This window comes from Lycium ferocissimum, unplaced genomic scaffold, assembly GCF_029784015.1.
Source record: "Lycium ferocissimum isolate CSIRO_LF1 unplaced genomic scaffold, AGI_CSIRO_Lferr_CH_V1 ctg653, whole genome shotgun sequence".
In the NCBI taxonomy this organism is placed as follows: Eukaryota; Viridiplantae; Streptophyta; class Magnoliopsida; order Solanales; family Solanaceae; genus Lycium; species Lycium ferocissimum.
The window spans coordinates 291,925-364,013 of NW_026726392.1; the positions used below are offsets into that span (position 1 = coordinate 291,925).

Here is a 72,089-nt window from a genome sequence, read left to right on the forward strand (position 1 = left end):
TTAATTTAGGAACTGACCAAGTCTAACTTCAGACTCAAAAGTATAAAGTTGAATTTTGAAATTTGAACTTCAATTCTTCGGCATGAAGCTTAAAATTTTCAATTCAAAATCTAAAGTTAGGAACTAGACAAACCGAGTTTAAGATTGTTTTTTAATTTCCTCTTCAAAATTCCTTTTTATAATGGAGTCTTAAATGAGTGATTCCTAAAAAGATCATCTAGCCAACATATTCTAACCCGCAACCCATAATACTAATAATATATCATGTGAGCATGAAAGAAAAAGTCAATTTTTTGCTTCGCCTTTGCTTTGATCAAGGAATTATTACCCATTAAGCAGGATCTTCGTTAAAAAGAAAATTTTCTTAATAAAACCTAGTTGAATTTGGTCAAATGGAATTTATAGCTTGTTAGGCCAAATTCATAGCTACGACGTCAAAAACATTCTTTTCCGAAAAAGTATTTTCTTTGAATATTTGACGTATGCGACCAAAAAAATGAAAAATATTTTTGTCAAAAGAGAAAATAATCTATTTACTGTTAAGGAGAAAGCTATAAATTTCTTATTCTTCGAAGAAGGAGAAGAAGAAAAATAAATTCTTAAAGACAAAAATATGCTGATAGAATTTTTTTAGTTTTATTGATTAAATTTTAATATATATTTATATTTTATGGTTTAAATTTTAACTAAATAAAATAAACACCTAATTACTTATAGTTACATCAATGATAACTTAAATGGAAATATAGAATTGGCTTCCCATTTTTTTAACTAGGGAAAAAAGTGCAATAAAGTAAACTGGGGCATTGGAATATAAAAAGGGGGAAAAAAACAAGAAAAAAAGAAAGCATGAAGTCTAATTCTTTTTTATGATATTACACTTGGTATATTTTCAATTATTGTCAAAAAAAATTCTCATAATTAAAATAATTGAGGGCTATTTTTGAAATTTTAAAAGTTAGTTAACGACCATCTCACTTGTAATTGAGGGTAAACGGTGACTTACAATTAACAGAGAGAAAAAGTTGATTTGCTTACTTTTTGTAGGCTAGCTTCGCTCAATAGGTGCGCTTAACTTTTTATTGGAGTGGCATTTATGATAACTTTACTATTCAAAGAGCGAGAAAAGCTACAAGGAATGGATTGAGTTTGAAAGCTTTCATGGATAGATGTCGAGATTAGATTCGAAAATAGATATAAGGATTTATGACATGATTTTAACGCGAAAAAGTAAAAAGCTCTTAATGTTATTTTTGAAAGTGAAAAAAACAAAAACACCAAAGAAAGAGTTGTTACAAAGGGTTAATAGAAATTTGGAGGGAGTAGGCAAACAAGGTGTTGTTCGTATTAGCAGACATGGAGGACCCATTTCTGCTGAACCAGCAGTCTTAATCATGAATGCTACTAATTGATTCCCCCCACTACCCCCAACTCAATTACCTGCCCGCCTAAAGTACTCAATTTTAAGAATTAAGTATGCCTACTTCATTAATGCTCTACTCCATTACTCCTAATTTATCAATATCAATTCTGCCTCCCTTCTTTTCTTATTGTATTTTTTTCCCCAACTCATGTATTTTTCCTATAATTGCATAATATATCAGATATTAAACGGTATGTAAATAATAGTGCATCCTCCAAGTGATGCCCCACTTCCCAAATCATACCATGCGTCATAATTGCTACTATTATTATTGTTGGTGGTGTGTTATTATTATTCTAGTTTACCCTTTTTATCTCACAGATACATAGTCTACTGGAGTAAAGGTGTTTTATTAGGGGTCTTTGGATGATTTTGTCTTATTATGGTTTTATTTTATTTTTCTGTAGACAACAACTTTGTGTATGTTGGAAGAGTGATTACCTTTTTTGAAAAAGCAAAAAAATTATTTTTTATAAAAAGTCAATAGCGAAAAAAAGAAGTAAAATGTCTGTTGCTTTGCTACAATTTACGGTCAAGAGAGTAATAGTATCAATATATTTCCTTGTGCATTGATTCATCAAATATTGGGGGACCCTCTCACTTTGCCAGTTCACTTTTGCCCTGGGAGGAGTGCAAATGCGTAATTAATTAGACATTACTACATGCGATGGGAGCATTTATTAATTTAATTGTAGCTCAAAATCCAACAACAATAATAGAGTATAGAAGTACCAGTGCAAGAGTAAGAAAATGGTCACTGAGATTGATGATATACTCTCTGAAGGCATGGCATTTAATGCATTTGGTTTACCCACTGAGTGACTTTCCCTATCCCCACTCCATCTTCTTCTCCGCTTTCTTTGTCAATCTCTGGGCCTTGCCAGCTCTCTATGATTTACTCTCCCTCAATACTTATATACATAGATAGATATTTTCCATTGTAGCAAAGCCAATTATATATTCATCCCCAATACAATTAAGCACTTGTGTGTCGGTGCTAGGTAGCTCTGATGCTGCGGCTGGAATTGGATGGCTCCTCTCCTTGTCCATCTTACCAGTTACGTATTTTTCACTCTCCATTCTTATTAGTAGCTTGTTAATCAACTTCATTTACACGACTCTGTTCATTCTTTAATCTTACAGTGGTGCTCAGCTGCCCTGGGATCATGTGCTCAATATGTCTCCCAGACCTTCCCACCATGTAAGTCGACCAGTTTCGTTTACTTCCCTTCCCACATGACTACTACAGATTTTGATTCCTATTGGAGATAGCTCTCCCTTAACTAGTTCAATTGATTTTATTTATTTATTTACCTAGCTGCTCTGCCTATATAAGCTGTAATGATCACAGAGGTGCTTCCTACAGGATATCCATGCGGAGAGAGCACCAGTTGATCACTCTCATACTTGCTCTCTTTCAAATCAAACTCCAAAATTCGAGGTACATTGCTGTGAGTGACATGTACTATCTTCTTCTCCCCTATAATATCTATGCTCCACTTTGTATGCAGCTATTGTAGTGCTGTTCTAAGAAAGAATCCAATCTCTAAATATTGCTTTCCTGGTGGCCGCATGTTTACTTTTTACACCGACACTCAAAACTAGGACCAACTATTTGATTGAATGTCCATTCATCTCAGTACAACGTGCAATTTACATATAGTACTCTATATATTTGCTCTGCTTTGGTATTAAACAATCAAATTCTTTTGGGAAATTAGATTCTATTGTTGACTCAGGAATCTCTACTCCTTCTTGATTGTATCTGATTAAACCTTAGGAGTTGAGATAGTATTTTAAATTTATACGGATGAGCACATGTTTGAACAAAGTTTATTTCCACCAATTAAAAACTATGGTCTGTTATTGTGTCCTTTCATTTCTTCCATGACCATTATATCCACACTCTATTCTCGTAGATGGAAAAGGATTTGACATAACTAAGGGAAGGCGATGCTATCTTCAGCTCCCAATACATCCAAAATGAATTCATTTTTTGCTGTATTCAACTCTTCTTCTGTAACTGCTGTATTACTTTGTTGTATGGTTGAAAGCTGGATTTCAGATTCTTAGATTCATGATAGACTAATTGCTTCAGGTGTCTGGTCAGAGTTCAGCAAACTTCAAGCTCAACCATGCTTTACGAAACTCTTTGGTAGTTCGAGTAAAGAGAGAATTTCTGAAGTATCATAATGTGTGGCAATGATATTTTCAGTATTCTGCTCCATGAATGAACTACCAGAAAATGCAAACATCTTAACTCTTAACCGCTTGCTCTGGACATTTTGTCTGATATTGGAACACTGGAGATGATATTAATGAGTCTATCATGCCTTCGTTGCTCATATTTGAACGTCCTGATTAACAGCATCACAGTTTCCTAGGTGCTTTTTTTCCAATATGCAATTCCTATTTCAGCGCACTGTCTTTCCTTGCAGTCTTCCATGGGATTGATGAAAGAAATTGCTATTCTCGAAATTGAAATAATGCGTTTGGAGCGATATCTACTCTCCCTTTACCGGACAGCTTTTCAGCAGAATCTCCCAGCTTTGTTGGAAAATCAGAAAAGCCATTTACAGGGCAAGATAAGCTCCCCTACCCAGTCTACAACTGACCAATCATATTCCAATGTAGAACTAGATATGTCAAAATGTGGTGCGAACCAATATGACCGAACCTCCACTACATATGTTTTTGCTGGTTCAAGTGATCAGATTCAGACTGCCAAGAAGTCATCATCCATAAGGGTAGATACATCCAACTCCTGAACATTTACATATCGTTAAATTTATATTACATTACATGTTGTGTCAGTTAGAATTTTCTCTTTTGTCTTTCCTCAAGGCATTAATTGAGTGACAAAGTGTCTATTATGAATAACTGCAGGAAAAGTTTGCTGATTCTGGCCACCGTAGCCTTGCGGATCATCTCACGGCCTCTCGCATGGATGACGTTCTTAGTTATCCTGATAGGCTGTCTGAAGAAATAGTGAGATGCATATCTTGTATATACTGCAAATTTGCCAACCCCGAAATTCTTGCTCAAAAGGGATTATCAGTTTCTTCTACTTCGTCGTTATCATCATCAAGCACATTTTCTCCGAGAAATCTTTCAGGCAGCTGGAGCTCACATCACAATGAGGAGAGCACTGAGCAATATGAATTTGACGTCTGTAAAGATGACAGCAGGCCATATTCTACAATGATAGAAATTTTGAAGATATGTCTAGATGACGATAGTTTCAATTATGCCACTGCAATGCTTCATAAGTTCAGGTTATTCACAACTGACACTAGTAGTTCAAATTGATATTTTTATGATATTTCTAGAGTTTAAGAGCACAGAATCTTTAATACCTGCTAGTGTGGACTTGATTAAAAAAAACATGTTAAGAACTGTTTGAGAAGCTTACCCTGTTTGAATTTGTCATCCTTTGCCGTTTACTAATTAGCTGTGAAAATGTGCCATCTGGAAGAATATTTAATTGTAAATTGTAAGTTCTACTGCATCTGAAATTATTGCCACAACTATTTGTTGCCTTTCTCCCTCACTTTCTCCACTAATCAAGGCTAAAGAGCAGATTCAACTTCCAAATGGGCAAATGACAAGAACAATCTGGATATACTCAATATGGTATAAGTTTATTCTTACTAATTTGATGCTCTGCAGGTCACTGGTTAAGAGCCTTGAAAAGGTTGACCCAAGAAACATGAAGCGTGAAGAAAAGCTAACATTTTGGATTAATATTCACAATGCCCTGGTGATGCATGTAAGATTTTCTCAAAGTTTCTTTTGAACAGTAGCTTAGTAACATTTTACCTTGAAACAGATTGATTTGTATTATCCCTTATGGAAAACTTACCGCTTAGGAGACTACAAAATCATCTAACGTGGAGCTATTGTTTTAGAATTTCAATCTTTTCATTTATTCTTCTCATACTCTTGTTGGGAGAATGACACTCTCAGTTATACTTCTCGTCGCCAGTACCGTACTAGGACTGCATATGCTGTTCAAATAATCAAATATGAAGTGCCATTCTGGAATGCATTATGCTTCATTTCAATTGGCTAAGTAGTACTTTAATTAATACTTGTGTCAACTATTCTTGCACTCATTGCTCAAGACTAGCTTTTGATTTGGCCTCCTAATCTGGGGATTGTACTGTTTCTCTTTCTTTTTAACCATTTTATCCATCCTATTGAGACCAGTTATGAGATACTATATGACTTCTTTTCAGGCTTATTTAGCCTATGGAACTCAAAATTCTGTCAGAAGTTCTTCAATCTTGAAGGTAAAAGGCATAGCCTTTATTTTTTTATTTATATGTTTACTTAGTATAGTATCAATAAATCTGAGTTTGTTATAAAAATATTGCAGGCAGCTTATAATGTGGGTGGCCACTGCGTAAATGCTTATGTCATACAGAGCTCCATATTAGGGATACGACCACACTATTCTGCACCGGTATGCTGAATGCTAAGTAACATCCTATTACTAAGATCGCCTTACCTTTACACAGAACATCCTATTACTAAATTGACATGCGTGTGTCATCCCATGACAGAACTATATTCTAGGTTTCTTAGCACTTCTTCCTATTTGACGGCTAGCCTGATTGTGGATTATCAGCATTACATTCTCTTAATTAGTGAATTGTTCTTCAATGCTATTTTAGTTAGAGAAATGCTTGTTTAATATTCTGACCTCTTCAGTTTGAGAATGGTGTGGACTGACAAGGAAAGATGCAAATAAAGTCGAAATGTTATCTGACATATGCTATCCGTCAGCAATTCTCCTACTATTTTGATGATAGAGCTAGTTTTACTACTGTTGTTCTCAGGACTTGAATTGGTATTCTAGATGAACATGCTGTCTTAAGTTTCATTAGCGCATTTGATCTGCTCAACAGCAGAGTGATGGTAAGCTAATCTTCATGAGAAGAAAAAAATGCTGACGAAAACAAACAAGTATAGCTTGTAAAAGCATAATTATGATTGGAAAGACAATGGTCTTATCCAACTTTTTTTCTTGGGTGTGTTCCCAGAAATTTTGCATCTCCATTTGGAACTTTTACATTCAGATCCTATTGATATGAGTTTGGCTCCCCCATATGAACTACGTAACATTTTACGTACGAAAGAGTGGAAAGGGAAAAATAACTGTCTAAAACGATGAGGGATGATCATTTGTAGCATGCAGGGAATGCTATCATTGTTTCAAGATTCTATTAATTACTACTATATGTTTTTTCGACTGGTTGCCTTCTCTAATACAACATGAATGCAGTGGCTACAGACGCTCTTTTCTCCAGGAAAAAAGCTTGCGACGGGAAATTCCAGACATGCGTATGCCATTGAGTACCCTGAGCCACTTGTTCACTTTGCACTGTGTTTGGGTGCATCTTCTGATCCTGTGGTAATGTTCCTATAAGCTAGTAAAAAAATTCATGGACTTTGCATTAGTAGTTTGCATATTTCAATGTCACTGCATTGTGGGAGCGAAATTCAATCTGACCGTGTAATATGCTGGGCATTTGCAGATCCAGGTTTACACGGCGAAGAATGTATTTCAGGATCTTAAAGCAGCGAAAGAGGAGTTTATAAGAGCTACAGTTTGCATTAACAAGGACAAAAAGATTTATCTTCCTAAAATCATATGCTATTTTGCAAAAGATATGTCCCTGAGCACGGATGGACTACTTGAAACTGTCATGGAATCTCTACCGGAAACTCAAATGAAACTAGTCAGATCCTGCATGAAGGACAGAGCCGATAAGTTGATTTATTGGTTACCACAAAGTTGGACATTTAGATATTTGATCCAGAAACAAGTAATCCAAGGAAGGTTATCCATTTAACTGTCAATATTAGCTTAGTACTCATTTCTCTCCTTTAATTGATAAGGCTTGTAAGCATTATTATTATTCTGTTGGGATGCTCAGTAAGTTATATGGAAGAGGTGGTTGTATCGTACTATATGACGAGTCGAAAATTGTAAGTAAATTAAAGTTTGTCTGCTTGCATTTTTTTGTTTTCACGGTGAAACACAACCTGCACCAATCTATGAAACTATTGTTTGGATGACGTCTGTGCATTCTAACATTTTGCTGCCCACGGTGACTCATTTCCTTCTGTACGTGGATCTGGGTGAACTCGCAAAGAGCAGGTTCCATTATATGGTGATAATTCTCTGCCTTAGGAATAGGATCATGATGCTTTTCCATATTTGCTGCTGATAGTGGTTTGGTACATGTTGCGTGGAATTCTAAGTTGTACGAGATAAACCATCGTCTCGTTGCTTTCTGCTTCATCTTGGGCTCCATATCAAATGGCATTTGAGCTGATACTGTTCAAATTCCGTTAGCTCTCTCTCAGGCATTGCTATGATAAAAAGTTGCAATTACAATAAGTCATCTTTTCGGTCGCATGGCCTCAAAGAACAAGAAAATTAGGATTGGTGGCGCCTTCAATAACAATTTTAAATTGAGAACCCACGGGACAAATATTGGAGAAATGACAAAAAATGGTTCCTATGTACGGGGATAAGTGTAAAATACTACGAGTTCCTATTTGTTCGGTTTTAGTATTGGATTAGATTTGAGGGGAATTGCGAAAAGAAAGAAAGAAGAGAATATTTAATATATGGACTTTTGGCTTATTTTTATTATTTTGGCTTAAAAATAGTGCTTAAAAACACTTTTTATTTTATTCTACTACTACAAAAGTGTTTAAAAGTTATTTTGGCTTAAACCACCTAAAATAAAGCCAATCCAAACAGGCTCTAGATCTCAGATAAAGTTTGTTAAATATTTGATTAAAGATTTAAAAAGATGCTCAGTTTTACATAAATTTAAAGGACCAAAAATGCTTGATACCGTAAAGCTATCCCAAATAATAATAAAGCGGAATAGTCTGAAAGGTCCCTATACTTGCCCATTTTTCTCATACCGGTGTTCGTACTTACCGGTTTGTCAACTAAACCCCTTAACTCAATCAAATTATGTATTTAAACCCCTCTGACCAATGGTGTTCACTCACACGTCAGATCCACCTAAATAAATTGATGCCACATCATCATTTATTTTTATATAAATTAGTTTTTATAAGAAATCAAATTTTATTCCCTTTTCTTTAAAAAAAAAAAAAAAAAAGAAATTCCTTTTCTTTTCTCTCTTAACCTTCCCATCTCTCCTTTCCTCCCACCACCACGGCACCACCATTCCTTCCTCCTTCATGTGAAAACACATGATCAACCTACTAAATTCTCCTTAAAATCTGAAGTTCCAAAAGATTGTAAAAAAATAAAATAAATTATGTTTACCCATTTTAGAGTTGCAAAATGCTTAAAATAAGGTCCTTAAATTTAATGGGAGAGAAAATTGGGGAGTTCTATCCTTCGGATATAATTTCCGTTCAAATTCTCTCAAAAGATTAATGAATATGTGCAGTTATATAATGCTCATAGAAAATTTTCCAACCCCAAAATTTCATGTTCCAATATAACAAAGGCAACTTGCAATCACCAGTGAGGTATTAATCTGCAGAATTCTGAACAAAAGAACTCCAATTTAGCATATGTAGCAAGGCAATAAATGAAAAAATCAAGTTAAGAAAACCCAAATATCGAAAGATCTTAAACCCATTTGAGAAAACCCAAATATTGAAAGATAGAAGAAAGATTATCCTAATTTAGAAGTGGCGGGGGGGTGAGGGATGGGGGGTGGTGATGATGAAGAAACAAAACATGGTGATGGTGGCTGCATAGAAAGAGGGGGTGGGGTTGGGGGTAGGGGTGGGGAGGGGTGATATGAAGAAGAAAGGGGGGTTCACGTGGTGCGGTTATATGTTTCAATTATTTTTCCTTTTGAATAGTGCTATTTAATTTTTTAATCAAAATCAGTGAAATCACTCGCTTGGTACGCATGTTTTTCACACACTTCGTCCAACTCAGCCAATTTATTGCCAGATAAGCTTGGTCAATGGTCAGAGCGGTTTAAAATGCTTATTTTAATTGAGTTGAGGGATTTAGCTGATAAACCCGTAAGTAGGAATACCGATATGATAAAAATGAATAAATATAGGGCCTCCCAGACTATTCCGCTGGAACTACTTTACTTGCGGTCGGACCATTGGGCAATTGAGTTTGAGAAACCGGGGGAGAAGAAAGAGCTGGATTTTTGCATGAGAGAATACTAGTAATCGGAAGCTGCAGAGCCGACGAAGCGCCCTCAAAATGGTTCTTCCTTTCAACCCTTTCTCTTTTATGTACTACTACTTCTCTCTGTCTTTTAATTATTAAGTTTTTTACTGTCAGAGTGAAGAAGACGATGCTATAAGACGGTTAGAAGTAGCAGTTGTGGACGATCCTTCGCTGCACTTTGATCTTGGGGTGTTGTTATGGGACAAGGAGGAGAAAGAGAGAGCCGCACAACATTTTCTCATAGCTGCCAAGCTCAACCCACAAAACGCTGCTGCTTTCACATATTTGGGACATTACTATGCTCGAGTTGCTCTCGACTCTCACAGGGCTATCAAATGTTATCAGAGAGCCCTCGCCCTTAATCCCCATGATTCCACTGCTGGGGAAGCAATTTGTGATTTACTGGACGCAACTGGAAAAGAGAGCTTGCAGATTGCTGTATGCCGTGAAGCTTCAGACAAGTCCCCCAGGGCATTCTGGGCTTTATGCAGATTGGGTTACCTTCTGGTTATTCCTCATCTTCTTCTACGAATCTTCTTCTACTACTTGGGTTACCATTGGCTGACTACTTGGTTGCAGGTCAACCAAAACAAGTGGTCCGAAGCAGTGCACAGTCTTCAGCAGGCCATCAGAGGCTATCCCACATCTCCTGATTTGTGGGAGGTTATTTTCCTCTCCTTTCTTCTTTTTCATTTCTCTCTCTTGTTTATTCCTGTGTCCTTTTCCATCTCCAGGCCCTGGGTCTTTCCTACCAGCAACTGGGCATGCTTACAGCCGCTGTTAAGGTAATTACCCATGTTCCACAAGTTAAACAACTTAAAGGGGGGAGATTAGGTAATCTATGGAAACATCCTGTTGAAATGTATGAAAGTAAAGCCAGCCACTTTTTTTCTTCCTGATAAGAATGGCCTATCTCATGCCTTAAAGGATAAGGGACATCTCTAATTTTGCTACTTTTACAACAACAACAACAACATACCCAGTGGAATCCCACAAAGTGGGGAATTTTGCTACTTTTACACTTCCTTTATAGTTTTACTGTTTTAAAGCTTTGGTTTTATAATGCATAGATGTATATGTATTAAAAATAGCTGAACAGATTAAGATGTTTGAATAGTTACGTGCATTGTGTTGCAATGATAGTACTTCTCTTTGATACCTGCTACACCTTGATAATGAGGGGGGTGCAATGGGTGTAAGAAATTTGAAATTACATAATAAAAGTCTACTTTTCATATGGCTTTGGAGATAACATGGGAGGAATGAAGTCTGGAAGGAGATGATAAAAGCTATCCATGGTAAAGAGGAAGCGTGGAGAAATATTGAAGGGGGAGTATGGAAGAGCATAAGTAAGCTTCCGGCAGAGTTAAGCCAGTTTACCAGATTAGAGGTGTGTAATGGAGCCAGAATTAGATTCCGGACTGATTTGTGGAATGGAGATGAGTGCTTGATGGCTAAATGTCCTAACTTGTTCAGTTGCTCAACAAACAAGAATGGTATTGTTGCTGATTTTCACGCAAATACTGGTTGGCAAATTGATTTCAAGAGAAAATTAAATGATTGGGAAATAGAGCGTTTATGTCAGTTACTTCTGCTGCTTGAATCAGTTTCTGTTGATCATAATAGAACGGACTCTCTGGTTTGGTTAGGAAGCAAAGATAGCAAATTTTCAGATTAAGAGTTGCTACAGGCTGATAAATCAGTCAGGACAATGGGAAGCTTCTTGGCCATGGAAAATGATATGGACGACAAAAGCTCCCGTTAAGGTAGCTTGCTTTGGGAGGATAGCTACTTTTTTTTTGGGCGCATGTTTAACTCAGAAGAAGGGTTTTCTCCATGCAACAGATGCTATCTATGTCAAGAAGATCAGGAGTCAGTTGAGCACCAATTTCTTCACTGCAGATTTGCCAGACAATGCTGGGATTTATTTCTATGAATTAGAGTTGTTACTTGGGTGATGCCTCATAGCGTAAAGGGGTTAATGGGAAGTTGGCAGCAGCAGGTGGTCCCTGAAGAGATAAAGCAGATATGGAGGACTGTTCCATTGTGCATCTTTTGGACAACTTGGCTGGAGAGGAACAAGGCTTCTTTTAAAGGGCAAAGAATTTCGATTTCTGGAACTAAAAATAGATGCTTACAAAATTTGTACTTCTGGTATAAAAGTAGCCTACTAGTGAGTCTGAATCAGTATATGGATTTCTTAGATCTGTTAGGAAAGAGAATGTAATCGTCTGTCTGTTCCATACTATGTATTTCTGCTCCTTTCTGTACCATCCTGGTACTCTCTAATAAAACTTTTACCTTATAAAAAGTGTCTGCTGCACGTTGCTCAATCTTTTCTTCTCATTATAATAGTCCTATGGAAGAGCTATTGAGTTGGAGGAATCAAGAGTTTTTGCACTGGTGGAAAGTGGAAATGTCTATTTGATGCTTGGTTCGTTTCGAAAGGTAAACTTTTCCTTGCTTTGCTTTGTGCAATTTTAACAAGCTTGATATGTTTAGTTTGAATTGTGGGTTTGTATTGGTACTCCTAGACATGGAGTGGTCCAGTAGACTCGTATCTGAACTCAAATTATCAGGTTGTGAGAATTGCATCTCTAGGTATTATTCTGCCAAAGAAAGTTATTTAAGGATAGACATAAAATTGTTTTGTTTATCAAAATATAGCTTCTCCCAATAGAAAACAAGAAAAGAACTTCTGTTAGAATAAGGCTATGATCTCATATGGGCGAAAACTTACATAAGCCTTATTTGTACTCAGCCTCATTTGCTAAGTAAATTACACTGAGTTGCATAAAATATCTCCTGATACTTCAGCACGATCATACCTATAAAAGATTTTCAGATTCCTTTAACATTTCTTTCTTTACTCTTCGATCCTGAATGAAGGGAATAGAGCAGTTCCGGCAAGCTTTAAAAATCTCACCTCTGAATTTGTCCGCACATCATGGGCTTGCCTCTGCACTCCTTAGTTTGGCAAAGGAATCTATTGATTCTGGTGCTGTTAAATGGGGAGCTTCACTCTTAGAGGTTAGCAATCCAGTAACTTTGAAGTTTCACTTGCTTCTGTAGCATTTTGGTGCAGGACATACTTATTCTATTCCTTCACCCCTTCTTCTTTCGGTTGAAATTTTTCTCAAGTGTTATGCTTAATTTCAGGAAGCCTCGAAAGTGGCTCTTGCAAGTACTTCCATTATTGGCAATATATCTTGTGCTTGGAAGCTGCTTGGAGATATTCAGGTGGCTGCATCTGTTGAATTATGTTTTTTTCTTTGCATTATGCCCGTTATTTTCGTGCAATTCTGTACTCTTCCATTCCCAACATCTCATGCCTTCCTATTGTTTCATATGGAGCATGTCAAGCCTTCCCCCATCGTATTACCTTAAGAATTGATGTTTTAGTGTGGACTGGTTGACAACGGAGCTGTTTCTTTCCTTGGTTAGCTCACATACGCAAAATGTTTTCCATGGATGGATGAAGGATTGGGCTCAGGAGCTGACGAAAATTCATTCAGTAGCTCGATCCTGTCATGGAAGAGAATCTGCTGTTTAGCAGTCAGATCTGCTTGTTGCTCCTACCAGCGGGCTTTGCATTTGTCCCCTTGGCAAGCTAATGCGTATACTGATGTTGCCATTGCATCTGAGCTTCTTTTCACGTTAAAGGAGAACTGTAAAGATGACATGAACTCGTGGTATATGTTTTATTTATTGCTTAATGTATTCTTGCATTTGTGCTAGCATAATCATACACTAGCTCATTCATCAGGTTTGTGTCTGAAAAGATGTGTCTTGGAGGCTTATTACTTGAAGGTTGCAATAGCGAGTTTTGGGTAGCCTTAGGGTGTTTATCTGATCATTCTGCATTGAAGCAACATGCTTTCATACGGGCACTGCAGTTGGATGTTTCTCTTGCGGTTGCATGGGCACATCTTGGAATGGTAACGTGCTGCATCAGTTTCCAAGATTATCTATTTTTATTTATTTCTTGAAACTGTCAGAAGTAGATAACTGAAGAAACAAAATCTTTTAGTAGAGCACTTTGTATCATTGATCACGTAATTACTGTTCCATTTATTGAATATCTATGCTAGAATCCATAAATTTTGGACAGCATTTCTTCCTCAGTTCCTGAAGAACAACTCGTTGAGTTTGTTGGCTTCATGTGGTTCAAGCCAAAATATATTTAAATTGGTTATGATAAGATATTAATCACAGGAGTTAAATACCTGGAAAAATCATTCTTTTTCTGCATACTGTTAGAAAATATATGTACAATTAAAGACATGGACTTTTGTTCATCCAGGATTGGATGATTTACTTCTGATGTCTTAAGTTGTGCTTTTATTGTTTACTATCAATGTATTATAAAGGTTCTTGATATTAGGCCTGATTGTCATAGTTAGGAAATTTAGCCAGCCTATCCAATTATAGGAACTATTAAAGTGATCGCAGTCTTGCTGCCTAAGCTTTCTCCAAAAGGCTAAGTATTACAGAAATTTCTAAGACTCTAAGTAGAGGAAGAGGAGTTTGGCTTAGACATGGGTGCAGCGAAATATGAGTATAGAGCCTTTTCCTCTATCTCAAATCTCCATAACCACTTTTCCGGTAGCGCCTTGTTGAAAACTTTTAGATCTTTAATCCCAAGTCCACCCTAACATTTTTGTGTCATGACAATCTCCCAATTTACCTGGTGAAACTTTTTCTCTTGTAGCATCCCATAGAAATCCCTCTGAAATTTTTCCAACTGCTTTGTAACACTAACTGGAGCATGCATCCGAGACAAAGTATGTAGGAATGCTCCAAAGTGTACTCTTAGTTAACACTTTCTTTCACCCTTTGGATATGTATTGTCAACCTGTAAGTCTCTTTACAACCTTCTCAATCACCGGGTTCCAAGGTGTTTGGTCCTTGTTAGACGCTCCTAGTGGTAGACCAAGATTAGTTGTAGGAAGTACCCCGCCCTACAGTTTAACACATCTTCTCAATGTTCTCCACCTCACCAATTGGGATGCTTTCACATTTTCTGAGATTGATCTTTAAGCCCGACATCACATGGAACCATGATAATACTGTCTCAAGTACTTCAACTGAGTCCAGTCAGCATCACAATATATTAAAGTGTCGTCAGCAAATAAAAGATGTGACCCCATCGCTGTACCTTGCCCCCGACCAATGCAGAAAACTGTCCTCAAATAATTTTCTGTCACAGCTCTATCCATCATCCTACTCAATACATCCACTAGTATGAACAACATAGGTGATAGTGGGTCTCCTTGTGTCACACTTCTCGAACTATCAAAGAAACCATACGGGTGGCTGTTCACAAGGATCGAGTACCTAACCGGTGAGATACACAACTAATCCACTTCCTTCATCTTGTACCAAAGCGCATCTTCAACATAGTGAAAATAAGAAACTCCTAATTGCTGTGATCATAGGCTTTCTCAAGATCCAATTTGCGCAAAATCCTCGGTTCCCCTTGTTTTCTTCTTGAATCAACCACTTCGTATGCCACCAAAGCTGCATCTAGAATTTGTCTGCCTTTCACAAATGCATCCTGTGAAGTAGATCTGTCTCATCTAAAATCTTCTTTAATCTATTGGAAACCACCTTAGCTATAATCTTATAAATGCTTGTCAAAGGCTCATTTGAAGCACACTTAACCCCTGAAGCTCAAAAAGCTCAAGGATGGTGATAAGCCTCGCTTGAGTTGCGCTGCAGTGTAGGCAAGGCAAGGCACCCAGGCATGCACCTTATTGCTCATGCGTTCTCTCTTGAAACGTGCGTTTTTTTAATACAGTCCGCACTTTTACTGTGCTTAAAGCACCAATAGACCTGGAGCACTTTTTAAAACTTTTCGCCTTTGACTACATTGCACGGACCGACACGCGTGACTGAAAAATTGGAGAGGCTTTAAAGGATCTTTTTGTGGGACACAGCAGATGGGATAAACAAGTGTCATTTCATGAACGAGAATGTGGCTACAAGCCCTATAAGGTATGAAGGGCTCGGAGTGCAAGATTTGAGGGTGTTCAAGAAAGCCGTATTTTGTGAAATGGCTCTGGAGGTTTTGCAAGTATTAAGAAAAATTGATCTTGGGCATGAGTCGACTCCAAAAGTCAGCATAAGTCTTAAAGAGATTACAACACTTACTCCCAACCAATTTAAGGTCTATAACACCTCTGAATTCCTAGGGCTGGATATTTGGAGTACGGATAATTATAAAATGAGTGAAAATGCCAAACAGATGCATGGATAATATAACATGGGATGTTGGGCTCGATGTTGGTAACCCAAAGAGAAATGAATTTTTGAGGAGTTTTGCTCAATTGAGGAGTAGCCTTCGTTCCATTATTTTCTTTTGGTGCACCCATGTAGTTCCTAGCTGTATAGAGGGTTGGGTATCTTTTGGAGAGAACCATATTTTGTAGGTTTCTCCTTTTTTGGGTATATATCTTGTATATGGCCATCTTGGCCTTGTTATTATTAATGAAATACTTTACTCGATTAAAAAAAAAAAAAAGAATGAATTTTCATGTTACCTTCTCAAAAAAAAAAAAGGAATGAATTTTTGATTTTATTTAATCATAGAATCTATCTGATGGGTTGAGGATTGCTCAAAAGTCAAAACCATAAAAAGAGACTGGAACTCATCCTCGCTATCAATGTAGAATTCTAACAATAACAAAAATATTCGAAGGACTTTGATAGCAGAAAAATATGGTACTCAAAACGGGTGTGGAGGACTGAAAATATCACAATACCTTATGGTTACAAATTATGGAGGAACATCAAGAAGGTATGTGGAGAGTTCAATCACAGTATCACCTTTAAAGCTGGTAATGCAAATAGGATCACATTTTGGAAACATAGGTGGTGCAGAGACGACATTTTTAAGTGTTACCTCTCAACAATCTACAACATATTGAGTTATAAAGAGACGACAAATTGTTATATTTAGAGAAAGCAAGATATTGTAGCTCCTTGAGATTTGAGATTCGGGAAAAATTTACAAGACTGGGAGGTTATCGAGTTTCAAAGAGTCACGGAGCTACTACTCAAATATAAAATCACATAAATGGAGCAGAACACCTGAAAATGTTGAGGTAGGGGAAGTGGGACATTCTCGTGGAAGTTCTTCTACCTAGATTACTAAAAAGAGAGAACTCGAACTTCCTGTATCTATTAGATGGGTTCACTAGAGCACAAGAAAGGTGCTTGTTCACCTGGATGACAATAAGTGGGGCGATCCTAATTGCTGACAATTTCCACAAAAAGGAAGGTAATGTATACTATTTGGTGCTTTATATGCAAAGGAGCGGGAGAAGAGGTAAACCGTTTACTAGTTCACTGCTAGATTGCAAGGCCATTGTAGTGGACAATATTAATCTGTTTGGAGTACAGTGATTAACTTCGGGTACAGTGAAAGATGTGTTGCACAGCTGTTTTTTGGAAGAAAAGGCGAAGGGGATGCAGAGCATGAGATGTTGGTTCATTTGCCCTCTTGTGGGGACTTTGGAGGGACAGCAAACAAGAGAGCATCTGAAGGAGTAGAAAATGAGTTAGTTGAGAGTACTTTTCAACCTTTTAAGCACCCACAAAGTTTCTATTTGTCTACTCTGTCATTTATAGAACCACCTCTGTCTTGTCACGTGCTTCCCTCTTTTTATTTTATTTTATATTTTTTTGGGGTCTTCCTTATCCATTGTGCTGAACTATTAAGCATAATTCATGATCATACTGTATGTCAAGGTCAGGTTTGTTATGTAAATTGATTGATGCATGTGAGACGATTAGAGCCATCTAAAAGTTGGGTTCATATAGCTTTATAGGCTGGAGGGGGAAAGTCAATTGGCTCAGCTAGCATTTGATCGTGCAAGAAGTATTGATCCTTCACTTTCATTGCCATGGGCAGGCATGTCGGCTGATGCTGCTACAAGGTAAATTCATTATGTTCTATAGAAAAAACACAACGAATGATGCATTTGCACTTTTTATGTGAAATATAAAGCTGAATACGCTTCTTAAATAGGAATTTGAAACCAGACGAGGCTTATGAGTGCTGTCTGCGGGCGGTTCAGATCTTTCCAGTAACTACATTTCTCTCTTTAAGTGTAGTTTTTTTAAAAAAGTGTTGTTTTCAGAAATATTTGAACTTTCATTTTGTCTTGGAGTTTGTCATGTTGCTTCCGTATCTAAAGTTTGTATAACGGGCCGCATCCTGATGCCAGTGAAAACAAACTTTAGAGTTCAGATACACACTTATATACATGCGATTTTCCCAACAAGTCAATACAATTGTTATTTTATCAGAAAATTGTACACGGTTTCTTTTCAGTTGTTTTGTCCTATTTGGAGGTTCTTACAGTGCCTGTCTATGAGTAGCTTGCAGAGTTCCAAACAGGTTTAGTTAAGCTTGCTCTGCAGTCTGGTTATCTGCGATCTCCAGAGGTACTTAGGCATTCAGTTACAATCCATTGTGTATGTAAATGTTGCGTGTCTATGTTTGAGACACTGACAAGGGAATACTTCAGATAGCATTGAGCGTAAGTTTTTATAATTGTTATACCAGGCATTTGGAGCCATCCAGCAGGCTTTGCTGCGTGCACCTCAGTATCCTGAATCTCACAATCTGAAAGGGCTAGTTTGTGAGGCACGGAATGATTATGAAAGTGCTGTTGCCTCATATAGGCTAGCACGCCTTGCTGCCAGAGTTTTTGCAGGAAGATTTTCTAAATCATATCTTGCAGATATATCTACCAATTTGACCAGGTCGCTTTTTATGGTAATACACTTTTTCCACATCTTCTCAGGTTCAAGTTCCTTTGCTTCAGATCCAATTTGCAATGCTACTCATTTTTGTTGCCATTGTCAATTGTATCCATACAGGCAGGAAATGCTGAGGATGCTATTGAAGAGTGTGAATATTTGGAAAGCAATGGTACGATTCTTGATCATAATCACATTTTTGTTGTTCCTAGTGAGAAACTACTGCTAAAGAAAAATATCATGGTGAAGAATTAGTGCCTGCTGCTTGTCTGTGAACAAAATAATGATTATGAATTGAGTACTGCTAAAAAAAGGAGATTATGAAGAGGGCAAAGAGGGCTTGTTTGACTCATGAAGTGTTGAAGAAAAAAGGAAACATCATAGTCTCCCGATGTTTTCTATGCAATGAAACTGATGAAACCAACAACCACCTCTTTCTTCACTGCAAATTCACAGCAGAACTATGGTCCCTATTTTTCAACCTGACAGAGACAACATGGACTATGCCAGAGCACACTGCAGATCTACTAAGTTGTTGGATGAGAAGAGGAGGCAGCAAGAGCCAAAAGAAGTGGTGGAGGATGATCCCACATTGTATCTGGTGGACCATCTGGAGAGAAAGGAATGGGAGGTGTTTTAAAGATAGATCCAATTCCATTCAGAAATTAAAATGGAATTGTATAGTATCTTTCTGCTTTTGGTGTAAAGAAATAGGATTAGAGGACATAGATCATTTTGTAGACTTTTTAAAATCCCTGTAAGTATCTATTTTCTATTTCTGTTCTTAGACTAACACTTTTGAAGGTCTCCAGCATATCCTTAATGCTGAGGAATACAAATTTACCAGTTTAAAAAAAAAGAAAAAAAAAAAAGGAGATTATGAATTGAGATTTTATACAAATGCTGAACTTCTAGTTGGGAAAAAGTGTTAGGCATTGGGTATGTCTTAGTGTTCGCTTTAGCTGGTGGCTAAAGCCATGGAGTAGCATCTTGTTTAAGAATTTATTTTGATTTTTTGTCCTACTTGCATGCTTTTGCTCTCATAATCTAGAATGTGCTATGTTGATGCTTGGTTATTTTTAATTCTGTAATTTCCATTTTCGCTAGGTCTTCTGGATGTAGAAGGTTTGCAGCTTTATGCTCTTTCTTATTGGAAACTTGGCAAATATGACCTTGCTCTTTCAATGGCAAAGAGACTGGCCTCATCTGCTTTACCACCAGAGCATCCATTGGCTGCTGCCTCCGTCACTTTCATCTGTAGATTAGTATATCATATTTCAGGGCAGGAATTAGCTATTACAAATGTTTTGCAACTGCCAAAAAGAGCCTTCCAGAGTTCAAAAGTTAGGCTTGTAGCATCTGCTATTCATGCATTAGATGAAAATCATCAGCTTGACTCAGTTGTTTCAAGTGTTCGTGAGTCTCTTTCATCTAGCAAAGAGATTGCTGCATTGGATTTCGTGGCCACACTGGGCTTACTAGTAAGTCTTCTATTTCAGTTGCCTCTTTTTACTTGATCTTGGGCCCCTAAGTGTAAATCCGGACTTCCTTATCGGGGATTTTAGGTCAAACATGGATCTAAAGACTGCCTAGAAGTTCAGAAGGGAGTCAATTATCTAAGAAGAGCTCTTCATATTTCTCCAAACAGTCATTTGATAAGGTACATTTTCATGTTGTCCACTTTGGCATGAACTAGTGAATCGCACTTGTTCGGAGCACTTCATATTAATGGTTTTATTCATTTTAATCATGGTTTGCTTGAGATCGGAACAACAACAACTAAGCCTCAGTTCCAATAAGTTGGGTCCGACTATATGAATCCTTACGGACCATGTTTTTCCATTTATTTGAATTATGATTTCCTTGACATGTTTCTCCTTTTCTGCTATACAAGGTACCCCTTGTATACGGCAAAGTTGGCCTTCTTGTTGAAATCTTTTACTTGATTAAAAAAAATGATTTGCTTGAGATTGAAGAGTGGCTAATTTGGATGCAATTTTGGTGGTTGTTCCAGATTGAAGTTGGAAAAAGACTTGAGATACTGTTTTTATTTCGGAAAGCATTTGTTTCCTGTTCTGTTTGAGAAATTTATGAATCTTATTGCCGTGGTTTGAGTTGGTCCAGAAAGAATTAGTCTGTGATGATCAAGTCCGTAATGAAGTTTGTGTTTGATGAAACTGGCAAGAGTTGAAGTGGTTTCTCCTGCCAATTTCAAGTAGCTCTGTAGTTTAGCAGAAGAGGATTGTTCTATTATGTCAAGAGTTACATGTATTTATACAGATGAAGGCTGTCTATCAAAGGAAAGAAAATATTCTACAGATCTCCTATGATTCCTACAGATCTCTTCTATGATTTAGCTAGCTATATAAGGTAATATAATATATTTACAATCATATCATATATTTAAAATCCTCCAACAATATTCTGTAACACTCCCCCTCAAGCTGGAGCATATATATTGATCATGCCCAGTTTGTTACACAGATAACTAACTCGAGCACCATTCAACGCCTTTGTGAACAAATCAGCTAGTTGCTCCCCCATCTTCACATAGCTTGTGGAAATCAAGTTTCCTTGAATCTTCTCACGGATAAAATGGCAGTCCACCTTGATGTGCTTAGTTCTTTCATTATACACAGGATTCGAGGCGATATGAAGGGCAGCTTGATTATCACACCAAAGTTTTGCTGGAGTAGGATACTTCAACCCAACTTCACTTAAAAGGTGATGTATCCACATAATCTCACATGTGGATTGTGCCATAGCTCTATACTCGGATTCTGCACTGGATCGAGATACAACATTCTGTTTCTTACTTCTCCATGATACCAAATTTCCACCCACAAAGACACAATAGCCAGTAGTAGACCTTCTATCAATCTTGGATCCAGCCCAATCAGCATCTGCAAAACACTCAATGCGAGTATGTCCATTGTTGCTATATACTATGCAAGTCCAGGGGCTCCTTTTAAGTAGCATAAAATTTGCTCCAAAGCTGCCTAATGTTTGACTGTTGGTGTAGACATAAACTGGCTAACAACACTTACTGCAAAAGCAATATCTGGACGAGTTACAGTGAGATAGTTTAATTTACCAACTAATCTCCTATATCTCTCTGGATCATCAAAGGGATCACCGTCATCTTTTGTTAGCTGCATATTAGGAACCATTGTAGTACTACAGGGCTTGGCTGCCGACTTTCCAGTTTCCTCAAGTAGGTCAAGGATGTACTTCCTTTGAGATAGAAATATTCCCTTCTTGCTCCTATTTACTTCTATTCCCAAGAAGTATTTCAGTTGCCCTAAGTCTTTCGTGTGAAACCTCGAATGCAAGAATGATTTGAGAGAAGTTATTCCTGCATAATCACTCCCAGTGATGACAATGTCATCAACATATACAACAAGAAGGATAATGCCAACTGCTGATTGTCTGTAGAAGACTGAATGATCACATTTGCTCTTTGTAAGCCCAAACTCTTGAACTATCTCACTAAATTTCCCAAACCAAGCACGAGGACTCTGTTTCAGACCATACAAGGATTTCTTCAAGTGACAGACTTTCCCATACTCCCCCTGAGCAACAAAACCGGGGGGTTGCTCCATATACACTTCTTCGCGGAGATCACCATGAAGAAATGCATTTTTGATATCCAATTGATTTAGCGGCCAATTCTCAGAAGCAGCTAGAGAAATAAACAAGCGAACAGAAGTGAGTTTGGCCATTGGAGAAAAAGTATCGGAATAATCCACCCCATAAGTCTGAGCGTATCCTTTAGCCACCAATCTGGCTTTAAGCCTGGCCACAGAACCATCAGGATTTACTTTGACTGCAAAAAAACCCATTTACATCCCTCTGCCTTCTTCCCTTTTGGTAAGTCCACCAAATCCCAAGTGTGATTTTCATCAAGCGCATGTATCTCCTCAAGCATTGCAGCATACCAGCCAGGATGACTCAAAGCTTCCCTAACTGTTTTGGGTGCAAAGATAGAATCTAGAGAAGCAATCATAGAGCAAGACGCAGGAGACAAGTGGTCATATGAGATAAAATTAGCAATGGACTATGATGATTGACATTGACGCTTACCTTTGCGAAGAGCAATGGGAATGTCAAGATTTTTAGCTGGAGAGGGAGTGACTGGAGGAGGATCTGATGACGAAAGAGTTGGTGCAGGACATGTATCATTGGTCGCTTGTCGCCTGGAATAAACTTGAACTATCGGCGGCTTTGTTGGAGCAGGAGGAACATCAGAAGACACATTTTCAATCATTTGCTTATCAGGAGAGGCACTGGAAGGAACCTCCTTATGGTGTTCTGAGCTCGATGGAGTGGTCTTATAGATGAGCCATTCTTCTTCCTCCCCCTGAGTGGGAGACGTGTCGGGAGAGGAAAAGAATGAGATGTTCTCCGAAAATACCACATCTATTGACACCATGTATTTGTTAAAGGTTGGAGAGTAGCATCGATAACCCTTCTGTAGGCGAGAATATCCCAAAAAGACACACTTCAAGGCCTTTGGATCTAGTTTAGTAACATGGGGTCGCACGTCACGAACATAACATGTACACCCAAATACCCTTGGCTCTAATGGAAATAATGGCTTATTAGGGAAGAGAACACCATAAGGAATATCACCATTAAGTACTGTGGATGGCATGCGGTTAATTAAAAAGCTAGTTGTGGACACCGCATCTGCCCAGAATTGCTTAGGTACTTTCATTTGGAACAACAAAGCACGAGCAGTCTCAAGCAAATGTCGATTTTTTCTCTCAGCCACTCCATTTTGAGAGGGTGTATCCACACATGAAGATTGATGAAGAATACCATATTGATTCATGTAGTTCTGAAATGAAGCTGACATGTATTCTTTAGCATTGTCACTCCTCAATATATGTATAGAAGCGTTAAACTGTGTCTTAATCTCAGCACAAAAATTAGAGAAATGAGAGAACACCTCAGAACGATTTTTCATAAAGTAAATCCATGTCATTCGGGAAAAATCATCCACAAAAGTAACAAAATATCTGAACCCAGCCTTAGACACAATAGGACATGGTCCCCAAATATCTGAATGAACTAATTCAAAGGCACAATCAGTTTGTTTATTATTTCTAGGACTTAACGAGCTTCTATGGTGTTTTGCAAAATGACAAGACTCACATTCTATTGAAGGTACATTATGAAACTGAGGACATAATTTCTTCAAAACTGGTAAAGAAGGATGTCCTAATCGACAATGTGCTTCAAACAACGAGACGACACTGAAGCAAGCAACTGATGGAGGTGACCAGGCATCAAGAATGTAGAGACCATCTGATACATGTCCTTTACCAATAATCTGCTTCGTCATAAGATCCTAGAAAAGAATGATCGGAAAATAATGAGACAAAGCAATTTAGGTCTTTGGTAAGTTTACTCACAGAAATTAGATTAAAGGCAAGGCTAGGTAAACCTAGCACTGAGGACAAGGTAATAGATGGAGTGAGTTTAACGGTTCCGGTTCCAGATCCCTCAATGGTATAACTAGACCCATCGGCTATGGTAACAGAGGATGGTGCTTTATGTGACTGGAATTTAGAGAAAATGTTGGGATTACCTGTCATGTGATCTGTGGCACCCGAGTCAACGATCCATTTATTTGAGGAGGAAATGAGACATTTGTTACTTGATTCAGCAAGGGCAGAGACTGAGGTGGATACATTCATTGATTCCTGATACTTTAAAAGTCTGGCGTACTCATCAGCTGAGATTGTAGCAGTTGAAGGTGAACTAGAAGCAGCAGCAACTTCAGCAGTCTGAAGTTGTTGGTTGCGAAGTTGTAATTTCTTACAGTTTCGCTTCATGTGCCCGGGTTCCTTACAGTAGCGACAAATATTGTCACTGTCTCCTCCTTTGTTCCTGTTCCATCTCCCGGCATTATTGTTGTTGTTATTGTTCCACCTCCTTCCATCATTGTTATTGTTCCATTTCCCTGCATCATTGTTATTGTTCCATCTCCCTGCATCATTTTTATAGTCCCATCTCCCTGTATTATTGTTATTTCTTCCTCCTTCTTTTGCAACGAGCACACTGGTCTGCTAATTGGATGAAGTACTGTCCGTGCGCAACACTCGACTGAAAACATCTTTAAGAGAAGTCCAGCTAAAAAGCTCATTATTGCCATTTGCTCTTTCTGAGCTTGCTGCACTTTGACATCAGTACTGAATGGTAGAAGTCCATTCAGTTCCTCATAGGTTTTCTTGAATTCCATGAAGTATGTAGTGAGCGACTTAGCTTCCTTCTCAGAACGATAGAAAGCCTTACAAACTTCATAAATCCGAGATAAGTTACCTTTACCATAATATAGATACTCCAAATAATCCATTAACTCTTTGACAAACTCACAGTGATTAACCAAACCAACTACTTCATTATCAATAGAGTTTATGATTTGCAAGAGTAGTCTAGCATCATCTCTTAGCCAAGCCTTTTTGGTATCATTAGTTGGAGGATCTTGGGTAAGATGGTCATCCTTTTCAACACTACGCAAGTAGACCCTGATTTTCCTACTCCAATCTAAATAATTAGACCCATTTAGTTTATAATCTGTAATTTTGGATAATGCTGGAACAATTTCAGTCGTGACAGATTTATCCTCAGACATTTTAACTAATGTTTAGCCAAGAAACTGATTAACAAGAGCAAAGTATCAACAATCTGACACCAAACTGGTCGACAAGTGCAGTAAAGGAACACCCAAACAGAACCAACCAGCCGCAGAAGCACAAAACAAATTTCCAGATTTCGCAAATGCAAATGCACAAAAAAAAAAAAAAAAAAAGCGAACCTGGAGAAAAATAATAATTCAAACAGTGATTTAACACGAAAAAACAACCTGGTACTGATGTGGTTATGCCGGGACAGCAAGCACAGACGTATTCTGCTGGACCCAAGTAGCCGAAACCTTTTCCCAAGATGCCAGGAAAAGTTTCGAATTTTCTAAACCAAGACCTTAAGCCCTAATGGCTCTGATACCATGTAGTTTAGCAGAGGAGGATTGTTCTATTATGTCAAGAGTTACATGTATTTATACAGATGAAGACGGTCTATCAAAGGAAAGAAAATATTCTACAAATCTCCTATGATTCCTACAGATCTCTTCTATGATTTAGCTAGCTATATAAGGTAATATAATATATTTACAATCATATCATATATTTAAAATCCTCCAACAATATTCTATAACAAGCTCAATTAAACTCCTCGCTGAGACATGGATGCAAAATGACTTTTCCTACATGCACGATTCAAGTCACATGAGACCTCATCATAGCAGTGTTCGTGTCAACAAGTTTTCGGCAGTACAACTATTTTACTAATAGAGGGTTCAAATGAACTTGGAAAGAGAATGCAACAATATTTGTTGAAGTTAAGAGGTTAAGAAAATCCCATGACTAAGTATAGCATAACTTACACAAAAATATGGTTTAAAGACCCAATCGTCTAAGCAATTAGGGATCTCGTGGGTGCACACGAAACTAATAAAAAATAAAAGAGCTGTCCTAATATGTGCAAGATCATATTCCAACACTTAGAATGCTCTTTTGTTTGTTTTCCTCCAAATTATCGTATAAGTGATAGCTGGTTGACATTCCACGCTTTACATTGTCTTCTGCTTCTTCTTCATGTGATACAAAACTTTGCAACCCCCCTCCACTGTCTCAAGCATTGCTCATTATGAGATAAGAATGGAAGAGAATTTGGGGATAGATTGCTTCATTATTCCCTAAGCAATTGGGGTTTAAATAACCTTTAGAAGCATTACACATAAGGAAAGAAAATAAAAGACAAGAAATACATTCCTGCAAAATCTCCTAATTACCGTATTTGGGAATTATTCTATATTTAAATAATATATACTTTTTACCATATTTTCTTATTTATCTGTGGTAGCTATTGCTCCTTCTTTTAGACTCCTTTATCATGGCTTATTCGCTTTCGTAATTTTCATTTTCATACTGCTTTGAATTACATTTCCTTATCTAACCTTTTATGTCATGCTTTCCCTTGAGCCGAGGGTCTTTCAATAACAACCTGTCTGCCTCCCAAGGTAGGGGTAAGGTTTGCGTACGCTTTGCCCTCCCTAGACCTCACATTGTGGGATTTCACTGGGTATGTTGTTGTTGTTGTTATATTTTTACCATATTTAAGACTCCTCAAGATAGAGTGCACAAATTGTGTGGTCCTACTTGCTACGAATATAGTCAATTCTGGATTGTCGGAGCGAACAGCTGGTCTTTGAGTTGACAAAACTCTTAACAATACATCTGGATTCAATCTTCTATCGAATGAAGTGACAATCTACTTCAATATGTTTGGTTCTTTCATAAAATAAATTTCGTAGGTTCAACTCCTGCAATCTTTAACTCTTGAAGAAGTGATGTTAGCCATATAAACTCCCAATTAGCTAATACCACATCCCAATATCCCGTCTTTGCGCTTGGCCTAGACACCACGTCTTGCTTTTTTACTTTTCCAGGATATTAGATTGCCGCCAAGTAAAATACAATAACCTGAAGTGGATTGTCTATCAGAGGGAAATCTTGGCCAATCTGCATCAATACCCAATAATGTGCATATCCCTTGTCTTCATGCAATGAACATTGTCCTAGAAAGCCTTTCACATATCTTAGAATGTGAATTACCGCATTCCAATGCTTAAGATCTTTTAAGTACCAAAGAAAATACAAAAATGTTTATACAACTTCTGGACAATTTCTTTCTCTGGGTTTAAGTGCACGGAAAGCCGAAGTTAGGTTCCCTATATAAGTCATAGCCATAATGTATAAAATTTTACAAGTTTAGCCACTTCGGAATCAACTTCAGCCATTTGCGACCGAAGTTGCAAAAATACGTGTCTGAAGTTTGGCAGCAAACTTCTGACATTTTGCCTGAATTGGCCTTTTCGCATTTTTGCCGGAAATTGTAGGATTATTGACAAGGAAAAATTGGATGCATGAACTTAAGCCATTTATGATTGAACTTCCACCATTTTTGCATGAAGTTCAGCCATATGTGATTGAAGCAACGATATTTTCATGAAGTTCAGCCAAAGTTTAGGTTATTCTTTGTTTCGTCAAAACTAGAGCAAATCATTGCATCATTAAGCTATACATATATTTAACAAGCACATGGTATTGCTACTACTTTAAAGCAAAATACAATTTTGCAAATATGAGTATGGAGTTATATCATTAGGACGAAACCAAAGAGAAGAATATGAATCGGAAGAGAAAAATGAGAGGAAGTCAGCTTGATTATTCCCTCAAGCTATAGGGGTTTAAATAGCTATGTTTTTTTTAAAACTGGTAATTGTATCTGTATTCCATAATGAGCAAAACTGTAGATAAGTTGGACTGAAGACATATTTACAAGAGTACTCCAAAGTCTACTGTTCTGTTCTATATTGAATCTAAAACATCAATGATAGAGACAGTGTCATTTGAGTATATTTGATTACACCAAAAAAAAGGATCAAAATACAATTCAATTTGACCTTCTGCATATTATTCTCTACATTTTCAAAACATCTAGACTTCCTTTCTTGCCAAATTGTCCACCAGATGCAAGCAGGGACAATTCTCCATCTACCTCTGTTCTTAGCCTGCAACCCTGCTTCCTCCTAACTCTGAAGGGCGTTTGTAATCTTTCCAGGCGTAGTCCCTGATATGCCTTTAAGATTTAAGAATGATCTCCAAAGTTGTCCTGTAACCTTGCAACCAGGCAGCGTAGGAATAGATGGTTAACTGTCTGCTTTTTCACCAAAAAATAAACAGCTGGAACATTGAGGTATCCCTCTCCTCATCAAATTGTCTTGTGTCAGGACTGCTTCCTTAGCCAAAAGCCACACAAAGCATGCAACTTTGTGTTTGATTTTGGTTTTCCGAGGCCGGTTAGCTGTTGATTGGGTGGTTCATCCTGCTGTAAGCTAAATTCACCTCGAAAGAACCCTTATTATTATCCTGCCACCATAAAATATCTTTCCCTGTCTCTAGTCCACTGAACTGCTCAATTGTGCTGAAAAAATCGCCACTCTTTGGATTTCCCAATCATTAAGCTGCCTTCTGAAAGTAAAGCTCCATCCTTGAGGTGTCCACAATTCTGCTATAGTCCTTTGTTGATGAAAGACTAGACTGTGTATGTCTGGAAAAAGCAATTCCAGATTGCCTGCCTCATGCCAATCATCCTTCCAAAAGACAGTCTTTTCCCATTCACCACTTTGATCTTGGTGTGTTGCTTGAATTCATTCCACAAGACTCTGATGGATCTCCATAGGCTAACTCCATAAGGTGTAGTAACGTCCTTGGTCATCTAATTATCTTACTCCTCGTATTTAGCTCTTATGACCTTACCCCACAAAAGTTGATTTTCATTAGTATACTTTCCATAACAATTTCATTATGAGTGGCTTGCTCTGTATATTCAGATTCTTAATACCCAAACCCCTTATCTCTTTCCTGCCGGTAGAGATTTCCACTTGACCAAGTGGTATCCTTTCCTTTATTTGTTCCCTTGCCACAAAAAATTCCTCCTGATGCTATCCAACCTCTTGATAATCCTTATTGGTATAGGAAACAAGGACATCATATGTGCTGGAAGAGCATCAAGAACTGAGTTAATGAGAGTCAATCTACCACCCAGAGACAGATACTGAGTCTTCCATCTTGCCAATTTCTTTTCACACTTCTCAATCACATTATTTCAGCTTCCTGTGGATTTAGATTTAGCTCGCAGAGGCATTCCAAGGTATATGGTTGGTGAGGTACCAACTTCACCACCTAAGACTGCATTTAGAAGCTCCAGATTTGGTACATCATTGATGGGATGCAGAAAACTTTTCCTCCAATTGATGTGTAAGTCGGATATCCCTTCAAAAAGGACCAAGATCAGCCTTAAGATATTTCAGTTGCTCTTCCTCATCATCACAAAAAATGAGAGTATCATCTGCATACTGAAGATGAGTTACTTCCAAATTTTCTGTGCCAGCTCTAGCAACATCAAACCCATTTAGCCAACCATTCACATTTGTTGTTTTTACCATGTTGTTTAGGCCCTCCATTTCTAATAAAAATAGAAAAAGTGACAAAGGGTCTCATTGTCTAAGGCCCTTTTGTGTTCTGAAAAATCCTGCTGGAGAACCATGTATTAGAACTGAGAAACTCACCGTTGAAATGTGGTATTTGATCCAATGGCCCCATTTCTGTCCAAAACCCATCCTCTCTAGTAAATTCAGGAGATATCCCCAGTTAACATGGTCTTATGCTCTTTCAATGTCAAACTTGCACAAAAATTGTGGTGTATTCTGTTTCAATCAAGAATCTACTACTTCATTGGCTACTAAGACAACATCCATAGTTTGCCTTCCTTTAATGAATGCCATTTGTTGAGAGTCTACAAGGTTAGCCATCACACCTTTTAACCTTTCTATTAGCACTTTTGAAAATATCTTGTAAATATTGCCTATCAAACTAATAGACCCGAAGTCCCTCAGCTCTTTAGCACCTTTTTTCTTAGGTATAAGAGCTATGAATGTGGCATTGAAGCTTTTTTCAAATATTTCTTGATCATAGAAGGTTTAAATAGCTAAGTTTACATGTCCTAAAAAGGAAAGGAAATCAATACAAATCAATTCCCAATTACTCCCTCCATCCTAATTTGAGTGTCTTAGTTTGACTTGGCACGACAACAACAACTACAACAACATGCCCAATATAATCCCACCAGGTGGGGTCTGGGGAGGGTCTGGGGAGGGTAGAGTGTACGCAGACCTTACCCTACCTTGGGAGGTAGGGATGCTGTTTCCGATAGACCCTCGGCTTAAGAGAAGGTGCCAAGACAACAATAATAATAGGCAGTAATAGCAACACGTAATAAGATAAATGAAGTGAAAGAAAGCATGAAAAGCATGTAACAATCAAGTTAAATTAGAGGTTTCTAAGCAAGAAAAGAAATCCTCGCGGCCACCTACTAGCCCTCTACTGATACTCGACCTCCACACCCTGATACTTGGCACGGAGTTTAAGAAATAAAGGAAGACTTTTGAATCTTGTAGTTTTAAATTAAAGATGTGTGTAGTCCTTTAAATCTTGTAGTCCTAAACTTGTCAAAACTTACTAAATATAGAAAGAGACTCTCTTTCGGACATAGTAAATAGGAAAGTAAGACACTTAAATTAGGACGGAGGGAGTACATAATATTTTACCTACTATATTTACATATGTGCTAGAATCCTCACAGATTCTGACACTCCCCCTCAAGCTGGCGCATACAAATTAATGTACCCAGTTTGCTACATAAGTAACTCGTTTTGGGACCGGCTAGGGACTTGGTGAATATGTCCGTAAGCTGATCATTTGACCGCATGAACCTCGTGACGATATCTCCTAAGAGTATCTTCTCTCTGACAAAATGACAATCAATCTCTATGTGTTTGGTCCGCTCGTGAAACACTGGATTTGATGCAATGTGAAGTGCAACTTCATTATCGCACACAAGTTCCATTTTTCTAATCTCTCCAAATTTCAACCTCTTCAGTAGTTTGCCATAGCCCGATATTCTACTTCTATATTAGACCTAGCAACCACATGTTCCTTACTTTTCCAAGACACCAAATTTCCCCCGATTAAAGCACTATCCAGAGGGTGACCTTGCGTAGTCTGCATCTGAATAGCCAACAATTTCTCATGTCCTCGATCTTCATAGAGTAGTCCTTTCCCGGGAGCATATTTTATGTATTTTTGACTTGTTTTAGACCACAAGATTCTAAAGTCTTTTTTTATTTCTTAAACTCCATGCCCAGTCCATCACATAAATTGGGACGGAGGGAGTAATATTCTATCTACTACATTACATACATGCTAGAATCTTCACTGATTCTAACAAAGAATATAATTTCTCAATGTCGTGAAACTGGTACAGTAATACACATTAATTTGGGGGGTGGGGGGTGGTGAAGAAATAAGAAGAAGATGAAGAAGCAGAGGAGCAACAATTTTGTCTAAAGTCTCTTACACTGGCTTCCAGTTAAATTCTTTAGAAAAACTAGATATAGGTCAAATGAGCATATCCAAATAGGCTACTGGTGGCAATTGCTACCTTTCATTGTCGTCCTTCTGCCCTGTGTGTGTCCCTTTCCTATCATCTTTATATCTGTGTACTTCATTTCCTTTGTTGTTTTTTCATGAGGAGACCTATCTTGGCTTCGTGTGAGGAGGAGTCATTATTCCATTCTTTGTTCATTTGCCGTAAAAGCAAAAGTTTTAGACATTTAAGTTGCAAAATGGGACGAGTCAGAACCCGACATTCTTGTACTCCCTCTGATTTCTCTGTTGCTGGCTGATCTAGAACAAAGATTATTTTAGAATTTGGACAGTACTTTCATAGATAATATTTTCACCTGGTAAATTTTAAAAATACTTTTTAAATTTCCTTATCAAAAAACAAATGAATATCTCGTGGTCTGTTTGGCTAGCAAGAAATAGCTGAATTTTTTAAGGCAAAAGAAGAAACATGCAGAGCCTTAAACTTAGTTACTTTTTGTTGATTGCTTTTTGGTGCAAACTAGATTTTGATCAGATATAGATGTTTTTTTTAGACACAATAGCTGATTTGCACAACTTGTAATTACGCCCGTCGCACTGGCTTAGTGCAATATTTTATACAAAATATTTTATCCAAACCATTTATGTTTTCTTGATCAAAAAATATTTTATATGATATATTATTTACCCAAAAAAAAAAAAAAAAAAAAATAGTTTTCTGAATAAGTTTCCACTTGATGTCACCCATTATTGTGTCTAAAACTTGAGAATTGCCTAGGGGAAAATATGTGGTATAGGAATAGTCCAAAGACTACTTTGCTGTATGCATACACGTTACGGTGCTCTGCAAGAGGAGCAAGATTTCCACATCATAAGTGTAAGTTATTGGCACTATCTTTTTAGTGTAAGATGTTCCTATATTTGGCAAGTAACAGAGTATTTTCAATGTCCATGTTTTCTTTTAAATGGTGGGGTGGGGGGTTGGGGGGGAGGATTGTAGTTTTGCTAAGTTTCCTCGCCCTTTAAAAATCTTTGCATGGATGTCCTGTTGTTCATGCTCAGGAACTCCTTGCTTAATATCATTGGTCAGTGTCTTCTCTCATTTTGCACAATTGGTTTGTTCCATCTTGATTTTCATTCTTGTGTTTCAATAAGTGTACATATCAATTTTGGGCTAGTTCCTTTGAATTACTTGCTGTGTTTGATCTTGATACTTGCTATTCCCTATATGAAACTTATTTCCATTTGTATAGTTGTAAATTTGTGTCTTAGTCTGGTGATCAAAGTTGAGTGATCTGCTGTAATATTCTGGTGAATAGGACCCTTCTTGGCTATCTATTAGTATCCAGCAAAGAATGGAAAGATGTACACATTTCAGCTCGATGCTTCATAGTGGATCCTTCTGAACATCAGGAAAAGGAAGGTGTTAAATCCAGTGTTGAGATTTTTGGTGCTGGAGCAGTTGCTTGCTGTACTGTGGGGAGCGGCAAGAAGACATTACCCATGTCCATCTGTAGAGAAAATTCAACATTCGGGTGCAAAACAATCAAGCTGCTGCAGAAGTACTGTTCTTTATCGACGTGCTGTTGGACTTTATTTATGAAATTTTATTTCTATTATACACTTTTTGCAGCTCACTTTGTTGATAAATGAATCCGATACTCCTGACGCGATGGGAGGACGACATATGGATTTTTGTCCATGAAATATATGCCCAAGCTTTTCCGTGCATCTAACTTAAATGTTTATATTTATAGGTGTGTCCATCAGGAGCCTTGGGACCATCATTCCTATTACCTGCTTGTACTAAACTATTTTCAGAAGGCGCGGCAGGAGAAATTTCCGCGTAACCTGTGTGTTGTTCTTGAGAGGTTAATAAGTGTGGCTCTTCGAAGTGAGCTTTATGCAAAGGAAGACGTATCTTCCCAATACCAAAAGTTCCAGCTTCTGCTTTGTGCTGCGGAGGTTAGTTTGCAATGTGGGAATAATTTCAAGTGCATTATGCATGCAAAAAACGCTCTAGAGATGCAGCTTTCAGATAACTGCCTCTTCTTTGCACACTTGCTACTGTGTCGTGCCTATGCTGTGGAAGATAATTATGTTGGGCTTCACGAAGAGTACGTAAAGTGCTTGCAGCTCAAAACTGATTATCATATTGGTTGGATTTGTCTCAAGTTTCTTGAAAGGCGATACAAACTGCAGTCAGATTCCAGTTCACTAGCCTTGGCCTTTCAAGAGTGTGGCAAAGAAATAAAAACTTCGTGGAACATGTGGATTGCTATATATAATTTGGTTCAAGGTCTAACTGCAGCTTGGAATGGGGAGTTTATTGGCGCACAAGAGTCCCTTGTGCAAGCTTGCTCGTTAGCAGGTGGCGAGAGTTGCCTTTTTCTTAGCCATGGTAACATTTGCTGAACAATTCTGAAATTGACTTTAATACCCTTAAACTATTTTCTATTAACTCACTTTTTGGGCAAAAGTGTATTTTCCCATTCAAAATCTCTTCTAGTTCTCTCTGCAGAATCCACATAAGTGCCTAGAGGGCTGCATTCCATCGTCTGCGTTTTCTTTCCTTCTCTCTGGCTTTCTATCTTTCCATCTTTCTATCTAAGGCTGATGGTCTTGTTGGTTCAATTGGTAACGGGAATTTGATTATTCAGGTGCTATTTGCATGGAGATTGCCAGGCAACAGTCCGATTCAGAATTTTTATCACTTGCTATTAGAAGTCTGAAGAAAGCAAAAGACAGTGCTTCGATGCCGCTACCCTTTGTCTCACTACTACTGGCACAAGCAGAAGCTAGCCTCGGCTCTGAATCAAAGTGGGAAAAGAACCTCATTGAGGAATGGTCATCTTGGCTACCAGGTTTGATTTGTCCTTTGGTAATTCATTTATGTTTTACTTAGAGCAGTTAAGTTTGGACTGTGGTTGACAACTTTGCTTGAGTCAATACTGAATGCAATATCGACTAATGGGTCTTTCACAATCAGACTAGCTATATACTATGGCATTTTGATTATGAAAGTTTGCTGTGTAGCTGACCCTCTTACCCATTGTTGCCAGAGTGCGAGCCTACTTATCTTTGATGTTTTATGTTTTTTAAATAAGATTTGGACATATACTTTTGGGGTTGAAAATTGATCTGAAATGTCCACTTTCTTGCATAGTGGTCAGCCAAGGTTTTCCAATATATGCATCTCCATTCCAGTTCCATGTGTTTCTAGACATAGCTAATTGCCAAATGTGATACGCAAAGGGGGAAAAGAGAGATATTTATACATAGAATATTTGGGAGAGTTGAGCAACCCTTCTGTCCCACACAAAGAAACTGAAGGAAAAGAACAGAAAAAGAAAAGAGAAACCTATCCTCATAATACCCAAATATTGGGTACTTCATTGTCCACAATTTATGGCAAAATGATCAGTGTTGTCAACGGTGCACCTAAGCTCCGAAGCGAGTCGCAAAGCAAGTTGGGCACTTTGCATCACTTAGGCAGCAGTTTAGTGAAAGCACTATGGCATGTTCTTTTGGCAATCCTACCACCAACTGCCCTTTCAAAAGGACAAGGTTAAAGTGAGGTCTCTGGGTTCTGTTTTAAAGAAGAGACTACTACATAATAAATATTACTTACTACTTCAGGCTCTTCCTCGGGCCTCTGTTTTAGGTGAGGTTCTATACTTTGATGGTTACTTATGTTTTCATCTCTCCTATCCCAGTAGCTACGAAAAATTTCTAAATATATTCCCTTCCGTCCGTTCAGGGATATTAATAGTTAGCAAGGTGAATATGCTAGTATAAGAAAAATGAATCATGGCATTTTGAATTTAAAAATCTATAACAGCATATTGCATTTGAGTAGTAGATTTAAATTTAAGATGGTCTTTTAACTTGATTGTCAGTTTTCTTTTCAGTTATTTCACGTATTTGCAGTTTTCCCGATTGTTCCATCCATATAATTGCACATTTTAATATCTTGAGCTCCCAGTAGATCTTGGTGCTCTTCGTCTTTGACAAGGCAGACTGACAGGGATTGCCTATTTGTACCGTTGCTCTTACTAGGAAAAAGATAGAAAGCTGTTATTGTGTTGTTACTCTTGCTGGTTTATGTCCCCTCCTGCTCGGAGACAACAAATACCATCCAAAATTTGGTGGATCAGTGTTGGAATGGCAGTTTAGAGAATCCAATCTGCTGCATTATTTTTATACAGCTCATGCTTTGGCTTCATCATGTTTCTTGCAGAGACTAGGCCTGCTGAACTATTTTTCCAGATGCATTTGCTTGCTAGACGCCTGACAGAAGGTTCTGCAGCTATATCCAGTCTGGAGCCTTCTACAAGTCCTCTAAGATGGATACTACAAGCAATCCATATGAATCCGTCTTGTTTGAGATATTGGAGAGCTTTGCTGAAATTTATGGAGTAACTTGCAAGCTTTGTGAACTCGTACAACTACTCAAATTCTGTCCTTGCTGCTACCAGCTAGGCATTTCATTTTTCTGCTTCCCAGAACAGGGCAACTATTATGGTCATGTCTGCCTCTTGCATAGTTTAATTTAGAATTCGGTCTTCTTTATTTGGTCATTTTAATTCTCCTTTCTTCTTTCCAGCTGTCCACTCTTTTCACCTAACATGTGTAGTCATATGCGTAGTTTGGCCATAGGTGTCTCACAAGGCAGACTGGCAGCCGTCTTTTTACGACTGTATCAGACAAGCGTTACTTTAATTCTCATAATTATGAGCAGCTGTTGACAATTTTCGGGGGAGTTTTGAGCAATCTCAAAACTTGCCAGTGCAGAGGTTCAGCAAGTGTTATCGGCTTCTGGGAAGACTCGTTAAAAGAATCTCAAAATTTGGAACTTTTGCAGTCTCCAGGCGTCTGAAATTAATAGGCACACAATTTCATCGTCTTGATAAAACGTTATTATTTAATGAGTGTTGGATCAAAATCCCCCTATACCATCATGTTTTCATTAGTTTTATACTTGAACATACCTAGTTTGCATTTACCCCATGACCTATAACTTTCAAGTGCTAAAACTCTCCTGTCTTGACAGATGGCAATATGTGTGCAACTCCATAAAAAAAATCCATCTACATAGCTTTTACAACAACTAATTGAGCCGTGGACTAAGCAGAATAGAGGAAGGATACATAAAAAGATCTTGTGAATATGATCTTCCTCTCAAAGTTTAGGACTTTTTTATTTATGATGCTCTCGATTCACACAGTTCAACTTGAAGACACGATAAAATTAAAGATTATACAATGAAATTATTGTGCAATCAAACCAAATGAGAATTAGTCTACTTCAATTTCTCTACAGCCAAAAAGCTCTCAGCAAAATTGGACAAAAGTGGTGTCTCTTTATGTTTTTCTCTTTACCATTATTTGTCTGCCTTTCAACTTTATTTTTCTTTAGTTTTACTTATTTAGTTGGAATTTATGTTATAATTAAAATCATTAATAATCTAAATGAAATCTGAACAAATAATAAATAAATAAATAACACGTATAGTGCCAAAGGCTTTTGGGAGTGTGAACACATTTACGTAACATATAATGGGTGGGGTCTTATACAGTTTAGGGGGTGATATTAATGGGGCAATTGGCGCGAATGCCCCTCTTTTGGGCTGGTCTTTAGATTTTGCCCCTCAAAATGGTGCCAGTTTTTAATTTATGTTCTTCCGAGCAATAAAACTAACATAGTAAAAAGACATTACTACCCCCAATTACATATAAAACACAACAAAAATCGTTATTCTCAAATCCTTCTATCGTTAACCCGACCCAACTTCGTTCCCAAATCGATTTCTCAATTATTCAAATCGTTGTTTCAAGCCGTATTTCTCCATTGATTTTTGTCACTACAACATCGGTAAAAGGTACAAATCTTAATTCAACTCAATTTAACGATTTTATGGAGTTTAGATTGTTAATATTTGAAAAAGATCATCTTCTATGACACTCGATTATTAAGAAACGAGATGACATACGGCTCGCATTGAACATTACGCACTATAAAATTATTCGGAAAATAGAATCGATTGGATTTAATGCTTTGCTCCGATTTTAATTACTTTATACCTTAATTAAATTAGTATACAATGCTTATTTACTTGAAATTGTAATTATAGTAAATTCAATTTAAATCGAGCAATGCTTATCGATTTAAACTTGAATTAAGGTAAAGCGTGTGCAAATTTAGAACAAGTATGCCGGAGGAGGCAAAAAGTTCAATTTGCAAAAGAGTAAGTATCAGAGCTAACGCAATGTTTTGAACCAATTTCATAACAAGTATGCGGAGAAGGCAAAAGTTACGGTTTATGTAGAAGTATAAATTAGTCCGATTCGCATTATCATCAAGAAAACAAAAATTCATTATGCGGAGGAGGCAAAAAGTTCAATTTACAAAAGAGTAGAGTATGCCGTTAACGGCAATGTTTTGAACCAATTTCATAACAAGTATGCGGAGAAGGCAAAAGTTAAGTTTATGTAGAAGTATAAATTAGTCCGGTTGAGTCAATCCTCTAATTGGAATAACTTGCTGAGGCATTTGATTTTATTTGGATGAAGGTAGGAGGTTTTCATTTTTTTAAATTTTTTTTAACCAAAAACAATTCTTTGCATTATCATCGACAAAACAAAAAGTGCTTATGTCGGAGGAGGCAAAAGTTCAATTTACGGGGTAGAGTATGCCGTTAACGGCATTGTTCTGAACCACCTTAATAACAAGTATACGGAGGCAGCAAAAGTACAATTTACAAAGTAGTAGAGCATGCCATCGGCAAAGTTCCGAACAAACTTCGAACAAGTATGTATATATATATATATATATATATATATATATATATATATATCCACAAAACATAAAATCCTAACTTCATAAGTACCAAACTACCATCATCAGTTCTAATTTCACGTGTACCCATTCCAAATTGCCCCATCGTCAACTTGGCCGGTGTCTTTGGAATAACCTCCGCCTTACAAATCGTAATTCTCTTCGTAGATCATCATTTTCTCTACTTAGAGCACCGTAAAGAGCCCTCGGAAAATCTATATCTCTTTTGATATCGGCAATTTCATGAGTAATTTGCAAATTTGCAATATTAGGATGGATTTGGTTATGAGGATGGGCATGTTCATGTGCTTGCCGTGGCACTCATTAACATGTACAATATGTTGATTTTGGTTCATTTTGTATGTGATTATATCTGGTTTTCGAAGTAAAGTGTTTTTTTTTCCTCTTCAAAGTTGTGTTGGTTTATATAAGTATAAATTAGTCCATTTTAAATTGGAATAAGCTGTTGCATGGATTTGATTTAAATTGGATAAAGACGAGAGGAGGTTTTCGGTTTCATGAAAATAAACTGTTGCAATTTCATTGGAATAAGCATTGCGAAACGATTACTCCGTTTTGAAGAATCTTTGGTAGCGGAGAACTTCGTTTACAAAATGGTAGAGTATGCCGTTTCGGGCATACTTCATGACATTACATACAAAGCAGTTCTGGCTGGGGAAGGCGAGAACTTAAATTTTCAAAACTAACAACTTAAATACATTTCATTTTGGTTTTTTTCTCAAGTGAATCTCTCTTCAAAGGGGAAGTTTAACAAAAAAAAATGACACCCAAGATGCATACGTAGCCTTGACGGCAAATGGGCGCGCCTACAATTATGTTAATCATGAAACCAAGCTAATACTTGTCAATGATGGTGTAAATTTTCAACAATTCACTCAACGGATATTTGCGGGGCATACACAACATACTCGGCAAAAAAAAAAAGAGGCCAACATATGGTTTGACACCGGTGAGAAAACATCAAGGGATGCGTGTAAAAACGACATTGATCTTCACACTTGCTTGTACCGCTCAACAACAATGACAACTTCGGGAATTCCCGTTTCATATTAGAGTTCGATTCAGGTGATGCGAAGAGACAACCCATTACAAGAACATCATAATGAATCTATCTAACAACGAAGGACAAACCATAGAGAAATTGACGGACAACTCATTGCTTATGGAAGACATGTCGAAGTTGGATTGGATGACGAACAACACGGCTACTTATTGGACATAACCTTGGGATTACAACGAGCGAGCGAGATAGTAACTCCTAACCGGACACCTCGGCGGCTACGATGGCAACCGCCAAACATTGAGCAAGTTGTAAACAATGACCTTTCTCAGCATCCAACTTCAATGAATGTTGTATCACTTACTCCGAGCATGACAGTTGAAGAGACACAAACACAGCCATGCAACAAAACAAAGACACTAAAAAGGAAGAGGATACAAAATGATACACAAATTTTGACACGTAGTACATCGATTGATCAAATAGAAGTTGGCATTTTATTCAAAGACAAAGATACAGTGAAAAAGTGCATGAATAACATTGCAATTACTCGTCATCAACAGTACAAGGTAGAAAAGTCATGCACGCAACGGTATTACATCAGATGTGTTGATCCAACCTGCATTTGGCGTTTCCACAGTTCAAGGTTCAGAGGATCAGAACTTTTCAAAGTAGTTAACTTTGAAAAGAGACATAGTTGTTCAATAAATTTCATCACCCTCGACATGAGGAATGCAACTTCAAAAGTCATAGCGGAATACATTACGGACCAGTACGCCATACGCTACAAGAGATAACACCCAATTTGTCATTGAAGAAATGAGAAGCGAGATATGGCTTGCACCTTCGGTTACCACAAAGCATGGCGTTCCCTCCAACACGCTTATAATGTCATAAGAGGAAGCCCGGAAAATAACTACACACTTCTCACGCAATATCTTCACATGATGAAATTAAGAAATCCTGGAACGATTGCTAACATCAAATGGACTGACAATAAGTTTAAATATGCTTTTCGCGTATGGAGCATCGATTGAGGGTTGGAAAACCGTGACCGATGATGGTGGATGCAACCTTCTTGAAATCAAAATACCGCGGTATGCTCATGATCGCCAGTAGCAAAAGATGGAAACAACAGCATATTTCTCTCGCATTTGGTATTGCGACTCGAGAATAATGAATCCTACGGTGGTTCTTCGGACACGTGAAAAAGGTGTTTGGCACGCGCAAAGACCTATCAATTCTTTCCGATCGCCACTCGTCAATTAACCGCAATCAAAGAACTGTATCCGGATACCCGGCATGGAATATGCATCTACCACGTGGAGAAGAACTTTAAAATATTTCCCGTCCGAGCGATCCTATCCTTTGTTCTACAATGCGGCAACTACTAAACGGGCGAGAGAGTTTCGTACCTATATGTCACGAGATACAACAAATCGACCCAAAGGCTACGAATACATAGAAGAAGAACCACGGAAAGATGGGCACGTTCATTCCACACCAACGGGCGTTACAACATGCTCACAACAAACAATGTCGAGACAATGAATTACGTATTGAGAAGCAAGGGAGTTGCCAATAATGGCATGTATTGATTACATCCCGAACAAGCTCAAAAATTGGTTTTACCGGAGAGAAAATTGGACGCAGGGACCGTCCCATGACTCGACGTGTTGAGGGTGAAAAGATTACGCGAAAAGATAAGTAGAGGCTTCACAATGAAAGTAAGTACATTTTACCAACACATGACTTCAATATTAGATTGGTGAGCAATGAATAGTTTAATTTTAACCAAACACAAAAGTTATCTTTGGATAAAGGAAAAACTATCACCCTATTTTTATACTTAGTTATTAGGAAGGAAGCGAAACTTATATTAACTAGCATGGAATTATCTTGGGTGAGGCATAACTATTACCTTTTTTTTATGCTCACAATGAAAGTAAGTAGATTTTACCAACACACACTTCAATCTTAGTTTTATGAGCAATGGATAGTTTAAAATTAACCAAACACAAAAGTTATCTTGGACAAAGGAACAACTATGACCTATTTTATACTTAGTTCTGTAGGAAGAGCGGAGAATATTATTTTCAATGTACGGGAAGTATGCGGAAAAGGGCATAACTCTCGTATAATCTGAAAATTGCCACAAAAAATATCACTCATTTATATTGTCAATTTCACGGGTAGAAAACATAACTCCCGTCAAATTTGTTGTGAAAGATGAAGGATATCAATACAATGTAGAACTGAAGAATATGACTTGTGAGTGCTTGGAGTTCCAAAGCCCCGACGAGTTACCGTGCACACGTACCATGATTATAGACAAAAGAAGTTTGCCAAAATCTACATGTAACAATGTGACCGGTTCAAGAAACAAGCCAAGAGACATACGAAAAGGTGAAATACTATCGGTTGGAAATCAAGACTCATGGATTATTCCACAAAACATTATGGATATTAAAATAATGCCTTTGATGTTAAAATAAGACACGGAAGAAAACAAACAAAAAGATATCGCCCAAGAAGAGAATCGACAAAGTACACGTACGGATGTGGTAGATGCAAGTTCTTTGGACACACTAGAACAACTTTGTAACCACGATCCGGTCATCCTCTCGATCCATATTAAGACGATACGGGAAGACGAAATTGTCATCCTAACATCACACCTCTTATACATGGTTTATATGAATTGATCTTATGATTCTTGACGCATAATGCGCACTACTTGCACGAAAGAAATGGCAAAACTTTGGTAGTACTAAGACCGAGACTTAAGCTTTTTATCAATCACACATTTATTCTTAATTTCCGTCCATTCTTTCTTTTATTATTTTCTTTTACTAAGTTGTTATCTTCTTGTTGTTGATAATAAAAAACTATATAAGAAAGAGATAAATGTCCACTACATGAAATCTACAATTCTCTACCATAAAACATTGAGGAAAAAGAAAAAAAAATCATCAAATTTAATTATCCGATTTTATAATTTATGCCTCTGTGGCGGGTATAACGATTTTGCTGGGGAAACAAAATTGGTATCTCAAATACTACATCTGGTAAGTTTAATAGATGTATGCCTTGGGACATAACAATATTATTCTCTCTGTTGTTTTCATGTTTCACATTTATGCGGACCGCGGGTCTTTGCTTACAAAATAAATAAGTATGCCGTTAGCGGCATACTTATGGGCTTTGTTGCTTATATAACATTTTTAAAATCTTTGGAAAATTGGATAAAACATTGACACAATACAATTAACACTAAGTAAAATATTTCATTCATTCATAGCAAAAATTCATTCATACTAAAACAACCATTATGGCGTCTCGACTAATCCCGATAAAATGCGTTAAATTTGTTCGAGAAAAGTTAAAAACGTTTTATCTTTGTTTTGATTTTTAGGTATGGGTGGAACTTGTTCATAAAATGAGGAACTATGCCGACCCGGCAAACTCCTAATAAATAACCACCATAAATTTGGTTTTCAACAAAATAACAGCTTTCCGTCACAAATAATCCCCAATAAATGCATTTTAATTTGGTCAAATAACTTCAAATGGTTTGTCTTTGTTGTTGGTTATGGCAAGTTTTCTTAACTTAAATTCGCCGGGAATGGGCGGAACTTCTATTTACATAATGAGAAACTATGCCGACCCCGGCAAACTTCTATTATATAACAACCATGAAGTTGTGATGGAAACGGTATAACTTGGATTTTCAACAAAATAGCGAACTTTTATGAACGAGAGAAGTTGAGATTAAAAATGAACACCATCAAATTACAAAGGTGGTTAAAGTTGAAATTTATAACACAAAACAAAGCTTGTACAATCTTATAACATTTACAAAAAACACAAGGCGCAAAAAAAAAAAAACAAAATTACATAGTGCAAAAATAACTAAGACAAACTATTTTTTCCTTTCTTCACGGATCTTGCTCAACTAAAACAATCTATTTTTTTGCTTTCTTCACGGATCTTGCTCTCTTTTCATGTCATACTCACAAATACCTGCATAATAGAAGAAAGAACCAAAACACGTAAGATTGCATAAAAACAAAAATTATTAACAAGAAAACACCAAAAAACAAAGACACACATAAATTAACTTAATTCATGAAGTTATAAGACGAGCATAACTTTATCTTAAAACATAACCGACATAGTTTCAAAAACCAATAACTCTGGGACCGGCATATGTTGCCTCAGACAAACACAGTCTTCATGAAAACACAGGTTACTAAACAAAAAAAACACCAAAAATCTTAAACTAAAGCTTATAATCAGGAAAACATATAAACTATCATAAAAACCAAAAAATCATAACACATACAAAGTAACTTAAATCACGAAATTATGCCGGAATAGGCATAAATGTAGTTTCAAAAAACAAAAATTCGTAGAACAGGCATATGCCGCCTCGCACAAACACATTCTTCACAAAAACGATTATTAAACAAAAACAACGACAACAACATAAAATAGGCATTCACGTACAAAACTTCAAAGATTCAACGAAGAGAAAACCAAAACGCATATCAAAATCAACTAAAACATATTACGACATTCATAATACGACATTCAAAAAACCAAAATATATATACATGGGCAACGAAAACTAAAGTTCAAAAAATCATACGGACAACACTTTAACAAAACACTATAATTTTAAATCAAAAAGGATCACTTAAATATAAAAAACGACGAAGACAAAGATATCAATTCAACAAACAACAATTTAACATAAAAACAAATATTGAAACGAGCAAAAGATCCAAATTCGTACCTAAATTTTGGAACAGATAAGACAGACACAAAACAAAGGAGGAACGAAGAAGCAAAAAAAGAAAAGAAAAGGGCAAATGACGAAATAGAAAGGGTTTTAATGGGGTAAGGGTAATTTCGTCAAAAAACTTTCATTAAACAGGCGGCAGGGGCAAAAATTAAAGAAGGCATAAATGAGGGGCAAAATATAAAGACCAGCCCAAAAGAAGGGCACTCCGCGCAAAAAAATGATATTAATGAGGTATAGTTTAAGTATGAAACTAAAAAAAACGTGATAGTTTAGGTGAGTTTAGCACCTTAAAGTTAGTGTTCAAGTGGGATAACGTAAAGTCAGAATAGCGAAACTAATAAAAACGCAATTATTTAGTGAGATTCTGATTCATTATCTCAAATTTTATTGTAGTTAATTTAATTTACGAACCATACTCAGCAGTTCTTATTGAGTTCCTCATCGTAAGCACTTCCATACTCCGCACGCTATCCAAGTCACTGGTTTGAATCGAGTTAAGTGATCTCAATTGCTCTCCCAATGTTTTTACTGGAGTTAATCGGGTAGTCAATTTGTATATTTAATGGCTTGTCAAATTATAAAAATAGTAGCTAGTGCTAAATGCCATGCAATAGTGTGATTAGCTGGATGAAATGGAAGACTAGGGAAATTGAAAATAACATTACTGAAGTCATCTCAAAAGATATACTCCAATGTTCTGATATTCAGGTAAAGTAAAAGATGAAAAACAATGGTAATTGAAGTACAAGTGATACCAAGGACTAGTGCTTAGTGTAAGACTCGGATATATAACCACTGGGGTATACTAGAGAAGCCCAAGTGTTAAACATAATTCTTCAGAACCGAGTATTGGAATATTATGGATCTAGATAGAATATTTATGATATTGAAGATTCATACAACTGACCACAACTACCTTGGAATTAAGGCATAATCATATTTTCATCTAGTTGACTTGCCCTCCAGATTCACCTGTGACACAGCAATCAGTTAAGAGGGGTCCCACAAACTACAACCCATTAAAATATCAGAATACAAAGTTTTAACATATAAACTCACATACAGGTACAGGAGCTGCTATAATCTCACGTCTTTTTGACACTAAGACCCAGTTTTGAGTTATGTGGATGTACTATGAAATTGATGTTTTACTGTTTTTAATTAAACTAGTTTCTAGACGTGTGTTGCACGTATATCTCTTGTTAGAGTACAAAGCTCTAAAATAAAATGTTGATATATAAAACATCAAAAGAAGAACCTGTGATTTTTCCGGACCACTAATAACTATAGAAGAAGGAAGACGAGGCAATTTGAATCCCTGCTTATTTAATGTCTGGACGTGCAATAAACATGAATTTGACACTCCTCACAGTGAAAGTGCTCTTGTTGTTGAGCATCCATACAGGCTTGTCGGGGAGATCTGAGGCAGCATTGTGAGGTTCCAAAGTCTTTAAAAGAGTGGCTAACCTATCAATTTCCCCGTCATTAAGAGCTCTTCTGAATAGCAATTTCCAGCCTTGATGACTCCAAACCTGACTCACGTGCAAGTGAGGAGGGCATCAAGAACTGTATTTATTAGAGTTAGTCTGTCTCCCAACGATAGATATTGACATTTCCATCTTGCTAACTTTTTAGCACAACTCTCCACCACTTCATTCCAGATTTCCTTGGATTTGCTCTTCGCACCAAGAGGCATTGCAAGGTATTTGGATGGTAATGAACCCAACTGACAACCAAGGTTCTCAGGAAAAAAAAGGAAGATCAGGGGGCCTGATTAACTGGATACAGAATGAACTTGTACCAGTTCACATGGAAGCCAGAGATACCTTCAAAAATGGTGAGAATTGCCCTCAGATGTGTCTAATTTGCCAAACTTTAGCATCACAAAAAACTAGGAAGTTATCACCACATAGGAGGTGAGTAACCTCCGTAGTTCCACCCGTGGTGTCTCTGGTACAAGATCATCTGATCAAGTTATTGGAGTTGGCTATTCTAAGCATATGGTTAAGGCCTTCCATAGCCAGTATAAAAAGAAAAGGGAACAAGGGATTCCTCTGCATTAGGTCCCTCCTGGATTGGAAAAATCCCTCAGGATTTCCATTTACCAAGACAAAGAATTTGGCAGTTGAGATACAAAAACGGATCAATTAACATAATCAGAAGTCTTTTCAATGTCAAGTTTGCATAGTAGTTCAGGCGTTTTTTGTTGAAGCCTGGAATCCACCAATTCATTAGCAAGTACAATTGCACCCATGATATGTCTGCCTTTAATATAAGTCATTTGATGTTCATCTACAAGCTCTGCTATTACAGATTTCAACCTCGCAGTGATGAGCTCAGAGATAATCTTGTAGATTCCTCCCCCCCCCCTCTAAGACAAACCCCTGAGCTCTTCTACTCTATTCTTTTCGGGAATCAATGCAATGAAGGTGGCATTGAAAGACCTCTCAATGCATTCATTCTGGTGAAAGTTATGAATGGTTTGCATGATATCATCTCTGAGATACACTCCAAGTTTTGAAAAAACCCCAATAACCCATAGTGAAGCCATCAGGACCTGGGGGTTTGACCAAAGCACTTTTGTTAATAATCTGGAGGACTTCTGCCTCACTAAAAGGTCTTTGTAGCCACACTTGTTCATCCTGAGTGATTTTGGCAGAGCTTGAGAATTCAAAAGTTGGCCTCCATGGTTCTGTTTCTTAGTAAATATTCTTGTAAAAGTCTACTATCGCCATTTGAATGTCTTCAGGATGTGGCACCTCTCCTCCATTGACAACTAATTTGTCAATTGTGTTGTATCTCCTGCGGATTCTCTGAGAAAATGTAGTATTTTTGTCTCCCAATTGTGACCACAAGACACCTCTTCCTTTTTAGCATGTTTTCTAATTCAACAAGCACGGTGGCTCTGATCATCATCTCATCTTCATTAAGGTCCCGAGCATCTTGAGCCTGATCCACATCAGCCAACTCATTCAAGAGGTTGTTTTTTTGTTCATCATTTCACCAGAATTTGTCTTACTCCATTCCTTTAGTTTTCCTTCAAGCAATTTCAATTTGGTGCTAAGCTTGTGATCAGGGCAGTTATGGACCACAAATCTTGACCACCAATGTTGTATCAAATTAGTAAAACGTTCTACTTCAAGTCACCAGTTCTCAAATTTGAAGTAGTTCTTCTTCTGTCCCCAATTGCCACATTCAAGAAGAGTAGGAGTGTGATCAAATAGTTCTATAGGGAGAATTCTTTGTCTGAAAGCTTCCTCCCAGCCCACTGAAAAGAGGACTCTATCAAGCTTTGCTGCACTTTTGTGGTTTATCCCTCTGAACCATGTGAAACAACCACCATTAAGAGGACGGTCAACCTGTTCCAAATCTTCCATCTATTCAGAAAAGTCAGTCATGGAGTTGGTAATTACTGTCCTATTTCCTCTTTCATGCATAAATCTGTTGGGGTTGAAATCACCACAGACTACACATGGTCCCTCCCATAGACCTCTTGAAGTTGCAATTTCCTCCCAACAAAGTTGCTTATCAATTCCGGAATGTGGAGCATAAACTCATGTGAGACCCCAACTGAAGAGTGGCTACTGGTTCCACATCATGAATTTGCATGATTTGCAAATTTTGGTCTTTAGAGTGAGTCTGCATGTCTGGTGTTGTTTCAGTGATCGGCAAAATCTCAATATCTTTGTCCTTGGTTGTTTCTTTATTTTGTGAGATGGTGGGGGACTGTGGGGGTGATAACAGTGGAGGAGTGATAGAAGTTTTGAGGCTAGCCGCTTCTCACTGGGCAAAAGAATGGAGAAATGTGGCGGCAATTTCTTTCGGGACTGTTAAGAGAGGATTTAGATTGAAATGAGCAGAAGAGGGCAGATTTCGCATGGTTCTAATTTGATCCTCATGTGCTAGAGCATGTGCTTCATTAAAACAAGGGTCATGAGCATTTTTGCCCCTATTTGTACTTTGCCTTTAATTTTTGCCCCTCAAATGAAATTTATGCCTCCTGAGACATAAGTTATTAAGGATCCCGCACAAGTTGTACCGGATTCCTTAAATAACTTATGCCCTGGAAGGCATAAGTTCTATTTGACAGGAAAAAATTAAAGACCAGCCCATTTGAAGGGAAAATCGTGCAATTTTTTGTTAAAACAAAGATCCTGAGATGTGGACTCTCTAAGTCGGCCCAAAACCTCAGACTGATTTGGGCCCAAAAAATTAGGACCCATGAGTTGTGTGGCTGTTTCGTGGGATTGATAAGGTTTCTCATGTGACGTGTGCTCAAGTGCGCTGTTTTAAAAATAGAGGTTTGACCTACAGGTGTATTTGCTGACAACTCTCTTGAAATCTGCTGGAAAAAATTTATTGCTCTCCTTTCTTCTCCCAAGGACGCTTAACTTCGGAGTTCTGATGAGATCCGACACGTTAGTGCTGGTATGATCTCAGTTTGGGTGAAATTTGTTGGTCTACCGCTACACCTCTGGTCGCAAAAGACCTTCAAAACATTGGGTGATTACTGTGGAAGTTGGCTCGAGATGGAAGAGGAGAAACACAAATTCAGAATCATCTCAAATGGGCTAGAGTCAGAATTAAAGTCGATGGACGCAATATTCCGAAGGAAGTAACATTAAAAATGGAGGGTTTACTTTCACGATTCAAGCTTAGGCTGAAATTACGGCGACTTTCTGTGTTGGAGAAGAAATTGGCGAGAGTAGTAGTAGGATGGGTGACCCCCTGGAAAGTCGTGTTGCATCCCTCCTTTCTACCTCCACGAGGTAGGGGTAAGGTTTGTGTACACTCTACCTAGCCAGACCCTACCTGTGGGATTACACTGGGCATGTTATTGTTGTTGTTGAGTTTGCTTTTTGGGACTGTTATGTTGCCCCTGAAGTCAGTGTCCACCAACTCTGGAAGCTGGGAACTTTTTCCATCTCCAGATGCCGTTCATGACCAGTTCAGCAGTGGCTTTGGCTGCAAACTCGAGGAGGAAAGAGTGGTTCCCCATTTTGTAAATATTCAGTCTGTTGGCAAGGTTCCATAAAGACTGAGACCAGCTTCTAATATCAGAGAGAGTGGGGAATTCCGAGTTGTTTGCATTAAATTTGCATACCAAACATCTGTTCAAAACTTAGTTTTGTGACTGATTAAAAGCCTCATCAACCCGCAAGGGTGGTTGAGTTGGTTGAGCATGGGGCTTCCATAGTGGAGGTCTCAGGTTCGAAACCGCTGCCTACAACAGCAGTGGATTTGCCTTGTGAGTCGAGCTTGTCGCACGGGGTATCTCTTCTGTGTGGTTTGCGGGCTATTGCACAAGAACGGGATTTACCCTGTGCGCACCCGATGCTGTGGGTTCCCTTGTCATTAAAAAAAAAAAAAAAAAAGCCTCATCAATGCAAATGATTTTGCCTTTTTCCAGTCCCAAACCAACCTGAATCTGAGTTTGATTTAACTCCCTACCAACCATTTACTGCCTCTGACCGCATCAGCAAAAGGGATGCTGTACTCTATTAATCAGGACTCGAATGAGAAAGGTTGAGAAGGGTGAGCATAATGAACCTGGACACCTTGTTTACAATATCATTCCAGCCCGTATTAAAAGCTAACTCAGGGATGATTAGGACCGATCTTCTTCCTCGTAGGCTGACAATGCTAATGTATCTCCCAACCTTTTTTTTTTTTTTTTTTTTTTTTTGAGAATAGTAACATTAATGTATCTCCCAAACCTGTTGTAAGAAAAATTTTGTCTTTTCTCTTCCATCTCCTGACCATGTTGCCCTGAAATTTCGAGGCTTCCATCATGACTCGGGCTAGCCATTAATTGGTAGCTATGTTGAAGGTTGTTCTCCTAATGAAAGCTCTGCTTCTTTCAGTCCAGTCGAACAAAAGATCAGCTGATTCTAATAATCTCGTGATATAATATGATTTAAAGCCCACCGCGAAGAAGATGGTGTTATCCATCTTGAAAGGAAGAGGAAGGAGAGGGTAGTCGTTTTTTTTTTATTGAAGGGTGGCCGTATTACTATAATGAACAGCACAAAGGAGCTCAATACTGACAATAAAAAATCCTCCAAATACACAATTACGTATTTTCATATTCAATTTGTTTCAATCTTCTCCCCACCCCAACTCCCTCCTAATTAGTGCCTATTTCTTAAGGTTCTTCATTCATACCAGAACGACAATGGAGTTTAAAGAAGAGCAGAGATGTATAAAGTCCATTGTGGCAAAGTTGAAAACCTTTAGCAGGGTTTTCAAAAATGCTCCCACGTCCCCCGAGAGTCTCTCTTGCCTACTTCCTAGTATTGTAGATTCACCTCTTTCCAGTACCTAAAATACATGTAGACTCACCTAGCCGGAAAAATGTAGACTTTAAAATACATTTTTTATTTCTAATTAATCAAATGTAATATACCTGGTTTTTCTTCTCTTTCCACCTTTTAGCCTTGTGTACGTATAATCTTCACTTTACGAGCAATCACATGAGAATCCAAAGTGCTTCTAACTTTTCACCCTTGCAACATAACCGATTTATTTCACCTTTTGTCGATAAAAACAGATGCTCTTGCTGCAAGATATATAGTGGTTTGGGGAAAAAAGAAACGGTAAGATATAAACCTGAATGAACAACACGTTACAATTCAGAGTTGGTAGCTGATTTGGTCATGTATTAAATTAGTCAAATGTACTGATATCCATTTTTTATAGCCATGAAGGGTCATGTTGGTTAACAGACTACGAAGGTATCTGACATCCGAGGCAATAGAACAGTCCCAAAAAGCAAACTCAACAACAACAATAACATACCCAGTGTAAGCCCACATGTGGGTCTGGGTAGGTAGAGTGTACGCAAACCTTACCCCTACCTCGTGGAGGTAGAAAAGAGGGATGCAACATGAGGACTTCCCAAGGGGTTACCCACCTAGTACTACTCTCTCCCAACCACGCTTAAAGCCGGAAAATGTATTTTAAAGTCCACATTTTTCCTCATTAAGCTACTTAACTAAAGGACCAAGAAGAAAAAAATTGTGGTAACAAAATGTATGAGCTACTGAAAAAGTTCTTGTCTATAACTTTTCACTCATTTTCTTTCATTGAAGATCATCCAAGTCTTTAGGCTTCAATGACATAAACATTTCTTCTGATTCCAGAACTACTAAGACATGGTCCTTTTCATTTTGGTTTTGGTATACCTGCTGCTAAACTTAGCTTAAGTGAAACATAGACCAAGTACTTTTCTGTGATAGTCGATTCATGTTTCATGATAACAATGTTCAGTCAGTTGAACTTTCTACTCTTGGTTGCTTTCCATTGTCCAAAAGTTTCTCTATGGTGTGTATATATCTGCTAGTTGCTTTATAGTCAGACATTATACAATCACCTTATGTCATACATATTCTCGTGGACTAAAGGTAGGATTATAGATATCATTCATTCACTAGTTTGTGTCATTTTGATTGTAAAATCTGCAAATCATTATATCTCAGTGGCTGAAAATTTGAAGTTATAGGACTCCGTAAATTGCTCGGTATTCTCTCCCTGATTTCTCCACTCATATACTTCTACAATAAGGGATTTATCGGACTCCATCCTTAACTTGCCCAAGCTGATAGCGATGAGTTTTAATTGTTCAAGTCTTGAAACTTTGATTTGCTGAATTCTGACACCTTGCTTCTTACAGGACAGAATTACGACTAAAACTTAATGCCAAACTATGTAGTTAATAAAAATAATGAAAGAAAATATGAAATTACCTTTTCGGTTTTAATGAGAGACTCTCGTATAAGTTATGATGGTTATGTGATGCATAAAATAAAATTTCCTATTAGCTATCTAATAGATCAGCAGTAAATGTTTTTTGATATTCAAGCAGACATAACAAGCCTTAACAAGCCTTCTGGCGTAGTATCATTGTTAATTGGCTAATGATATCATGGTTTTCATAGAAGTGTGACTACAATTGTGAAAATAGGTTTTAGCCACAAGGCATGCTTTGATGGAAAGAAGTTACAGATTTCTAGAGTACAAAACAAATGCATTAAAAATCTGTACTTTTGGTGTAATAGCAGTACTATAGATAGGATGGAGAAGTAATTGGACTTTTTACACTTGCTAGGAGATAATATGTAATATGGATTAAAGAGTTTGCTGCTAGGTCCTGTACTTTTTTCTGTACCAACTTGGTACTTTCTTAATAAAATCTTTACTTATTAAAAAAAAAGGTTTTAACCACAAAAAAGGAGGTTGTCGATAGTACCTGATCATGTATCACTCAATAGCCAGCATTTAATCTCAAGGCTACAAAGTACTCAAAATCTTCAATCGTGCTTGCATTTGCAATGGCATCTCTTGCAACATGACCTGACCGCACAGAGGAGTCCTATGGTTGCAAGAAGCAACACTGCAAAAATTGGAACCACCACAATCAGAACATGGAAATTCAACATGAAAAGGTATATCAATATTAGCAAAGGCCTCACAAGTTGCACCGATGCCTTTAACAAGCCTAGTACGGCCTAAAATGTAAACAAAGCCTTTAGCAGGAAAAAGTGCCTGGATATATAGGTATTTATAAGTCAAAAGTTACCTCATTCTTGAGTATAATTTGTTAATGTACTTTGGCCATTCGTACGTCACACTCTATTTGCTGGAAACATGATGCTTATTTCAATACCTAAGTTACCTTATTTTATCACTTTCTCCTTGCAGTCCTCTTAAAGAATGAGAACAGGGTAAGTTCTACATTAGGAGTCTTTTTATACTGATTTAGACCCTATTTGTCGGTAGGTTGACAGATTCAAAATCACATTAGTAGCATAAACAAGTATCAGGACAGATTTTGGTCAAAACTCTTATCCACTCCTGAATTAATCTTTGATCTTTCTTAAGCCATATAACTCATAATCACAACACCTTGGTTACCACACACATGGAAAGTATAATGGTATATCGTTTATCACTTTAATTTTGATATTCTTTCTTCTTGTAAATTAATGACTACAGATTTTGGAAATAAAGAGCTTATAGAAAAGTCAGATAAGGAACACTTTATGGCTCACTCCTGAATAAAAACGGTAAAAGATGTGAAGTCTGTGATATGACTGTCCAGCAGCCGCCATGTGCCTTTTTTAAAGAACTTAAATGGCAGCAATGTCATACTTGGTCCAACTCCAATCTCAGGGGAGTAGAACTCCTTTTAGGAAAAAAGGAATGATGTTGCGGCTATACATTGGCAGAGTAATAATTGAAGGTTTTTGGTACGAAACATAAAAGCTAGGAAGCATTCAAAGCCCTTTTAGTCCAAGTTTGTTTTATCCAGTTTTTCAAGACGAGGTATGTAGTCAACAAAAGCTTCCAGCTTGAAAACATTTGCCATGGTCTTGTTACACCAAAAACTAAGCAATTCACTTTTGTTCCAAATTAACAACATTTTCCTTTTTGTCTTCAAAGCATTCCTTTCTCTCCATGTGACCACCACACCACAGAGGGGATCTTTTAGTCATATTTTATGTAATGAATCAATGTGTTTACTTGAGTTTTTTAATGTCGGGAGTACAAAAAAAAAAAAAAGTTTAGTTGCAAGATTGCATTTGCTGAAGTCTTTGATGCACTGAATACTTTTGAGATCTTTTTGTTCTGCACTAAACCTTCTGCCTATCCTTCATGAACACCTCTTTCCAATCATCGCAGAACTTTCTCCGTTGTTTCACCCATCAGATAATCTTCCTTGCCTGTTTTCCCACTATTTGATCCTAAATTAGCCTTAAAGATTGTCATGAATTTCCACATCAAGCACTATAAATTAATCACATTGGAAAGTAATGCACCTTTCATTCTGAGAAGGGGAAGACTGCTTCTGGCTACTACCTCCTACTTGCATAAAGATCATCCTTTCCAATTTCATATTCATGCATCAATTCTTGCCCAGATGGGCCATAAAGCCATAAGATCCTTCCAGTTCTTTAATTATTCGTTACTCTTTCCTCGACACCGCCTTCACACAAAGGACAGAAGATAAAAGGTTCTCCAACCTTTTGCCTTCCAACCGGATTGGAGGTCCAAAATGTTGCATTGGCGGCAAGCAAAGAGGAAAGGAAAGAAGGTGATATAGTAGTATGGAAAGCCAGCATATGGAATTAAGTGGCAGGTAGCATTTTTCACAAATGCAGATTAAAGCAATGCATGTGCGGAGGAGAGAACAAGAATAGACATGCAAGTAAAATACCAGACAACAAGCTAGAATTATTATCAGTTTGTATGGTACTCAATATTTGTTGAAGAAAGAGAACTTTTTTATGATAAACACATCAATCAGAACAGCAGTAAAAAAGAAAATGATGAGTTCAAAGGTAATTTACCAGCTAAAGCGGAAAAGAAAAATATTGCCAACCGATATCTGACAAACCATGGTGAGTCAACTTCAAGAGAGCAATACTTTTGAAATTTTTCTAAGCCAATGGTCATTTCGGAGTCAACCTTTTGGCCTTGGAGTTCTGTTAATGAGATTTTCAATGCAATCACTGGCAATCCCTTTTCATCTCTGATGTCAAACTTCAAACCTACTGGATCTGAATCCCAATTGATCTCAATGGTCCCAAAGTTTGGTTGACCTAGATTACATCCACATACTGAAGATTAATGATCTAGACATAAAGCTGCTATAGCATATATTTAAATGGGCACAGGAAACGGGTAAGAAATGCTAACCATAAGTGCACGAACGATATCTGCAGCTTTTGTCCTTTACTCGCATTATAGCTGGAGTTAACCATGCCAAAAATCTCACAACGAAATGCAGCGGTGGAGAGACTGCTTTCTCCACTGCTTGGGTAAGGCCACTTGATGTTATGTCATACAGGGGGTAACCAGCAGCACAATTATATCTTGCAATTTCTCCAAAGTGAACATCTCCGCTTATGAAGAAAACCCCTTCTCTCTATACAAGGAAAACAACTAAATCTATTATGTGTATAGCAAGAGGTATTAGACATCGCCAATCTTACTGATAACTGGGTATGAGAACCAGACAAAGCAAATCTGACTTCTGAATTAAACATGTAGCCCAAGGAAAAGACAAATATGTATGCAGAACTAAAGCAGGTGTTATTGGAAACGTCAATTTCCAGCTATGGGTTCCTCAAAGTTCCAGTTGGTCTAGTCCGCAATTCTTTTGCCAATTAGGACCATCAAATATGACTAATAATAGTATTACAATCAACACATTCTCAAAATACTCAAAAAGAAAAGATGTTTACAATATAAAAAGAGAAAAAGAGTCTACTGTTGCACCAATCTTCACCACCCCCAGGAAGCTCTCTTTCTTCATTCACTAGGGGATGTGTATCATAACTTAACGTGAAAGTTCCAAGTATGTCTTGTTAAAAGTGAATTTGTCTCAAAAGTTTCAATCTGTTGTGGACCATCAAGCATTATGTTGCCAAGACGTTGGAATTCAGCATTGCCGCAGGATGTTAGAGTTCCATATTGGTTGAGGATATGAGCGGTAATCTCTACATCATAGACAATTCTCACCTCATAAGCTACCTTTCGGGGTTGAGCTAGACCCAAAGTCTATTTCTCTTAACATGGTGTTATTTGCTAAAAAGTCAGTGAGAATTAGTATTGAGCTTTCTATACAGAGCCCAACATTTGGCAGCTAAATCAGTAATGGATCTACTCTAATACTATATTGAACCGTGGGAGCATCTCATCTAACTTAAACGTTTAGTTAAGGTAGTCAAAGAATCTGACTTGGTTTCGGAAGTGGCAAAGGTCCTGACATCAAGTCTCATTACCACCCATTATCAAAAGAATTCCTACGTGCTTGCCCAAGAAAAAAGAGTCAGGTCGCACGTGAGGCTCGCATTGCTAACCAAGCATAAATAAATAATTGTGTCCCCTCTCTAACAATTTAAGCTTTTCGATGAGTAGGTAACCCAACTCAACACACCGTTGGTAATTTGATGATTAACACTTTGCAAAAGAACACTTTTCTGCCAAGGCCTTGATGCAGGGGTAGGAGGACTGCAACAGGGTTAGCCTTGGGGGTGGGGCTGGAGAAAAAGAGAAAGGGGGTTACGGTTGCTGGCTGCATGTGGGAAAGGCAGGACGCAGTTAAGGGTAGGCTGAGGAAGAGTGAGGATCATAATGATTTGTTTTCTTCTTGTTTTATTTCTGATGGTTCACATAATATTATTCAGTTTTCGGCGTAGTCATCATTAATATAAGGACCATTTGTTAGTGATATAAAAGACCCAATAGCCAAAAACAGACTATAAAGATTCGCTTAAAATATTAATGAGATACAGTTGTGGGACTAACCGAATCTCTATAATGGGAAAGAACGATATATTACCTTACTATCAGATATCAACTTGAAAAGACGACTTTTTTCCCTTGGAAATCGTCCCCATGACTCTGTATAAAATAGAGGGCCAGTTGTAGCTGAATGATTTGATATGACCTGTGCAAATACGATGCAGCTCATTATAGGAAAGCACCTAGAATATTCATGTATGAGCATTTAAAAGCCATGCTTCTTTCTTCTTTTGCTGATTTTTGATACAGGCAGTGGGTTCACATATTAGTTTACATTCTCAATAACTGCACACAATTGTTTAAGGCTTTGATGCCCAAGGGCCTATCTAATTAAAATGGAAAAGAGGAGAACAAAGAAAAGTTTGATCAAATGAGAGAGCTGCTAATTACAAAGAATGATTTGCTAAGTTACATATCAAAATGCAAAATACCATTTCATGTCGTCTTTTATTGCCCTACAAGCACAACTTGTGTGCATGTTTGAATCATTAAATTCTGATAAGGCACATTTTAATGCCCCAAATCCAACATTGGCCCTTTGAATGTAATAGACCATAAAAAGTTTTGCGTACACTGTACCCTCCCCAGACCCCACATTGTGGGAATTTACTGGGTATGTTGTTGTTGTAGACCATAAAAAGTTGCTGATGTAAAATTACGCATTAAGGTCTCATAATTAACCCTTGTTGGACTAGGAATGCCCTAGTGAAACTGCAGATCGGTCCAATTCAATAACACCAAGCAGTGACCGACTATATAGTTCAATTGCACAACTTCTAGCAGCACCCCCCCCCCCCAACCCAAAACCAACACACACACACAAAAAAAGGTATAGTTAGTGACTTGCCGCTTGGCTCCAATTTTCTTCCCCTTTCCGGTAACACTGAGTGCACTAGTTGCATGGGATAGACCACGAAGCTCAAATGCCGTGAAACATGAATAATTTAAGATGCAAACAAAATGTTATTCACTAAGGAAACTGGAATAGGTCCACTATTGCTGCTCAAAAGTGCTTTTTAAATTAATTGGTCAAACAAAAACTGCTTCTCACCAAAACGTACTTTTTTGGAAAGCACTATTCAAAATAAGTTGATTTTAGAAGCTTGCCCAATAAGGCTATGAGTATATGTAGATTTACACAACTTCTACAGCAAAGGTAAACTAAGAAAGGATAAGACCTATCTAAACATAACCTAAGTACGGGAAGGAAGTTACAACAGTATCCCATAGAGTAGGAACTACTAGATCTAAAATTTAAAAATAGAGGTATCCTGAGTTACTATCAACTAGAAGGGAGGATTTATCGCTAACACATATTGAATTAATGCACATAGTAGTTTAATAACTCAGCAACTTACAATAGCAATGATTCACATTTGAACTTGATAACTGCAAATATAGCCACAAGTGCAAGCCATATGCTTCCTAGAATAAATAAATAAATAAATGACTTCTACAAACGTCAAGGTGAAAACATATCTGATACCTGAATAGATGATACAATAATAGTAATAGCCGTAGGAGAACCTTTCAACTCCCTCTCCAACCACATCCATTGTGCATCTCCTAAGATACTGCCATCACTAGAGACAGGATCTCTGTAATATCTTGTATCCAAAAGAATGACCTAGAGAAGACCATCCATTAGATCAAACGGTACTGAAGGACGTAAATAAAAATTAGTTTGTTGATGGTAATGATTGCAATTGTTTAAACAATATAAAGAATAATCTCATATAAGAAATTTCACATTAACATGAAGATACCTTAACATGTTTACCCACAGGACCAAATATGTATGATGCATAAACACCAGCTTGTTTGCGCCTAGAGAAAAAAGAATGGTGAAAAGTGACTGAAAAAAGCAATTTGAAAGAAGAACAGCAAGCTTAAAATGTCAACAGTTCCATTAGTTGGGACCGACAAGTAGCCACAGCAATGAAGAAATGAGGAATCAAACTATATGATCGATGAAAAAGGACACCATCCTAGGTCATAAAGGATTTTGTCAATTGAAGATCAACTTCTACTTTAGATTTCCACAACAAAAACCAAATAAGGAAGTTGGATAATTAACATATAAAGAAAGAATGAGAGAAGGACGGTTGACTCAACCACCTCTTGATACTATGAAGAATGAGGGATTGCTTACCGAGTACTTTCTAGCGGTTCATCCAGAAAATCAAGTAAAAGCCTTTGGTTAGTGATCTTGCTCTCAAATTCTTTTCCTGCGTCGTTTAATCCATAATCATGGTCATCCCAGGTGCCAATAACCTAAAAGATTCCAATATTAGAGATTATAAAAAATAATATAAGCCAGGGCCAAGATGTATAGGGTTCTTCATTTTCTAAACAGAAATGTTAGTGTATACATATAGTAAGAGATAGGAGTAGTAGAATACCTTAGTTTTGCGGGTGAGAGTAGAATATCCAGGAATGGTCTTAGCTTGATGATATCGGGACTTCATTTCGTGCTCAGAAGAAGGGTAAAACCTAGGGACATTCTTCCAGGGGCCAATAGTCCTCTCCTTTCCAAAAAGCTTGAAAGGACGTCTTATATCTCCGTAGATGTTGTCGCCCATCCAGATGAACACTTGAGGATCAAAACGGATTATTGCATCCCATATAGGCTGCCAGCCCACGGACGGAAAATGAGGAGTCTTAAGTTTAAAACCAAAAAAAAAAAAAAAAAAACAAAGAAACGAACCTGGGGAGCGCTTTGATTGGCGCACGATCCAAAAGCAATCCGGGAGACTATAGCAGCACTATGTCCGCTGCAGCATGACAATAATAGCACTATCACTATTGTTCCCCACCACCACCGCATGAATGCAATTGGTGACAACTTCACTTGCTTGTTTCTTCGCTGAATCAAAACTAAACCTAAGAGAGATAAACTGATCGAAAATATTCCGCCGAACTTGGTGTGCTGGGATCGAATTCCTTCCTCCCTTTTCATATTTGACATCCTTCCCCTTTCAAATTTGTGTAGTACAATGTAGGGGTCGTTTGGTTCAAATTGTAAGAGATATTATCTCGGCATAAAAAGAAAAAATCAAATCAAAACTTGAATTGAACTAGAAAAAAATTTGATATTTGTTTATCTGATTTGATTTTATCTTTTAAAGTTAAAACTATAAAGAAATTGGTTTCATTTTTTTCTCAGCCGACAAAAAATAGATTGAAAAAATCGAACCAAACCGTCTATATGAATACATATTGAAACGTATTATGTGTGTGTTGTAGCGCTCCTGAAAATTTCGGCGAGCTAAAAATATTAGAATTATCATGTTGCTGTAAGCAAATGCTTAAGTTTTAATATTTTACGGCGAGCTAAACTATTAGAACTATCATGTCACGTGTCATAGAATGTTAAGGATTATGATAGAATAAGGACGTGTCACGAAGTGTATAACACTATTCAGAATCAAGTTGTTCGGGAAAAGTTCACAAAAAGAGAGAACGACGAAATTTCAAAAAAAAAAAAAAAAAAGTAAATAATAATGTTGTCAAGTATGCAGCGCACAGCTAGCGCGCAACGCTCTGCCAGCACGCAAGGTAGGGGTAGCAAGGCAGTGCATGGGATGCGCTATGCTCACAAAACATGCAAGTGAAACGGGTCATTAGGAGCCCAACTCGAATAAAATGTGCATGTATGATCCTTTTAGTCCATATGTTGAAATTCTTACATTAATGTTGGAAATACTTTAACTTTGTGTTGGTATATACTGTGATGTTTAAAATTGAGAGTTTTATCTAAATTAAATTGCTAAAGATATTATTATTTTTAAATTGTTGGATTCTTTTTATACTATAAGCAAGTAGCCTACCTAGCTAATCGAGACCAAGGCCGTCTCAACAAGATTAGGGGCCTAAGGCCAAACTTCAAAGAGAGACCCTATTTTTATTAAAAGAAAAAATTGTGATATATATGTTTATTTAAAAGTCTATTTTTAAAGTTTTTTTAGATGCGAAGTCATTAATTAATATTTTATAATCGTCAAGAACAATACAAAGTTGATAACAATTTTTTCAAATCAATTTATTCTAAAAATTATTCAAGTGACAACAATATAGCTAATCAATCACGTCACTAAAAAAAATTCTTCTTCTTTTTTTTTTTTAATAAAAATTGTTTACTCCCTCTATCTCAAGTTTTGTGACACAATTTGAATTTTAGGAGTCAAATTTTATTATTTGTATCCGAATTCGGACATACAATCTTTAAGTTTTTTGAAATACAATTTACATATTTAGAAACTACATATAAAAATATTATAAGTCACAATAATTTTTTAAACAAATTAGCAATAAAACATGATAAAAAATGGGGCACGCCATCGCTTTAGTGGCCTTGGCCTTTGAGCGCTCACGATCGAGACTTACACTACGCAATAAAATATCGCATGTATGTAAGTTCATATGACTGTTCATGCACTAGTGGAAGACTCAGCAACTACCACAACTCCTACTTTAAGTGGAACTTTAGTCTATAGGTTGAGAAGTTACTTGGTATGTTGTCAATATATCATTACTAGTGAAATCTATCCGCGCTTCGCGCTGATTAGACTTTCAAGTATTGAATTTCTTATTTATTTTTTTAAATATTTCAAGTTTAAACCAATTTTATTATTAACACTTAGTTTATATAGTTTACTATGGATTTTCATTACTTAAAGAGTTTTTAGTCTTCTAAAAAGCTTGTATAATCTATGCAAGGGAAACAATATTTTTTTTTCCTCTTAGAAAAACTAATCTTAAAACAGCATGGTTATGTCTTTGTACATTTAATATATACGTATAATTAGGAAAAAAATATGCATATAATTATCCATTTAATATATACGTATAATTAGGAAAAAAATATGCATATAATTATCCAATTTTATAAATCTCTTCTGTATTTTTTGTCTTATTTTTTTCCCCCCTTTTAACCTCTTTATCTTGTATCTTTTTCCTTTCTTACTTTTTTTTTTTGTTTTTTTCCTTTATTACTTCCCTATATAAATCACTAATTTTCTTTTTAGCAAAAAATCACATCTTATTTTCCTTTCTTCTTTAACTTCCTAATAGTAAAGATAAGTAACCAAAATACATTATTCCCAAGTCTCAACATAAATAAAATATATATATATATATAAAAAAAGATATTAAGGAAATAGTGCGTAAAAACATATTATAGACTATGAAGAAGCATATATTATATTATCCATTAGTTATTCAATTTAATTTGAGAATATGAAAAGAATTAATATAGTTCGGAATATAATAAAAACAAAGATGAGGAATATGAAAAGAATACAAAAAATATTATAAATAAATTTAATTTTTTTTTTTTTTGGATCATGAAATATTTAAATTCAACCAATTTTTTAGAAAATTCAATATTAATTCGTAGCCTATTTTCTTTGTACCGGTAGTCACTTCCTGTTACATCTCGAAGATTTCGAATTGTTGCATTGTGAGTAAACTAACGTGAGCTTAAGGTGAACATGAAGTCCTTATGAGGTTAAGGAGAGTATTTGATAACTTTAAGCATGTACCATAAGATTTCGAAGTCAAATGAATCGGTGAAACTAAGTTCTTCGAAGGAAGTCGAATGTAAGTCATGTTTGGGAAGGTTTCGCAATAATTGAGCTATAATTTGTTTAGTAATGTCTTGAGGGGGGAGCTATGGGGCCCCTTAGATGGTTAATGAAGTGTTATGCAAGTGCCAATAAGGTTCCATAAGGATTGGGGGTAGAACGAATCGACGAGAGTAAGTTTCGGGACATTATGGATTGTACGGTCATTTATACGAACCGTATAAATTATACGGCCCGTATAATGGTCCGTAGAACCATTCCAGGGAAGGGTAAACCCTTGGTGGGATTATACGGACCGTATAAATGGCCGTATAATCGGGTCGAGCCAGTTTTTTTTTTTTTTTTTTTTTTTTATATGGACGACCTTGTTCTTTTTCTTTTTTTTTCATTTCCCACTTTACCCAAACTCTTAAAAGCTCTAGAACCTTCTTCCAAGCATATTCCACTCAAACCCAAGAGAAATCAAAGATCAAATAGCAAGAATCAAGATATTCAAGTGTTGGGAGACTCACTAGGGTTGTAGGATTCAAGAATTCCTTGGGTGTTGAAGTTAGGGTTTCACTCAAGTTGGTAACTCGATCCAAAGTTCATTCCTATGAGATAAAAGGTTAGTTTTCATGTCTATTTCATGTTGTTAAGCATGCTTGGTTGTTGAATAACTTGGGTGAGGGAAGAAAGTAGTAGATGAAGCTCAAATATAAATTTAATGATATTTTTGAGCAGTAAATTAACTTGAGTTGCCATTGTTAGAATGATATGAGTATAATCTTGTTATAAATGGTAATAATGGTGACAAGGAAGTGTTGCATACAATTGTGTAAAGGGTGATCTGAAATTGTTGATATAAATGGATTATGAGAATGAATTTTAAGACTTAATGGAATATGACTACTTGATTATGATATTGTGGATGTTGTTATGGTTGTTTGGAAGTTTTTTTGTAATATGGTGGAAGTCGATGGAATAGGGAAAATGTTGCCCAATTTTCGCTAGCTCATGAATTATTCTAGTTTGAACTTAAGAGTGTCATTAAGACTTAACCTTGGTGTGAATCCTTTTAAATGTAGATTTCTCAAGCTTTGGAGGTGAAGGTTAAGTAGTTAAGAAGACATAAAGGTATGTAAGGCTAACCCTTCTTCTTAAGGCATGTTCCCATTTGTCGTATACCTTCATGTGAAATCCATAATATCTTCCATGATGATTTCATTCCTAGAATCACAAAAACTCATAGTTCTTGATATCCTCATGATACCATTGGTCTCATTCTACGATAGTTGACCCTCTAAAGAAAAATATATAGACGATGATGATGTTGACGCTACGTAAGTACTCCTAGGTGTATATGTATTTATATATGTATGGCCAGTATGTAACACCGAGCTTATGTGCTCGGGTATGATATCTATTGCGCGCGCAACACTACAGTTGGGTACGGATAACACTGAGTTTTGGTAGGGCCGAGTATGCATAACACCGAGCCTTGTTATGGTCAGGTATGTAAGACACTGAACTCACATGGTCTGGTATGGTACTACTATGTATGTATGTGTATGAAATGGAAGGTTTCCATTAGAACAAGGGTAAGTAAATATGATAAATGTCGTTAGAGGTATAAATGGCTCTACTATCTTATGACTCTTCTATCTCATGTTATCTTTCATGCTATTGTTATGCTACTACTTATGCCTTATATACTCAGTACATTGTTCATACTGACTTCCTTTTGTTTGTGGACGCTATGTCATGCCTGCAGGTGAACAGGGAGATAGACTTGATCCTTAGGCTGCTTATCCAGAGACTGCTTAGAGGAGCTCCATTTGATTCGGAGCTACAGCTGTTGGTACTATTCTTTTGTGTATATACATATAGGCATGGCAGGGCCCTGTCCCGTATATATGATGTTTCATACTCTTTTTAGAGGCTCGTAGACAGTTGTGTATAGCTAGATGTCTCTTAGCCTTGTCGGCTCGTATTTTGTATATCATTTTAGTAGCCTCGCCGGCTTGTGTATATGTATATGGGCATAGTTGTTGATGTTGATATAAAAGTGCTCTTGTCGATGAGATTTGTAATAATGCTGCAAAGTAATTGCGAGTTAGCCATGTGGCTCAGTTAGTTATGAATGTGAAAGTGCGATAAGAGGTGCCTAGGTGGGTTAGCTACGGGTGCCCGTCATGGCCTTCCGGTTGGGTCGTGATACTTCCATCTTTTCAAGTTTTTGTTTTACTATAAGCTTTTGGTCCCTATAATTACACATATTGTAAATTGTGCTTGGATGACGGATCTGCTCGCTAGCATTCTCGTATTAGCTGCTTGGTGAGTCTCAGTTTCCTTCGGGGTGTTAGCTTATTTACAGTCTTTTAGTGTTTTATACAGTCAAGTATGTCGGGGGCCTTATCCCGATAAACAGTCAGTATTTCATTATTCTTTAGAGGCTTCATAGACTTGAGTTGCAGTCACTCAGTATTTTAGCAGGCTTTTATGTGTTACATCTCGTAGTTTTATACATTGAGATTGATCATTTATTAGTTGCTATAGTCTTGGACACCGGGATTGTTTCTGATATTATACGAGAGTGGACACGCCTATCTTATGTTTATAAGGGTTTAAGTTCATTTGGTAAGTTATGAAAGGATTAGAGAATAAGTGAATTGAAGCAGAAAGGTTTGTCAAAAGTTGATTCTGGAAAATATGAACTACGAACCGTATTTTATAAGATATAGTCCGTATTCTATGATACGGACCCTATTTAAGGATTTGGAAAATCTCCAGAGAAGGCAATCTGGGAGGTGGAGAAATAAGGACCACTATACGATCCGTATAATTTTATACGGACCCTGATTTTCTGAGAAGACATCCGTTCATTCTTAAGTCATTTTAAACCCAACCCAAGTTCTTAAAAGCTCTAGAAACCTCTCCTATTATATTCAATCACTTCCCCAAGCATAAAATCAAAGATTAAAGTGAGAATCAAAGTGCTTAGGGTTTCAAAGTGTTGTTGAAATTTCTCTATTCTTCTTGTAAAAGCTTTAGAGGATATTTCAAGGTGAAGTAATCCTGGAATTGAAGTGTTCTTGAGTTAAGATTTCATCTTATTTCCATATTTTTTAGTTTATGTGGTAATTAATTATGCTAAGGTTTGAGGGAAAGAAATTGGAGGAAAGGTTCAAACATGAACTTAATGTTATTTTGAGTTGTAATTTAACTTGAACTATGATTGTTAGTGTGTTTTGAGTAAAAATCTTGTTACGGGGGATAATAGTTAATGTTGAGGAAGTGTTGTATGCAAGTGTATATGAGACTGCTCAATGGCATATCTTTAAATATTGTGAATATGAATTTAAAGGTGATCATATGAGGTTGTTTTGTAAATTGTTAGTTGTGGATTTTGTGGTGATGATTAAGAAATAGGGGAAAGCCTGTCCATTTCACTTTAGAATCAAGGTATCGTTGATATACGTGATATACAAGCGCCATCTAAGTCGTATATGTATTCCTTTGTTAGGAGTGGCGCTCTAGTGGTGATAAGATTTATTGTTGGATTATTTGGACGGCTTGAGGTATATTAAGGCAAACTTTTCTTTCATTTTGGCATGATCTATAATGAAAGGAAGCGTAAATGAAAGTCATTCCATAACGACTCTACTCTTAGATATGCTAGAAGCTTTTGTTCTTAACCTCTTTTTTATGATATTGATCTTGTCTTATGATTATTGATCCTTCAAAGTAAGTTATGTTGATGATGATAGTTCCATAATGATAATCGGAGGTGCAACGACCTTACGTCACTCCGATAGAGTCTTAACACTTCTTTGTGCTCTCATGCATTATACATATATATAGGCCAAATCCATCGGGAGACACCTGTGGTTGGCAGGATTTTTCACTTAGACACCTCAACTAAACGTTGTACCTATTGACCACCCAGACTACATCGAATTTGTTCCAATTAGACGCTTTTTCGACCATCGGCCAAAATTAAAAAGTGTTTGCAATACACTTGCGGGTGATGTGGCATGATGACTAAATTAAAAGAGGACACGTGGCATTTGGTTGTAAAATAATAGTAATTTAAAAATAATTAAAAAGAAAAGCTTTTTTTAGCAAAATAAATAAATAAATAATCTTATTTTTTATATCCCACCCCACCTACCCCACACCCCTACCGGACTAGTGTCGGCGAACCACTTGCTCCGACGAACTCCAACCAATGACTCACGGATAGTTAATGACGAAAGTAAAAAGACACAAATCTAAAATCACCATTATTTCTAGGAGTCTCCAAATCCATGGACTTCCCTTCATTGCAAGAGCAAGAAAAATTAGAGTTGTCATTTGCATTTCTTGCTTATGCAGTTGTTGAGATCCTTACACTATTGTCACCATTTTTGTTGCTATTTCGATCTTTGAGTCACTTCAAAATGGACCCAAAAAGCCCAAACTACACTTTCTTGATTTGTGTTTTTGGTTTTGAAATCTGTTGTTTTTACCACAGCCTCCCGATCCCCTTTAGCCCGTTCTATAATGTTTGTGTTTTTCTGCAGGTGAATCAAGATTGGAAAAAGACTTCACCAAAAAATTGAACAGAGCTCAAATTGTTTTTTCCCCTTGATTTTATTCTCTTTCCTTTAGAAAAAAGAAGTTGAGATTTATCTTACAATATTAATATGTTATTTTTAACAATAGAATGATCCATCCTCTTTCAATTTGGCTACTGCAAGTCTGCAAGTGAAGAGATCAATTTCAATCTCCATTGAAGGGGTTTAATAAGCTCGGGGGAAATGGCTGAAGAAATGGAGAAGACGAAGTTGAAAAATAAAAATAAAATTTGGCTAAATAGAGCTTCTCACGCGCTGATTTTGGGTGTATTACACTCACCATGCCATGTCAGCAAAAAATGTCTAATTGGAATAAATTTGATGTAGTCTGAGTGGTCAATAGGTACAACGTTTAGTTGAGGTGTCTAAGTGAAAAATTCCGCCAACCACAGGTGTCTCCCGATGGGTTTGGCCATATATATATGTATCTATTGGGTACGGAATGATGATACAGCCGTATAGTGTAGCTTATATATATATATATATGTAAATATTTTTAAAAGAAAGCATGCATGTCATACGCCCTCAGTGGCATTCAGATGTACAGGTTGACTCTCTTTTATCTCATGATACCTTCATGTCTTTATTATGTTGTTTTTCATGCCTTACATACTCAGTAATTTATCCATACTGACGCCCCTTTTCTGGGGCGCTGCGTTTCATCCCTGCAGGTTCAGGTAGGCAGGTTGATGATCCGACCCTATAGGTTGCTGACCAGCCGACATTGGAGCACTCTTCTTGTTTCGGAGTTGCAGGCTAGTTTTGGTACGATATTCTTTTTGTGTACATACGGGTACGGCGAAGCCCTGTCCCGACCTCTTTATGTCAGGTACTCCAGTAGAGGCTTGTAGATAGTTATGGTTTAGCTAGGTTTTGTATGGCCTCTTCGGTCTATATTTAAGTGGTATAGTACTTCTTAGTGGCCTTATCGTCTTGCTCAGTTTTTGACCAGTATAGTTGCATAGTATGTCTTCTTGGGCTTATCCCTTTCTCAGTATGTTTCTAATATGTTTAGCAGACTCATCTTGTGACCCCCGAGGTCCATTTTTGTTCATAATTATGATAGGAAAGTATGTTTAGCGGTGCTCGACAAGTAGGACTCGAGGCACTTCATGGCCTCCAGTTTAGGTCGTGACATTATGTTAGCCATGTTGGCTACGTATCTATACTTCAGACTTATTCCGCATTAATGATTATTCAGTTAGACATGTGAATAGCTCAACATGTCTATACTATATTCCGTATTTAGTATATGTCTATATTGATTCAGCCAACCATGTAGTTCGCTCGGTCACAGGCAGTCATGCACCGAGTGCCATGTTACGCCCAGGATATGATTCGGGGCATGACATGGACCCCACATTAAAGGTTATCGGTGCTCGAATAGCCACGATATTTAGCGTAAACTTGTCTACCAATGTAAAAAATTATGATAATAAGATATCATACAAACTGTGAGCACCCATTGTTACTGTTCACTTTTACGCCAGCATAAATGCGACTTCAAAGTTGTGGACTCTTTTGGATTTATTTGTTTTTAGAGTCGCTACCTAATTTATAAGGGAAATTAGGAAAACCAAGTTAAAGGGTTTATTCAAACAAAGACAAATCCTTTTTAACCAGAGTCCGAGTTAAGGCACCTTTATTCTCCTCGGGGAATGCATTAAGACACCCCGATATTAAGAATCCGTAGAATACGTTTGACCTTCGAGTTTCAATGTGTGATTTGCAATTATTTGCTTCAAACTAGTTTAAAATCTTGTATATAAAACCATGGCATATCATTTAAGATGGTTTCAATAAAAATCTTTCATTTCCTTTGAAGAGAAGTTGAATTCCTTTTTTGAAAATACGCATAAGGTTTCAAATAGTTATCCTACTTTCCAGACCAAAAACACACTCGAGTAGGGGTGTCATTGGCCCAAAAGTTGATTGCCCGCTCAAAATTTTATGGGTTGGGCTCAAATATAATTTCACATTAAGCTGATTTTAGCCCAACCTAACATAGCCCATTTTAAAGTGATTTCCAACTTAGCCCAATACTAACCCAATTCTAGCCCGTTTTTAAGATTTACTTAAATTTGAGTTTATTGCTTGAGTTTACTCTATTTGTTTTTTGTATATACTTTTCTTATATCATGTATCTTATAAGTTTGTAGTGTGTTTGATATGAAGGGAAATATTTTTCACGAAAATATTTACCACGAAAAATGTTTTCCTCGAAAATATTTTCGAAAAATCAGCGAAAATATTTTTCGCAAAAAATGTATTTCTAGAAAATATTTTTCACGAAAATGTTTTTCTAAAAAATAGACCCTTCAAAAAAATTGGGTCAAGTTGGGCGGGTCATGACCCAACCCATTTTTAGCCCATTTCAACCCAACCCATTTCAGCCCAAGTAACTTTTGGGTCAATGTTAGCCCAACCCATTTATCACCTCAGCCCATTTTGATTGGGCCAATTTCAGCCCAACCCGCCCAGTTGACACCCCAACACTCAAGGATTCCCTTAAGTAGAGTTTAACTTAAATTTAGTCCCAAGTGTTATACCCTATATGTCCTTATAAGTTTTTTGGAAGAAATAGTTCAAGTGTGTGTCCTTTATGAGTATGCCATGAAGTTATATGTTTTGCCACAAATTATCTTCTCCATTAAAAGCTATAAGATCAGTTTCTCCTCTTTTATTTTAAGGTCAATCATATCCATTTTACACCATTTCTTCTAATTTGGGTCCAAATAAGATTCTCCTTGTTTATTTCAGTTAAGGTGGACTTGGCCCAAAAGGTTAAGATTCTCCTTGAAACACTTGAGTCATTTTAAACCCATCTCCACAACACTTATGTTGAAATAAGTTTTTGTTATCCTTTTTGCAAATTCTGAAGTTGAAAGACAAAAAGAAAAAGATGGAATTTTTACTCAAAATGCACACTGTATTCAGTTTCAGAAATTTCAATTCTAAGGAAAGTTAACTTTTCAAAATGATATATACTCCACCGTTTCCAGTTTTCTACCTTACAAGGAAAAGAACAAAAGAATATTTTTTGTCACAATTTTAGAAGGAATATTATCATTTATCTTTTATTGGATCCGACTTTTAAATAGTAGTCACCAAATAGAAATTAGGAACAAATTACCCCATTAAAACCCTTTCTATTTCGTCATTTCATTTATGCCCTTTAATTTTTTTTCGTTTAATGAAAGTTTTTTTTTTTTTAAAACCCTTTCTATTTCGTCCTTTTTTTTTTTTTTGTTTTGTCCTCCTCGTTTTTATCCGTTCCAAAATTTAGGTACGAATTTGGATCTTTTGCTCGTTTCAATATTTGTTTTTATGTTAAATTGTTGTTTGTTGAATTGATATCTTTGTCTTCGTCGTTTTTTATATTTAATTGATCCTTTTTTATTTAAAATTATAGTGTTTTGTTAAAGTGTCTGTATGATTTTTTGAACTTTAGTTTTCGTTGCCCATGTATATATTTTGGTTTTTTGAATGTCGTATTATGAATGTCGTAATATGTTTTAGTTGATTTTGATATGCGTTTTGGTTTTCTCTTCGTTGAATCTTTGAAGTTTTGCCGTGAGCAGCTTGTTTTATGTTGTTGTCGTTGTTTTTGTTTAATAATCCGGTTTTTGTGAAGAATGTGTTTGTGCGAGGCGGCATATGCCCTGTTCGAGAATTTTTGTTTTTTGAAACTACATTTATGCCTATTCCGGCATAATTTCGTGATTTAAGTTACTTTGTATGTGTTTTGATTTTTTGGTGTTTTTTTTTTAATAATGTTGGTTTTTATGATAGTTTATATGTTTTCCTGATTATAAGCTTTAGTTTAAGATTTTTGGTGTTTTTTTTGTTTAGTAACTCCGTGTTTTCATGAAAGATCGTGTTTGTCCGAGGCAACATATGCCGGTCCTGGCGAAGAGTTATTGGTTTTTGAAACTGAAGTTATGCGGTTTCGCATAAAGTTATGCTCTGTTCCGGCATAACTTCATGAATTAAGTTAATTTATGTGTGTCTTGTTTTTTTGTTTCTTGTTAATAATTTTTGTTTTTATGCAATCTTATGTGTTTTGGTTCTTTCTTCTATTATGCAGGTATTTGTGTACCAGTCTAGGGGCTGATTTTTTATTATGGTATATGTTAATTATTTTCATTCTCATTTTTGGTTTATTCTTATGTAAATTCTTGGTTTTGTTGACATTGATTTTTCTTTTATAGGAGGAACATCCCTTGGTTAAGTTTGAACACTGGGTTGAAGGAGGTGGCATGTGGAGTGGTGATTTTCATTTTCGGAGTTTGATTTTGTCCTTTTTGAGTGTCTCTCAATTGGACTTGTTGAAAAGGGGTGTGTTTGGACATGCTTTATGGATTTGGTTGATGTCCACCTGAGTGATAGTATTTTCCATTGCTTGATCTTATCGCAACTTTCATCTAGTAATGATAGTGCGTTAAAGTTTAAGATATTTGATCGTGTGTGTGTATTTGATTCCGAGTGTTTCCGTCTTATTACTGGTTTGGATTCTTGTCTTGGCGATTTTAGTGTTGTGTCTAGCAGTACCAAATAGATTGTTGAGACTTTATTTTCCAAATCAGGATAGAATAAGGTTGTGTGATCTCAAGAGTTTCTTACAGATCAAGTCAAGTAATCGTACTGGTGGTTTTTGGGAAAGATCTAGTGATCCTGTTAGACTTGCTGAGATCTATATAATGGAGAGGGTTTTGTTGGGTCGTAACGAGAAATGTGTTGTTAAAGGTCATCTAATGAAGATAATTGATGATGACAGTCTTCGAGTGTCTTATCCTTGGGGTTCCCTTAGTTTTAATTGGTTGGTACGGTCGATTCGTGGTTGTGTGAAGACTTTCAAGAGCATGCCATCTACACGTTATATGATTAGTGGTTTCCTTACGCTTTAAATGTGTGTGGTTGGAAGTTTTCCCTATCTTTCGAGGGTTTTCAAGTTTTCATGGTCTGAAGTCTCCTCGTATGTTGTCTTGGGGTCCTTCAAAGCAAGTTGATTATAAAGTTATTACTGATAATTTCTTCCATGCTGAAAAAGTATGTGTTTCCCTTTTGTTGATGCTTCTTTTTCTTGGTTCTTTTTCCCTCTTGTTATTTTTTGTGTTTTTGTCTAATTGATGTGTTTATATTGTGTTATAGCGATTCAAGAAATTTATTGTCCATGCTGTTGTTGTTGGTACGGAACAAGAGATCTTTGGATTATCCAGTTGCACTTAAATTTCCTGATGATTCAGGCCCTTGTTCTTCCCGTGCGGTTTTTCCATCTCGAAGTTACTTCTCGATAGTTGATGTAAGTTGTACTTTGCCTTTTGTGTTTTTGGTTGTTTAACCGAATTCCGAGTTAGAGGCCTTGTGGTAGAGTATTTTAGTAGGTGACATTTTTGTAGTCTTTTTTGTTTTGGTTATGGAAATTAAAGTTTATGCCCTTGGGGCATACTTTTTGGTTTTGCAA

General features: G+C 37.0%; 3 protein-coding genes across 9 annotated transcripts; 2 read left to right on the plus strand and 1 right to left on the minus strand.

The window, feature by feature from the left end:
* Positions 1-2,183: 2,183 nt before the first annotated feature.
* On the plus strand, positions 2,184-7,507 carry LOC132045360 (uncharacterized). 4 transcript variants are annotated; one of them, XM_059435944.1, is made up of 10 exons: positions 2,184-2,480; positions 2,567-2,624; positions 2,790-2,874; positions 3,862-4,170; positions 4,310-4,698; positions 5,093-5,192; positions 5,662-5,715; positions 5,802-5,888; positions 6,711-6,839; positions 6,964-7,507. In XM_059435944.1, exons 1-10 carry the CDS (start codon positions 2,453-2,455, stop codon positions 7,279-7,281), a joined length of 1,557 nt encoding a protein of 518 aa, XP_059291927.1. In that variant the 5' UTR covers positions 2,184-2,452; the 3' UTR covers positions 7,282-7,507. The 4 variants fall into 4 exon arrangements, with proteins under 4 accessions (XP_059291927.1, XP_059291928.1, XP_059291929.1 ...); XM_059435945.1 differs by having other exon boundaries at positions 2,790-2,864; positions 6,720-6,839; XM_059435943.1 differs by having other exon boundaries at positions 2,185-2,480; positions 2,790-2,864.
* Positions 7,508-9,502: 1,995 nt separating this feature from the next.
* On the plus strand, positions 9,503-36,219 carry LOC132045359 (tetratricopeptide repeat protein SKI3). Of its 3 annotated transcripts, none has more exons than XM_059435940.1 (20): positions 9,503-9,659; positions 9,738-10,130; positions 10,203-10,286; positions 10,358-10,408; positions 11,979-12,071; positions 12,513-12,653; positions 12,783-12,863; positions 13,068-13,315; positions 13,390-13,561; positions 17,448-17,563; positions 17,656-17,713; positions 18,009-18,074; positions 18,196-18,408; positions 18,513-18,564; positions 19,500-19,873; positions 19,958-20,052; positions 32,788-33,030; positions 33,226-33,869; positions 34,129-34,332; positions 35,709-36,219. In XM_059435940.1, exons 1-20 carry the CDS (start codon positions 9,657-9,659, stop codon positions 35,888-35,890), a joined length of 3,513 nt encoding a protein of 1,170 aa, XP_059291923.1. In that variant the 5' UTR covers positions 9,503-9,656; the 3' UTR covers positions 35,891-36,219. The 3 variants fall into 3 exon arrangements, with proteins under 3 accessions (XP_059291923.1, XP_059291924.1, XP_059291925.1); XM_059435941.1 differs by lacking the exon at positions 35,709-36,219 and adding an exon at positions 35,528-35,691; XM_059435942.1 differs by lacking the exons at positions 34,129-34,332; positions 35,709-36,219 and adding an exon at positions 33,990-34,121.
* Positions 36,220-44,768: 8,549 nt separating this feature from the next.
* LOC132045348 (uncharacterized) lies at positions 44,769-59,807 on the minus strand. 2 transcript variants are annotated; one of them, XM_059435913.1, is made up of 11 exons: positions 59,150-59,805; positions 58,845-59,072; positions 58,595-58,716; positions 58,209-58,269; positions 57,929-58,069; positions 56,480-56,587; positions 54,832-55,060; positions 54,483-54,734; positions 52,382-52,525; positions 50,540-50,692; positions 44,769-45,105 (listed from the first exon to the last, which is right to left on the minus strand). In XM_059435913.1, exons 1-9 carry the CDS (start codon positions 59,408-59,410, stop codon positions 52,443-52,445), a joined length of 1,485 nt encoding a protein of 494 aa, XP_059291896.1. In that variant the 5' UTR covers positions 59,411-59,805; the 3' UTR covers positions 44,769-45,105; positions 50,540-50,692; positions 52,382-52,442. The 2 variants fall into 2 exon arrangements, with proteins under 2 accessions (XP_059291896.1, XP_059291897.1); XM_059435914.1 differs by lacking the exon at positions 50,540-50,692 and having other exon boundaries at positions 59,150-59,807.
* Positions 59,808-72,089: the final 12,282 nt, after the last annotated feature.

Bases quoted from the DNA above. Each gene is read 5' to 3' on its own strand.
- LOC132045360 (XM_059435943.1), top strand. From the start codon at position 2,434: ATGCTGCGGCTGGAATTGGATGGCTCCTCTCCTTGTCCATCTTACCA. The intron at 5,716-5,801 runs GTAAAAGGCATA...AAAATATTGCAG, and splicing joins GAAGTTCTTCAATCTTGAAG to GCAGCTTATAATGTGGGTGG. The intron at 6,840-6,963 runs GTAATGTTCCTA...GGGCATTTGCAG, and splicing joins GTGCATCTTCTGATCCTGTG to ATCCAGGTTTACACGGCGAA.
- LOC132045359 (XM_059435940.1), top strand. The intron at 12,654-12,782 runs GTTAGCAATCCA...GCTTAATTTCAG, and splicing joins GGGGAGCTTCACTCTTAGAG to GAAGCCTCGAAAGTGGCTCT. The intron at 18,409-18,512 runs GTAATACACTTT...GTATCCATACAG, and splicing joins TGACCAGGTCGCTTTTTATG to GCAGGAAATGCTGAGGATGC.
- LOC132045348 (XM_059435914.1), bottom strand. From the start codon at position 59,410: ATGTCAAATATGAAAAGGGAGGAAGGAATTCGATCCCAGCACACCAAG. The intron at 55,061-56,479 runs GTAATATATCGT...TTCCTTGTATAG, and splicing joins AGTTGATATCTGATAGTAAG to AGAGAAGGGGTTTTCTTCAT. The intron at 54,735-54,831 runs GTTAGCATTTCT...GATGTAATCTAG, and splicing joins ATATCGTTCGTGCACTTATG to GTCAACCAAACTTTGGGACC.